Genomic DNA, 72,089 nt, shown 5'->3' with positions numbered 1-72,089 from the left:
CAAATCCATAATTGGTCAATAGATACCAAATTCTCATTAACCATTACTTTGCATTACAACAATGTTCCACATTAGCAAAAAAATACTTAAACCAGACACATATACCCCTATCCTATTACAAAAGATAACCACAATCAACCTGTGGACTTACAACAAGAACAGCAACACAACAACAAAAAAAATCCAACTATAGACTAGGTAATACTTCAACATAGTTGCTTGTTCTTTGATCTTCTCCATTACTTTTTCATGCTTGCTTGCTTGTTCTTTTATATCATCCATTGCTTTTCGTAGCTTATTGATTGTCCTAAGCAGCCCTGGTATTATAACTTTGGAACGAGCACACATGGGTTCATCATACCACCCAATAAACCCACATGATGAATTCTTGAAAAAAAAAAGAAAGAAACATTAGATCATCAGGGAGTAGTCTTCAAAATAAAGTTTAACACACTTACCGAGTCAGGACATCCCCAAAATCGGCGCCCTGGGTTGTTATCTGTCCACGATGTCCGAACTATCGCCCACTTTCTGCAGACGCACATCACCATTGTCGATGGAGAAGATGAAATCACAGGGGGGTGATCGATGGAGAAGATGAAATCAGAGAGGGAGTGATAGTTAGGGCTTGTTGCTGGAGACGAGAATAGAGACGTTGTAGTCTCTTTATGGACTAAATAATAATAAAATAATAAAGGGGCTAGATGAATGGACTAAAATACCCTTAAGTGAGAGGGGCATGGGTAAATTAACGGGAGCTTGGTAACGGCTGTTAAGCCATTGGACTAAACTCGCAACAAATAGAAACTATTGGACCATCTTTGCAAGCCAAACCCATTTTGGACCAAACATGCTAGTTTGGACATACCACAGGGACCAAATTTGCAATTTTGTCTTTTTTCAATTAGATATCAGTTCGAGTCTTTAAAGTTTAACATTTATAAAAAATTCCGAATCATAACAATTTAATGTATCATATATTTTTGTGTCATAAAATTTTGGACCTTACCATTTTCGATCATATATTTTTTGATCATTAAAATTTTTAATCATATTTTGCATCATATAATTTTAGATCATATTATTTTTTAATCATATGATTTTGGATAATAATAAATTGAATTAAAAAAATGACCAGGAAAAAATTCCGATCATTATATTTTTTGAATTATAAAATATATAATAATTAATGATCATAAAATATTTGAATCAATGTTTTTAGATAAAAATAAATTAAGGATCATAAACAAGTTGAATTATAAAGTTTTTGAATCACAATTTTTTATAAGTAAATCTCATTTTGGATCATATATGTTCAATATACATACTTTTTAGAAATGATAGTATTTTAAAATAAAGATTGGTATCTAAAACACCTTGTTTTGTAAAATTTCTTTTTGAAAATCTTCATGCAACCTTAGAAGTTCATGGGCTTGGGCTATGATAATGTAGAGGTGTCACAATAGACCACGAAGGAAACCCTAGAAGATCTTAGATTTTCATATTTAAGAACGATCATAAGCATAAACAAAGAAAGAAATAAAAGATAGGGATAAAATACATACCATTAACCACATCCGGCGCTGCACGAGCCTCATCGGTGGTCAGCTGAAATGTCGTGTTCTTCAGCACAGGAGCCTCCGCCTTGCCCTGACGGAAATCAGTAATCCTCAATGTGGATCACATATGCACCGCTACAACTCCCCCTAACAATCTCGTGCATTCAACCTTTTTATGGACGGTGTGATTGCAATGGAAGGAAATCAGAGCATTATTGGGGTAGTCCCTATTCATGTGGCCCAACTGGATACAACTATAACAACCTGAACCTACCGCTCGACATGCCCCCACAGTGTCGCTTGCAGCAACGGTCCCAACCTTGTTAGCCTCTAATACGAGGATTAAAATTCTCGGGCTTCTTCGCATGGCCCACAACTATATGTACCTGCTTCGACTTCTGGTTGGTCCGAAACTCCAACTCAATCTCCCGCTCACGGGCCTTCTCGATTATATTTTTAGGGTCTTGCACCCTAAAAAGCTCATGAACTCCCAGATATCCTCCGTCAACATGTCATGGTATCTTCTTTTCCTCATTTCCTCATCCGCAACATACCGAGGGACCAACAAAGTCCTCTCCTAGAATATGGCAGTAATCTCTGGCACAGTCTCAGTATTCTGGCTAAGGTCCTAGAACTCCCTCACCAGCCACTGCACCTCAATAGCTGCTGCAAACTCCCTCTAAAATCTCTGAACAAAATCTTCCCAGGTCATGATTGCCACTGCCGCTAACCCTACTTCTCGGCTAACCATCTCCCACCAGTCTCATGCTCAGTCCCTCAGCAGGCAGGATGCAAATCCAACCTTTTCCCGCTTAGGGAAAAACTCATTCGCTGGGCATTCTCCATTTCAACGATCTAGTGTCGACTAGAAATGGGGTCCTAAGCCCCAAAAAACTCAGGATCTCCATAGGCCTCCTTAGAGTTTGCATGTCAGCACTTGTCTCAGGTACATGTCCTGTGCAACTAGTAGTACGGGCCCAATACCACCTTTCACACCTACATGTACCTTCTTCAAGGTCGGTCTGAATTCCTCTAAGTCACCACAGTAAAACAATATACCAATCTAATGTTATACAACATACATGTCCTAGACTTTCCTACGAATTCTCAACTCTCACCACTCGCAATACCAAGATACTCAATCAACACCGTTGGTTGCCTTATGCATGCAAGTTATACACAAAATAGGATCACATAGACTGTCAAATGATGATTCTACCCTAAGTAGACAACCAAAAAAGGAACAGGAAATGAGTCCAAATTGATCATTATAGGGTTATACACTCCTAATCGTATACAACTTTGAAAGAATACACTTAGCAATTAACTGAGCTGATATCAATTCCAAGTAATACATAACATCAAGTTCCACCAGGCTATAAGGCATCACACAAATCAGGAAATTCTATCATAGTATCATATGATACCTGAAGATATCCTTAGCCCTAATCTAGCATGCAATTTTCATATCAAACATACTACTTATAATACATATATATGCGTAATTTGAGAACCAATTTTTGGAGCACGGATGATTGCACACATCGCATCCCTTCTTCTTACAAAAAATATTTTTAGAATTTTAACTTCATTTTTTTTAGAAAAAATAGCATTTCTTCAGTTTGAGTTCTCACACACCCGAATGTGTATCCAAATACCTCAAAACAAGGCTCTGATACCAACTTGTAATGTCCTGAAAATGGTAATAAAATTTTTCATTTAAAAGTCCATCAAATCATCCATTAACTTTTCAAAACCAACATCAAGTCAAAACATTCATAAAATCATAGTACAGTTATTTCATTTGCGGAAATCATGAGGGGAGGATGTGGTGCCATCACGTTGGGTCCTTCCCTTTCGAATCGAAAGTACCTAAAACCATAAACACAAACTGTAAGCACAAAGCTTAGTGAGTTTGTCACACCCTAAAACCGGAACGGCGGAAACGTTCTGGGGTGGATGACGTCATGTCAAGTATCACAATATATGCAGTATAGTAATCAAAGTACAACAACCATTGCATTAATAGTAATAGTTTTACACAGTTTACATTGCATAGAAGCATCAAAGTAATACAAAAAATACTATAGTTGCAGCTCGGTACTAAACTGTCTTCAACAAAAGCTCCTGGGATGTACCTGTCTATTGCTGACCTGAGAATACAAGTTATTTTGAAAGCGAGTATCAACATTTTTATAAATGTTGGTGAGTTCATAAGTATTTAGTGTCATTTGTGTAAGCAAGCATTTTATTCAAAATAACTTTATAGAAGTACTAGTTTAGAATCAACGGTGTATTAAAGTCTTTTTCAGAAAATCCTATATTTTCTAAATAAAAGCAGTCTTCTACCAAGACCCGACAGAGTTAGGTCTTAAAGAGTAATTTTCCCTGAAATACTATCATTACCAAAATACAGTATTTGATTTTAAAGGAAGTAGGAGAATATCACTAGTAAAAACATTAGGGAAAATAACATATGCCTCAGCAGGAAATACTGCTGACTAAGGCAAAAGAAATCATAGACTCTAGGAGAGTATCGAATGAATGATACGCCTGGCTCAGTCTAACATAAAGAAACACAGACCCCAGAAGGTATCAAATGTATGATACGGCTAGCAAGGTCTAAAACAAAGAAACACATACCCCAGATAGTATCAAATGAAAGATACATCTAGCAAGGTCTAAAACAGAGAAACACAGACCCCAGACAGTATAAAATGAAAGATACAACTAGCAAGGTCTAAAACAAAGAGTAATTCTAAGAGTGTGTTTCCAGCATACAGTGTTAATTATCGTTACCTTAAGGCCATGAATTATAAGGTAAACATGGAGATACTCGTAACCATACTAATCGCCACTAGAGTACTTGGCGCCCTGCAAGCGTCGGTGTAAATATGACATTTGTCACCCCTTAGCTTGGTAGGCCGTAGACTGTAGCTAGCAGTCAGGTTGCGGGGGGTGTCAATCCCGTATAGATCTATACATACAATGCCCGCTCTCCCTACAGGAGACTCTGGTTACCAACTCGATGACGGGAGATCCGTGTCTTGAAGATGCATCTCGTAATCTGAATTCTATTAGAGGCGCTGGACTAACGGTAGAGACTCACAACTGAACTGATCGATGTAAACCTTCATGTCTATACATGTATACTTGATATATAATTAATGTTTAAACGACCTTCGGACGAATATTCGATCCCACCAGACCACATCCAAACGAGGAAAAGGAAATAGGGCGAACTAGCCTTCCTAAGTCCTTTAAACATCATTTATATAACTATACAGGTACATGCATGCATTTAACGACGCAGAAGCATTTAACTAAGTAGAAGCGTTTAACGAAGTAGTAGCATTAACGAAGTAGGAGCGTTTCACGAAGTAGAAGCGTTAACAAAGTAGAAGCGTTAATAAAGTAGAAGCATTTCACAAAGTAGAAGCGTTAATAAAGTAGAAGCGTTTCACGAAGTAGAAGCGTTTCACAAAGTAGAAGCGTTTAACGAAGTAGTAGCATTTAACTAAGTAGGAGCATTTAACGAAGTAGAGGAATAACTAAGTAGTAGTATCTAAAGAAGTATAAAAACATGGAAGAAAACTTCGATGAAAACTTTGGAAAAACCTTTACACTTAAGAAAATCATGACTTTGTATTCTTTTGTAAAATAATTTTGAAAACCTTTAGAAACCCTTGAAAATCTTTCATAAACAAGTCTGGATTATAACTTTGATAAAACAATATAAGTAAAGAACACCTTTGTTTAAAATACTGCTGTAATTGAATTTGAAGTAAAACATACAGCGCGAGAGACAATTTGAGAAAAGATTTGAACAAGTAAAGATGTTTTGGAAAAAAAACATTTACAATATCATACTTGGTAAAACAGTTGACAGTGTAATAAATCCTTGTGCATGCGGGTTATCAATCACATGTGATTGATACGATAACTGGCATGTTTTAATTTGTATTCCCCCCATAAAATCATGTAAGAACATTTAAAAGGTTACTTCAGGGGTATGAACTCACCTGTTGTAAGCGGATCGAACGAAAGTGTCGGTTGGGTGCTCGGTGTCAAGTAAAGACTTGAACACACTTAGTGACCTATTAACATATGATGACATATGTTTACATACAATTAGTAAATATAATACTAATTAAACAAGTATACGCATCCTAAAATGCGGAAAACACTTTGGTCAAGCGCTAGGAGTGTCCTAGGTAACATCTAAGGGTGTGTAAGGCCTAGATAGGGAGTTTACTCTTCAAGAGTAAACTCTTTATTGAGTTTACGGCCCTAAGAACTTATCCCCATTAGTTTACGGCCGTAAACTCATGGATGGTGTGTTCTTTGATGCATTAAGGTCTTATAACACTTGTGGAATTAGGCTAGGTTCAATTCTAGGGCTTATGAAGGGTTTAAGGCCTCAAAATGGACCATTTGAGGAGTTTACGGTCCATTGAAACTCCTTGAGGAGTTTACGGCTGTAAACACATGAGTTTAAGGTCGTAAACTCATGTTTGGCCATTTATTTTGTTGTTTGGTAGTTCTAACTCATGCATGTAAGGTTCTAGTCACTTTTATGAGCATAGGAAGGTGTTTAGGGCACTTAAACACCTTGGAAAGGTGTTTACGGTCTAAGAAGATGTTCTTGGGGAGTTTACTACCTTAAACACATGATTTTATGGCAGTAAACTCATGTTAGTACATAAATCATGTATTTTGGTGGTTGTAGGTTAAGCATACGAAGTTCTAGGTCCAACCCCAAGCCATACAAAGTGTTAAGGGCACTTTAACACCCTTTGGGGGTGTTTATGGTCTACGAATGGGAGTTTACGGTCCAAGAACCTTCTTGGGCCGTAAAATCAAGTGTGACATATTTTTGTATGCTTTGGTGCATATGATGAAGGAAAATAAGGTTCTATGCACTCAAGGAAGTTCATGGAAGCTCTTGGAGGTGTTTGAGGGGTAGTTTAACACTTAAACAAGTGTTTATGGTCCATGGTGATGGGTTTACGGTCTAAGGATGTTCCTAGACCGTAAACTCATGTTTACTCCCCATTTGTCCCGATTTTGGTGTTCTAAGTCCTTTCGTGTAAGCCTCTAAGTTATTGCTAAGCATTAGAAGTGGTTTGGAAGGGTTTTTGAGCATTAAAACCCCATTATGAGTGTTTACTGTCCATGAAGTTGTTCTTGGACCATAAACTCATGTTCTTGAGGGTTTTGGGTGATTAAGCCACGAATTTGAAAGATAGATGAGATGAACAACAAGCTAGGGAGGTTAACTTACCGATTTGAAGCTTGAAGGGGCGATTTTTGACCAAAACCCATTTTGTAGAGAGAGAAAGTAGAGAGAGAGAGTCTAAGGTGGCAAAAAAAAGTGGGAATGAAATCCACTCCTCCCTTATATAGGGTGGAGTTTATGGCCTGACTGGGGTTCACCTGACACTAACCGCGAACGGGGTTTTTCACAACTATTATTAATCACGGCAAATTTTAAAATTATACCGCCTTAATTTTGGTTCACTTGACGAATATTATTTAAAATATTCCAACGGGTTTAAATCCGGTCAAAAATATTTTCGGGATAAATTTGGCTAATTTTTGACGTTAAAACTAACGGAAATTTTTGGGTTGTCACAGAGTTCCCCAAAATACCACATACCTAAAACATACAAGTGCCATGAGCTACCCCTATGGTTTTTCCTTGTAACATCGAGGGCCAAATCCCGGTCTTACATACAAATATTATGGGCTACCCCCATGATCTTTCCTTACAATGTCGAGGGCCAAATTTAGGTCATACACACAAGTATCAGGGGCTAAATCTTGGTTTTTCATACAATTACAAGGGGCCAGATCCTGATATTTCATGCATGTATCACATAGAAAACTAGCATTCCATATAAAAAGTAATGGGCCAACATTAGTACTTAAAGATCTAGTATGTCTAAGAGTCATTATAGAATGATATTGCTAATAATATATGATTCTATAGGGTCACACCATATAACAAGTTACCGTCGATTGATTATTTATTAGAATAATTCAATTATTAATAAATACATCAACACGTGTATTTAATTGGAAAATTATTATTTCATGGAAATAATATTTTACTAGTTCGGAATTTATTATTTGTGAAAATAATATTTATTGGAGAAATAACAACTTATGAAATATATCGCAAAGTATGATTATTTATAAGTTATATTTATATCTTAATAAACTAGTTGGAGTTTATTTATATAAACTGTAGTTTTATATAAAAGAGATATTTTTATAAGACTAGTTACATGTTATATATATCGGAATCACTTTTTTTATAGAGGATAAGACTTTTAAAAAAGGTGGTGTGTGGGTGTATATATATATATATATATATATATATATATATATATATATATATATATATATATATATATATATATATATATATGTCTAGTCATGGGAATATAATATTAGACACACCATACTCTCTCTTTTTGACCATCATGGGCCGAAAATAGCTAGGGCATAGCTAGGTGATGGTGTTTTGGTTATTATATTCAAGCATGCTTGTCCTTTGAGACCATGCTTTGATTAGATAGAAAGTATGGCCCTTTCTTGCTTTTTGTCTATATAAATAAGCATGGGAATGAAGATTTAGTGTGAGAGTTCTTACACTTCAAGCAAAACTTCTTCTTCTTCTTCTTCTTCTTCTTCTTTTTCTTCTTCTTCTTCTTCTTCTTCTTCTCTTGGCCATAAAACCGAGATCATCAAGTGCTCTATAGGGCTGCCAAAATTTCGAGTTTTGGCTCTCTTCTTCTCCTCCATTCTCTTGCATTTTGATGTAGAAGAAAGTCCCTTTGTTGCTTCTCCTTTGAAGATATATTTGGTATATATTTCAAAGGCTTATGTACAACAAATTACAAGTGAATACTAGCATGTTTCGATGGTTATACTCTTGCTTGGTGGATACTTGTAGAGAACTCTCGCTTTAGAGTTTCATGCCACACTTCATCGACTTCCAACCTCCCATGATGATCAAAGTCTTCAAAGGTTGTTATGTTTTCTATTCTATGGTTGTTTTAATCTTTCGAACTCTTGCAAAATGATCCTTGGTGGGTAAAATAGTTTTAGTTTTATTCAACAATTTTAAAGCTTCCGTTGTTAATTTTACCGGTTGTGAAACCGGATTTTTAAATAAAAAAACCCAACAAGTGCCTTCAACCCATGAATATAGTGAGAAAACTCACCTCACACACATATAAGAAAACTGAATAGCACACCACTCCAAGATCAACGCTACAAATCACCTTAATAAATTAAAGGATACAATCTCAGCATATAGGTCAAAATACTTAAAATACCCTTAGGTCGAACCCTAGTAAAATCCAAGTCAATGTCAACTGAGTCAACCGAGTTGACTCGCTAAGTACGTGGGAAGTACTCCTTACATACATGGGGAGTACTATGCGGTTGACCAAGGATCAGGGAGGTGACCATGTACGTGCAGCGTACCCCTTGGTATGCCAAGCATACGCTGCTGCTCACCACCTTACCCGGTAAGTGCTTAATCTTTAAGTATTTACGTCCAAAATTCAGATCTAGGCTCAAAAAGATGTCCTTAACCATAAAGTTTCCAAATTTATGGTTTAGCATGACTATTAATACCTTAGCTCTAAAAACCCTAATTTACTTATTAATTAAGACACTCTAGCCCATGAATGGAGAGAAACTAGTGACCAAAAACACATTTTTATGACTTAGCACACCCTAAAACCTTTGAAAGGATAACTCAAACATCTTGGAGTATCTCCTACTTACAAGGATCAAGTTTGGGACAAAAAGGTGACAACTTTGAGCTAAAACTAGATCCATAAGAAACATACACCAAGGTTGAAGCTTTTTACCTCCACAAGATGCACAATGAAGAGAAAATGTTGGATCCAAAGTTTTGAGACAAAAGCCACTTCCTTGATGATCTTCCTTCACAACCAAGAAAGCCCACTATTCACTCCAAAAGCTCAAAATGCTAAAATTAGATTTAGGTTTGCAAGGAGGGTTGATTTTGGAATGGAGGCTGATAAGAGGAAAGGTTTTGGGGCTATTATAATGGTGCTTATATAGTGCACAAGCCCTAAATATTAGGGTTGAGTCGAAGTTGCGTACGCCCTGCATGCCAATATGTACCCCCAGTGTATGCGTACGAGGCCAAGTATGCCTAACTTACCAAGGTGTACACACAACGTACTCATGCTACACCCTCTATTACAAAATCGCCGTTGAGGACCAATCTTGCAAATAATATGAAGGAGTTTATGGAGTCTAATTCTTGAGGCGATTAAATGGCATAAATCTAATTTAGCTTCATTTTAGAGTATAAGTAGCTTACATTTTCATTCCTTTGTTATAAGTTTTTGCTTTCGGTACATTTCTATCAATTATAAAGAATTAAGCATTTCCCCTAATTGTATGTCTTCCCTACTGATATTTATATGCACGTGTTTTGAATTAGGTATGCAGATCCACGAAACATAGTCCTATCAGATTAAAACCAATTACTCTCACAAACTGGTAGCTATTAGAAGCTTATTTTTGTTGCACTGAAAGCTATTTGGATGTTTGATTGATCTCTTGTACATCTCTAGGTACTTAAACGATACCCATTAACATCAATTGTAATTTTTTTAATAAAAAGGTGAATGGAAATTACATATTAACCACACTGTGGACATAAAAGGACAAAACGGTTGGGTATTCATATTAACAGGCATGCATCAGAAAACCTAAAAATCGTGTTGAGTCCCCTGAACAACCACTTTGCGGTTGGCTTGATCAAACAACTACAAAATGACTTAATCCATTAAGTCCTAGTATCCAACCTCCAGATCTGGATCCAAATGATGTCTTAAGCGATATATTTTCCAACTTGATCCATTCAAACATCCTAAACCAACTAGATTTAAAACCATAGTTTCTTAAATGTCCAAAATCTCACTTCCTTTATGTATGGAGTAAAGAGAGCTCATGCATGCTCTTTAAACTTGACCAAAAGATTAAATCTGAAGTCTAATATGATTCTAAGACCATGGACTTGTCCAAAATCCCTAGATCTACCATAAAGAGACCATAAATTCATGAAATGGACAAAAACACCAAATACAAATGGATCTAAAGATGAAAACCAATAAAGCTTGAATCTTTGGAACTTACCAAGGTCCAAAAAAGGAATATGGGATGATTAATTCAATTGTAAAGCCTAAAAACCAAGTCATTCAAGAATACAACACTCTAAATTCATAAAAATACAAGAACATGGATGAGAGGAGAGAGGGGGAGCTCAATTTATGAAAAAGGAGGCTAGGGTTTGCTCCCAAGGAGCTTTTTGACATGATGGAGGTTGAAAATGAATTAACACATGAAGATTGGGCCTTCAAATAAGGGGGAAACCTAATCTTTTGGGAATCGGTTACATAGCTCATCTTGCATGTGATAACCTTCTTACCACGCCATGGAGATGCATTTCTTAGATTCCATTCTAACTTCAAGTTATCATAAATTCTTCGTTCTAAACTCATTTTCATTGTTCTTTATATGCACACAAATGTATTAACAAGCCTGATAATTCTATATAATCACTTTTGACTTGATGAATACATAACGTAATTCATTAATACATACAAAAGTCAAAACTATCACTTTTACCCACTTTACCCCTTTTAGCTCCAATACATAATCAGAGGCAAAAATTGTTTAACCAACATTATCAACATCTAATAAATGTCTAAATTTTATCCCTTGAAGTCCGAGACTTTTGCTTAATCAAATTATGGTTTGCAATATCGAAAATAGACACATATATGCTCTTCCTTTTATGTCGGTGATGGTGAGGGTGAAGATGGTTATGATGGTGTATAGATGTCGATGGCGGCGTGCATGTGAAGTGTGTTGGTTGGAGTGGAGGTCCGATGCTAACCAGAGGAAAGGAGGACAGATATATCAGAAGCGGTGGTTTGTGGTGATGGTTGCTTCGTCGATGGTGGCCCTTTCTCTCTAGCTCAACAACTCTACAGAAATGGAAGATGAAATGGTGGTGTAGGTGATATTAGGGTAGAGATTAAGAGAAATGGAAGATGAAATGGTGGTGTAGGTGATATTAGGGTAGAGATTAAGAGAAATGGAAGATGAAATGGTGGTGTAGGTGATATTAGGGTAGAGATTAAGAGATTGTGGTAGTGGACCCCCTTTTCTTTTTTAAAATTTTTATCAATAATAAAAAATATAGAAAAAAAATCACGAAAAGATATAGATAAGAAAAAAAAAATAGTATTTTTAGGTCTATTAACGTATCCCAGGACGAAGTGTGTATATTTTTATGATATAAAGAACGGTCCAAGTTAATTGAAAGTAGGCACCAAACATGTAATTTACGCATAAAATAAGCATATCGTATTATATTAAAATATTTCAAAACTGAGTTTCATAGAGTTTCAATAGAGTTTTGATTGTATGCACGTTCAAGGGTTGTCCATAGGTCTCGATAGGTTTAATGCCAATAATCTCAGCCATGGCTTCCTCTATTAAATAGGATTGAATAAGATGCATAATTGTTTCTTTTTTAAACCATAATGACTATCCATGATTGGGAGATTCCTTGTCTTCAAGAGCATGGGAGGGGGAAGATGAACCATCAATGTGATGTAGAAGTTTTTGATGAGAGAGAAAGGGATAAATTTGATTTCTCCATACAAGATAGTTGGAGGATGAAAGTCTAATAGTTAACAACTTAGCATAGAAAGACGAGTTGTCATTGAGTAGCCATTGAGATCGACAAACAGAGAAGGCGAGGAGAATAAAGGGAGGCAAGGGTAGTGTTTTTGTGAAAATGGATGGATCTTTCTAGGCTGATGCCATATGAGAGATACTAACCGCTAGTTTTTATTGATAATTTTACGAAGAATTATATATGTATAAATACAAATAAACAAGGAAATACCAAAGGAAACAAAATCAATTTAAAATAAGGTAGATTATCCCTTCTCGTTAATAATAATAAAGTGTGGGGAGCGGTAGGGAAGTAATTTTTGTTTGGTGGGAGTTAATATATATGAATATAGTTTTAAGGCATGCATCAATATCCAAAATCAAAAGATGATCACAGGGAAACTAGAGGGAAACTGAAGCCGGCCGATAGCCGTCGTTTCGAAGGTAGAGCAGATAAATAAAACATAACGTTGGTAAGTTTTAAAAAAATTTGCATAAAAACACAATAGTTTTCTTAAATATATATGTATCGTCTGTTCGTCTACGTTAGACATACTTGTCGGAGCATGTACATTTCCGTTGCAGTCAACTAAAAAAACAGATGCTTTTTGAGTTGCATCATATTAGTTGCCTCCTCCACGCCAAAGAAAATGTTTAATAAACCAGAATCTCCTCCTATATAAATCATGCACCGAAAGCCATGCACCAACTCAAAAACCTAAAACAGTTGGCTCTTCAAAGACAATCAGAAAGGCATCAAACGTGTAACCAATGGGCCTTTCGTCTCTCAAAATAATGCATCTTATCGCCTTTCTTCTTGTTGTAGGGATGTGGTCTTCAGGAGTTACGTGCCGAATGTTAAGTGATGTATCCATCTCTGAGAGACATGAGCTGTGGATGCTACGCTATGGACGTGTGTACCAGGATGACGCAGAGAAGAAAATGCGCTTCAACGTATTCAAGGACAACGTAGAATTCATCGAATCCTTCAATACTGCTGAAAACCAGCCTTACAAAGTAGCGATTAACAAATTTGCAGACCAAACGAATGAAGAGTTCAAAGCCGCTCGTAATGGATATAAGTTTTCATCAAACAAAAGATCAGCAAGAACACCACCTTTTAGGTATGAAAACGTGACTGCCGTGCCACCTAGCATGGATTGGAGAAAGAAAGGAGCTGTTACCCCAGTTAAAGATCAAGGCCAATGTGGTACGTTGATAATGAAACAACAAAAACATAAAAAAAACTGATTTCTACACTATTGGCAATACGTAAATATCGTGGTTATATATAGTTTAGTGTTTTTTATTCTATAGGAAGCTGTTGGGCATTTTCAACAATCGCTGCAACGGAAGGAATTACTCAGCTGACAACTGGAAAACTAATTTCACTGTCTGAGCAAGAGCTAGTGGACTGTGACAGGAGTGGTGTAGATCAAGGATGCGATGGTGGGGAGATGGAAGATGGCTTTGAGTTTATCGTTAAAAACAAAGGCATCAACACCGAGGTGGCTTACCCATATCAGGCAGCAGATGGAACCTGCAACACCAAGGAAGAAGCTGTCCATGCTGCCACCATTACTGGGTATGAAAAAGTGCCAGCCAACAGTGAATCCGCATTGTTACAGGCAGTCGCCAATCAACCCATATCAGTTTCCATTGACGCCAGTGGCATGGGTTTCCAGTTCTATTCAGGTGGCGTGTTTACTGGGGATTGTGGAACTGATCTTGACCATGGTGTTACAGCAGTTGGATATGGAGTGACCGATGATGGAATGAAGTACTGGTTGGTAAAAAATTCGTGGGGTGCCAGCTGGGGGGATAGTGGATACATAATGATGCAAAGAGATGTTAGTGCCAAAGAAGGTCTATGTGGAATAGCTATGGATTCATCGTATCCAACTGCTTAGATCTCCGGTTTATGCATGCCTTTTATAAGTTATAACGTATGCATGCCTTTTATAAGTTATAACGTGAACGAAACACACAAAGCACAGCTATCTGCATGTCCATATGTATATTTATGTAATTATTGTATTCCGGTCCTTGTAATCTATGTTACACAAATACTTGTTAATTAATATAAATCAAATATCCTATTTTTCTTCGTATATTCTATATATCTTAATACGGACCAATGCAGACGACACTTGTCCCGAATTGACGTCGCTAAAAGTAGCCTTACCCCGACGACTAGTCGTCGTCATACCTCTTGCGAACTTTGACCAATTTACTTTGACCCAGACCTCTATTCTGACGACAAGTCGTCGGCAAAAGTGTGGCAAGAACAACAAAAATATTGGCGGTATGCTAAAATTCTATACATACGACATGTTGTTGGTATAGGTATCAAAAAAATATATTTTCGATCCATTTATTTTTAATTCATATGTCAGAAAAACAAAATGACGTTGTTTTGTGTATGCTATACCGACAACTTGTCGTCGGCATGACATGTGGCGATCCGCATCACAGGGCTATCCCGACGACTTGTCGTCACCATAGTTTTTTAATTTTTTTTTTGTTTCAGCAAAAAGCAAAACGGCAACGTTTATTTGACCCTATACCGACGACATGTCATCGGCATAGGGGTTTACCCTAAAGAATACGGGCAACCTTCGTTCATTTGCACAACGACGCAACAAACTCTTTCTCTCCGACGAAAAGCTGATTCCAACGGCACTAGCTGGCGATTAGTCCCAAGTAAACCTTTTCTACTCCTATTTCATTGAATATTGATGTGTGCTAATGATTTTTACCCCTAATTTGGGGTTTTTTTTTGGTGTTTAGAGGCTTTCACCGGTGGTGAAGCACCCCTGTCCGTCTTCCGCCGCCTGAAGCTTCCCCACCGCGAGTTGTTCAACGACGCCCATCGTTCCAGGTTATCTCATTCACCACCCTTCGTATTTTATTGCAGGAACACAACATCGATTTCGAACAATCACTTTTGGTGTTTTTTTTTCTGATTTTTTTTTTATCTTCGGTGACCACCAACCACCACCGGAGGATCACCATCGATTTTGACAAGGGTAATCCCCATCACAGCAAGAAGAACAAACACAGGTTAGTTTTTTTTTTTTTTTTTTTTTGTAATTTTTATTGAAATTGAAATTATATATATGCATAAGTTTTCATGAAATTGAAATTGATATTGATCCTCTTTTAATTATAGAATTGTGTTGTTTGGTATATGTATGATTGTTGTTTTTTGTTTGGTATATGTATATTGTATGTTTGTTTTGGTTTATACGAAATTGAAATTGTATGAAATTCAAATTTGTTTAGGTCATATGAAATTGTGGTTAAAATATTATATGAAATTCAAATTTGTTTAGGTTCATATGAAATTGAAATTGTATGTATACAATGTTAGTTTACTTGTTTAGGTTTATATAAAATCGAAATTTTGTATGATTGTGAAATATGTATGATTGTGATCTTTGTTTAGGTTTGTATGAAATTTTATGTATAAAATATAAAATATGTATGGTTGTGTTATTTGTTTAGTTTATTAGCTTAAGTGAATAAAAGTACAATGTTGTAATTGAAAAAAAAATAATAATATATATATATATATATATATATATATATATATATATATATATATACTATAAATACAATATAATGACATTTGATAAGAGTTTTTTCTGTATGTAAAAAAAAACAAAATGTATATATATTAAAAAAAATAATAATAATAATCCGCCCGTTTTTTCCTCAAACAAAAGTTATTAATAACAACATACTTTTATTATCTTGTTTATTAAAGTATTTTATTTTCATTTCTGTTTGAAAGTTATAACATAAAACAAAATAATAAAATCACATTGTTATTAAAAGTATGGTGCTATAAAAAAGCAAAAAAAATTAAATAGTATTAAAAGTATAATGATGTAATTGAAAAAAAAATGTATATATACTATAAATACAATCTAATGACTACTGATAAGAGTTTTTTTTCTATAATTGAAAAAAAGTAAAATGTATATATATTAAAAGTACAATGTTGTAATTGAAAAAAAAAAAACAAAATAATATTCCGTCCATTTTTTTCTCAAACAAAAAGTCATATCATTTAACTATGTATACAATCTAATTTTTAAGTTCAAATCTTTGTCATTAAAAACAAACGTTACTAATAGCAACGTAAACCAAAATATAAAAATATTTAAACTAATAAAAGTATGTTTATTAAGAGTAAAGTTTATTAAGTAAAAAATATTTAAACTACAAAATTTATTAATAGAAACATACTTTTTTTATCTTGTTTATTGAAGTATTTTATTTTCATTTTTATTTGAAAGTTAGAACATAAAACAAAATAATAAAATCACGTTGTTATTAAAAGTATGATACTATAAAAAAAATATTAAAAGTACAACGATGTAATTGAAAAAAAAATAACATTTTGTCCGTTTTTTCTCAAACAAAAAGTCATACAATATAACTATGTATACAATCTAATTTTTAAGTTAAAATGTTTTTAATTAAGAACAAACGTTACTAGTAGCAACATAAAACAAAATATAAAAATATTTAAAATAATAAAAGTATGTTTATTGAAAGTAAACAAAATATAAAAATATTTAAACTAATAAAAGTACGTTTATTGTAACTATGTATACAATCTAATTTTAATAATGACACGGTAATGACGATCGATAAGAGTTGAATTCGTGAAAACTGAACGTCTCCAAAATTCGTGGAAGGTCTTAAAAACTTTACGGAGATTGCTAGGAAACATGTTGACTCTGAAGACAAAGTGTGTTGTCCGTACGTAAAGTGTGTGAATATGTATCGATAGTTTTTGAGTACGGTTTATGCCCATATACATGACCATGGGTTTCTAAAATCGTATACTATATGGATTTATCACGGTGAGAAGCATTCTGTTTCGGATTTAGGCTACAATTCGACTCCAATAAACATTCCAACAACTAATGAGATGTTTGATGTAATTGATGGTGTTATGGCGGAACAAAATACAAATGAAGAAAATCTACATGATGAAGGACGAGGCATTGACTCATAATTTGATGCTTTGTTTGAGGAGCTCAATACTGTTATACCCTGATTGTGAGATGTCTTCTTTAAACTTTTTGGAAAAGTTGTTGCATCTTAAAGTGATCAATAAGTGGACAAATAGTTCATTTTACCAACTTGTAGAGTTGCTAAGAGTTGCTTTCCCGAAGAGCAAGATTCCAACTTCACACTATGAAGCTAAGAAAAAGTTGAGAAAGATAGGGTTAGGATATGAGTCCATCCATGCTTGCAAATATGATTGTGCTTTGTTTTGGAAGGAGAATGATTCCATGCAGAATTGCCCGATTTGTAACGAGAGTAGATAGGTGGACACAACCACAAAGGGGAAGCGAGTAACACATAAAGTGTTGTTGTACTTTCCTTTGACTCCAAGACTTCGACGGATGTATATTTCCAGATTCACGGCTAAAGATATGATTTGGCATAATACTGGAAGATCACCGGATGGTATGATGTATCATCCGGTAGATGGGAAGTCTTGGCAAGAATTTGATAAGAGATATCCAGAGTTTGCCAATGAACCTAGAAATGTTCGTCTAGGTTTTGTTGCTGACAGCTTTAATCCATTCGGCAACTTTAATAACAATTATAGTATTTGGCCATTTATATTGACTACCTACAATACACCACCATGTATATGTATGAAAGAGTCTTCTGTCATGCTAACTTTGTTGATTCCTGGCCCTAGATCACCCGCAAAGGACATTTATGTTGACTTGAGGCCTTTAGTGGATGAGTTGAAAATGTTGTGGGTCGAAGAAGTCCAAATGAGAGATGCATCAACCAACACTGTATTCAATATGTGTGTGATGTTGTTATGGACTATCAATGATTTCCCAACACATAGCAGTCTGTCTGGATGGAGTGGTCAAGGTTATTTAGCATGCCCTACTTTTAACGAAGACACATCTTCCATTTATGTGACCAACAAGATGTCTTATGTTGGTCATAGACGATTCTTGAATATAAACCATAGTTGGAGGGAGAGTCTATTGTTTGATGGTCAACCTGATACAAGACCGCGTCCTAGACGATTCAGTAATGCAACTATATTAAAGCAAGTAAATTATCTCTCTGATCGAATTCTAGGGAAACGTCCTGATTATGGGTGCAAAAAAAGAAAGTGTGACGATGAAAGAAAAAAGAGAGAGTTAAATTGGACGAAACATAGTATCTTCTTTGAGCTTGATTATTGGTCTTCCCTCGACCTAAGACACAATTTCGATGTTATGCATGTTTCAAAGAATGTGAATGAGAGTGTGTTGAATACTACACTGATGAAAGATAAAAGAAAAAAGAAAAAAGAAGCAAGAATTGACTTGAAAAATTTGGGCATTAGACCAGATCAATGGCCAAAATAGAAAGTCAAGAAGATGAAGAAACACAACAAGGATGAAAACAAGAAGAAAGAAATACTCCCACATGCTTCTTACTCTTTCAAACCAATTGATCGACAGCGTTTTTGTCAATTCATTAAAGGAGTGAGACTACCTGATGGTTTTGGATCGAACTTTAAGAAGAAGGTTAATGATACTTAATCAAATTTGGTTAGGCTGAAGTCTCACGATCATCACATCCTCATGCAACGATTGCTACCTATAGGAGTTCGAGCATGTCTCCCACCAAATGTTTCTAGAAAAATCATTCACCTGTGTACATTCTTTAAAAAAATTTATGCACGGTCATTGGATGTTAACAACATGAGAAATGCTATAACAGAAGTGGTGAAGATCTTATGCAATCTTGAGTTTATATATCCTCCAGTATTTTTCGACATAATGATTCATCTTATTCTTCATTTACCTGATGAAGACATTCTTGGAGGGCCTGTACACATGAGATGGATGTATCCTTTTGAAAGATATATGAAAAAACTTAAAAATTATGTCAGAAACAAAGCCAAACCAGAAGGTTCAATAGCAAAGGGTTATGTTGCATACGAAGCATTAACATTCTGCTCTATGTATCTTGAGAGTATGCAAACTAAATTTAACCGTGTTGATAGAAATGATGATCCCGACCTTACAAAAAGGCAAATTTTTGTGTTCTCATCACAATGTCGAACAATGTCGGCTAAGAAAATCGTTGAGCTTTGTAAAGAGGCCAACAAATCATTGCATTGGTTTGTACTAAACAATTGCGATGAGGATTAGATGAGAAGCTACAAATCGTAAGTTTCTGATCTATTAACTACCTTTTCGATAGTGTTTTAACTATTCTAATTATTTTGTCCCATATTCAGTGAATTCAAATTAGAATTGCCTGAAAGTGATATCAAAAAGGAATTTCCTTCATGGTTCAAAGAAAAGGTAAGTATATTATATATTTATAACGTAAAACTAATTGATTACTTAAACATATAATCTTATATTTCCTTACAGATTTATTATATCCAAAAAGATATGCCTTCGGATTGTACTGACGAATTAAAGGAGTTGACATATGTTCCGTTGCGTGCATATTCTTACACCGCGTGCATAGTAAATGATGTCTGATTTGTCGTGAATAGTCATGATCTCCAACGCACTACTCAAAATAGTGGTGTTGTTACATTCGGAGAAGACGGTACACCATTTTATGGTCAATTAGATGAGATCATAGAGTTGCATTATTTATATAATAAATCAATTGTAACCTTTCGTGGTAAATGGTTCAATGCGTCATTACGTAATGGACGTTTAAAGACTATAAATAATATGATTCTTATCAATACCAGTCATGAATGGTAAGTCGGTAAAACGTGATATGATGATCAACAATACATCTTAGCCACACGAGCTAAACAAGTATTTTATCTCCAAGATCCCTGGTGGTTTTCGAGACCAATAAAATTAAAAACCCTAAATATTACACACTAAAACAGTGTATAGTGGTAAAGGGATCGTATCCACGGAGATTGGTTCAATTTAAATCTCTATGTAAATCTCTTTGTAAAATACTTGCAAGACAAAATTAAAAGTAAAATGGGGGGGGGGGGGGGGAGGTTTAATTCTTTTTGATTGTTTGACTAAATTAAAACTAGCTAGAATGAAAATATGACAAGTAAACAAGTAAAGATTAGATTAAATTCAATGAAGTAGAATTGGTTGATTTTGGGGTACACCTCATGGATGATATAATTGAATTATCATTAGACTTAATGGAATAACACTTGTGAATTGGTTTAACTTGGTTATAGCAATTCATAAGCACAAATTGCCCCAACTCTTCTTAGAAATTAAAATGGTTAGAGGAGCTCTTAACACATTTCCTTAATTGAAGTCACAAAATCAATGAAGCATAAAATCTTGTGAAAATCAATTAGCTTTAAGTTGTAAGAGTTACCAAGTCCAAAAGATAATCAAATGCTTACATTATCATGATGGAGGAAACATTTCCATGGTCTAAATGAAATGAAAACAAACATATAAACCATTTGTTGCTTACTAATTTGAAGATCCATTACTTAACCAAGAAATTAGTCAACAAAAACAAGCATTCATTCATCCAAGCTCATGATCAAAGATAAACAAACACAGCAAGATGTTTAACTAGAAAACATTTCCATAAACTTCAAACACAACGTAATAATAAGTCTTCAAAGCAAATAATCATCCATGGGTCAAACCCTAATAAACCAAATGAAAGTTTAGCCAAGCATGGCCAAAGTAAAAGAAAAACAATATAGTTTAGTGGTACCAAACATTGTCTTAGATGTAAGATGGAAGGAAATTACACTACTCTTCCAAAAATTCTTCAAATCTTCCAAGGCTTTTTGAGAGAGAATATGGTGTATGTTATTCAAGTGATACCTCCCAAGAATGGCTCCAATCTCTAGCAAAAGGGAGATGATTTCCGGATTCAAAAAAGTGCCAAAAGCCACCCACCAAACTTCCACAAATAGAGTCAACACGTCAAACCCGAAATCGGCTCAGAACAATTCATGCGGACCGCGTATGAGTCCACGCGGACCGCGTGGGTCACGCTGAATGTGAGACTTGGGCCATTAATCATGTATTCTAGCCCAATCTTCAATTCTTCAACTTCAGCCCACAATCATAACTCTTTAGAGTCCATTTGTGCCATTCCAAAGCCTTCTAATGATTGATCTAATACTCCTTAAATTTTCTTGTAGCTCGATTCCGCGTCGCCTCATCATCATCCTTGCTCACAAATTAAATCCAAATTGATTTCTTCTTTATGCAAGCACCAAGCCCAATCGCACCACTTCAAGTCCACAAGCAAATCACATGCCTCCATAAGTCTTGCATCCTTCTAAGCCTCCAATAACAAATAGTCTTCGGTAAATCCTGCAATTAAGCTCAAAAGACTAGAAAGCACCTGGTAAAGGAGAAAAATGACAAAAAGAGAAAATATGCATGAAGATTGATTAAAATGAGATGGTTTTAACTAAAAATAAACTATGAAAAGAAGTAATAAAAATGAAACTATCAATCCCACTCAAAACAATAACTGGAGAGTTGTGGAAGAGGTTTATCAGCGAAAACTTTGGAATCATCCAAGTATCGGTGTTGTGAATGAGATAGATGTCGTGAACAACACTCAATCAACTGATTTTACCTTGGTTGTCGACTTAGGCATCTTACCTATGCAGATGACTTTAGGTGAAGTTGGTGAAACAAGTGTGGTTGCTAGGAGGAATGTTGCTCCTACTATAGACGATGAAGATTTCATTAACGATGACAATGACGATGATGATATGTACTCTTCAGATGAAGAAATAAATAATGAAAACTGTGACATTGATGATGATGTTGTACATGTATATTTTTCTAGTGATGAATCTGGTTGACAATATGTTATTGTTATTATATATCGTGATTGCTTATAATATTTGTTAAATTTTGAAATGTTGCTTATTTGTAGCTTTATTATATATTCTAAATGTTTATAATATTTGTTAAACAAATAGCAGAAGTCGCGAGGGGACACGGAGGAAACGGTGGGGATAAACCTCCACATGGGGTTGCATGCGGTGTACCATCAGGTTGCCAATCTTGTAAGTTATATGAAATTTTGAAGTATTAGATATATTAAAGTTTTAAATTTCAAAATTTCCAATTGTATATGTAAATATAGCACAAGCGAAGAATGTGAATGTGAATGTGTGTGGCAAAGGGAGAAACTTAAATTTGTATGATGAGTATGAAAAAAACAAGTGTAGGCCTTTGGATTTGACAATTGATATCTCCGGGCGGACATATCGATTTATAGGGGACAACGGGCAAATGTTTGTCAGACTGATCTCAAATCTGGTGGGATGACAGGTACCGTTGCATTATCATACTTGGTGTCGTGTTACTACCAAGTACAAAGATGATTTATATCCCGAGCTAGAGGTAAGTATACAATATATTTTATATGTATTGAATTTTACATTTATTAAATATTTTTTTACTAATTAAATATGTTTTTCCTTTTGCAGACTTATTTTGATATTAATAGGTATCGGGGCACAAACTTGTGGGAACCCCTTCGGGGGAGTATCCAAGCAAATATGCAAAGAGCTTATCGAGAGCGCAAGTATCAGATAAAAAAACATTTTGATAGAGTTGGTGGATACCAAAATGTGGAAAGGGCAAGAAGATATCCACCGCCTGATTGAACCGCCGAAGTTTGGAACGATGTGATTGATTTGTTGTTTTTGACCGAGGAATACAAACGCACACCGGTCAAAAATGAAGTTACTAGGTCGAAACGTCCGCACACAAGTGCTCACGGATGTAGACCCTATGCTCAACGACGTCATTTAGAGGTAATAAAATATATTAGTATTATTTAGAATAGTTATTAACATTTGTAAAAATATATTTATTGTTTTTTCACTTATTATAGGAAAAAATGGGAATCAAGCCGCAGCATATTGAGGGTTGGAGACAAATGCACTACAAAGAAGGTTCGGGTTGGTGTACAACTCGAGCACAAGATGATTGGGTAAGTGATAAACGAAATGAATGTGTTGTTTAAATATATTATTATTAATTACAGTTTCTTGTTTAAGAAATATTGTTATTATTTTAATATTTAAGTTTAGTTGTTTGTTTTAGTTAACGTATGTTAATTGTTTTCTTTATTTTAGGAGAAAATTCAAGAGAAATATGAGAAAATGCAAAACGAGATTGGGGAAGGTGGAGAAGTAAACGAGGAAGAATGTTTAGAACGTGCCCTTGGGACGAGACACGGACATGCTCGTGGGGTGTGTAGGCAACCAACAAATGCAAGAATATTTGCAACAATATAATGCATCATTGGCGACATGTATTCCGAACTTCCAACCACCACCATAATTCCTAACTTTCTATTTAACTATAACACACAAGCAACTACCTCTCAACAATTTGCCGAAATGATGGATGAAGAAGGAGGAGAAGAAGAAGAAGAAGAAGGAGGAGAAGAAGAAGAAGGAGAAGACGATTATGACAATGATGGTTTATGTTTTTTTTAGTATTATGAACAATGTTAGTTAACTACTTATTGTAATATTAAACTTGAATTTGATGTTTTGAATTTGAACAATGGTACCTAGTTAATGTATTTCAATTGATATTTGCTGTAATATTTTTTGGATTTGTTAAAAATGCAGGAATTGTAATGTACAACACCTATAAAGCTAAAAAAACAACAAGTAGCTATCCCGACGACAAGTCGTCGCTATAGGTCCATAACCGACAACCGTTAAAAACCCTCTAGCGATGACATGTCATCGTAATAGCTAAAACCTTTCGCGGCGACTTCCCGTCGCTATAGGTGTCCCAACGACATGTCATCGCCACAGGTTTTTAATAAAACTTTATTTTTTTCCGAAAATATGGTTGACAAAAGCTGTACTGACGACATGTCGTCGCAATAGGTGAAGCTATGTCGATGACATCTATGCCGACGACGTAATGGACCTATGCCGACATGCTTGTCCCGACGACCCTTTGCCGACGACTTGTCATCGCCATACCCTATACCAACGACTTGTCGTCTATACCAACGACTTGTCGTCTGGATAAGGTCTGGATTTGTTGGAAAGCCTCAAATCTTATACTCTAAACTCTCGTATATAATGAACTTGGAGAAGAGAACAAAACAATTTCTAATATGAAGTATAAATTGTATACTTTAAAGTTGCAGAAAAAAAAAACTCGCACTAGTCATATCAAAGAAAGCCTATATAGGCTTACATGCATACATCACGTGAGAAGAAACTAAATGCAGAAAAATACTAGTCTAATCCAATGGTACATGGTATGACTTCTTCTTCTAAACCCCAACGTGTAAAACCCCAACGTACATATCATTAAAACAGTCAAACCCCTTTACCCATTTTTCCTTATTCAGACTTTAAATAACGTAAACCAGTGATAAACTATTAACTAAAAACCTTAAAACTTATTAAACTAGCAGTCATGCATGTAAACCTGTGAATTAAACCTGATTAATCTCAACAATCACCCCGTTGCTCATTCACAACAGTGTCGGTTCATCATCCTCGCACCGGGTCAAGTGAAGCTCATCCTTTTTCTCCCACAATGGACAGTCTGATATGTAATGTCCAATCTCATTACACTTGTAACACTTCTGGTGACTCTTGTCCCGTTGTACTCGACCATCTTCTCGAATTTTCCCGAACCCCCGACCTCCACCTCGGCCACGCCCATAGTCTTCCCCATTCGAGTTTCCACAACCACAATGTTTACACCTACGCTCTTTTTCTTTTGCTTTTTCATCCGAATTATCAAATAAAAGCTGATTTTGATCGGGTTGGATCTCCTCAACTTTGATCCTTTCTTCATAAGCTTTAAGTCGGCCCACAACATCATCATAACCGATGGTCTTCAAATCTACAACTTGTTCTATAAAAACCACCATATTAATAAAACGTTTTGGTGTCCCATTAAGAAATTTCTTAACCAATTTTGTTTTTTCCATAACTGATCTAAAAGTTTCTTTTTTTTTTAAAAAAGATGCATACAAACACAATAGTTTTCGTAAATATATACTTGTCATAGCATGTACATTTATCGTTGCAGTCAACTAAAAAAGGATGCTTTTTCAGTTACATCATATTAGTTGCCTCCTCCACGCCAAAAAAAAATGTTTAATAAACCAGAATCTCGTCCTATATAAATCATACACCGAAAGCCATGCACCAACTCAAAAACCTAAAACAGTTGGCTCTTCAAAGACAATCAGAAAGGCATCAAACGTGTAACCAATGGGCCTTTCGTCTCTCAAAATAATGCATCTTATCGCCTTTCTTCTTGTTGTAGGGATGTGGTCTTCAGGAGTTACGTGCCGAATGTTAAGTGATGTATCCATCTCTGAGAGACATGAGCTGTGGATGCTACGCTATGGACGTGTGTACCAGGATGACGCAGAGAAGAAAATGCGCTTCAACGTATTCAAGGACAACGTAGAATTCATCGAATCCTTCAATACTGCTGAAAACCAGCCTTACAAAGTAGCGATTAACAAATTTGCAGACCAAACGAATGAAGAGTTCAAAGCCGCTCGTAATGGATATAAGTTTTCATCAAACAAAAGATCAGCAAGAACACCACCTTTTAGGTATGAAAACGTGACTGCCGTGCCACCTAGCATGGATTGGAGAAAGAAAGGAGCTGTTACCCCAGTTAAAGATCAAGGCCAATGTGGTACGTTGATAATGAAACAACAAAAACATAAAAAAAACTGATTTCTACACTATTGGCAATACGTAAATATCGTGGTTATATATAGTTTAGTGTTTTTTATTCTATAGGAAGCTGTTGGGCATTTTCAACAATCGCTGCAACGGAAGGAATTACTCAGCTGACAACTGGAAAACTAATTTCACTGTCTGAGCAAGAGCTAGTGGACTGTGACAGGAGTGGTGTAGATCAAGGATGCGATGGTGGGGAGATGGAAGATGGCTTTGAGTTTATCGTTAAAAACAAAGGCATCAACACCGAGGTGGCTTACCCATATCAGGCAGCAGATGGAACCTGCAACACCAAGGAAGAAGCTGTCCATGCTGCCACCATTACTGGGTATGAAAAAGTGCCAGCCAACAGTGAATCCGCATTGTTACAGGCAGTCGCCAATCAACCCATATCAGTTTCCATTGACGCCAGTGGCATGGGTTTCCAGTTCTATTCAGGTGGCGTGTTTACTGGGGATTGTGGAACTGATCTTGACCATGGTGTTACAGCAGTTGGATATGGAGTGACCGATGATGGAATGAAGTACTGGTTGGTAAAAAATTCGTGGGGTGCCAGCTGGGGGGATAGTGGATACATAATGATGCAAAGAGATGTTAGTGCCAAAGAAGGTCTATGTGGAATAGCTATGGATTCATCGTATCCAACTGCTTAGATCTCCGGTTTATGCATGCCTTTTATAAGTTATAACGTATGCATGCCTTTTATAAGTTATAACGTGAACGAAACACACAAAGCACAGCTATCTGCATGTCCATATGTATATTTATGTAATTATTGTATTCCGGTCCTTGTAATCTATGTTACACAAATACTTGTTAATTAATATAAATCAAATATCCTATTTTTCTTCGTATATTCTATATATCTTAATACGGACCAATGCAGACGACACTTGTCCCGAATTGACGTCGCTAAAAGTAGCCTTACCCCGACGACTAGTCGTCGTCATACCTCTTGCGAACTTTGACCAATTTACTTTGACCCAGACCTCTATTCTGACGACAAGTCGTCGGCAAAAGTGTGGCAAGAACAACAAAAATATTGGCGGTATGCTAAAATTCTATACATACGACATGTTGTTGGTATAGGTATCAAAAAAATATATTTTCGATCCATTTATTTTTAATTCATATGTCAGAAAAACAAAATGACGTTGTTTTGTGTATGCTATACCGACAACTTGTCGTCGGCATGACATGTGGCGATCCGCATCACAGGGCTATCCCGACGACTTGTCGTCACCATAGTTTTTTAATTTTTTTTTTGTTTCAGCAAAAAGCAAAACGGCAACGTTTATTTGACCCTATACCGACGACATGTCATCGGCATAGGGGTTTACCCTAAAGAATACGGGCAACCTTCGTTCATTTGCACAACGACGCAACAAACTCTTTCTCTCCGACGAAAAGCTGATTCCAACGGCACTAGCTGGCGATTAGTCCCAAGTAAACCTTTTCTACTCCTATTTCATTGAATATTGATGTGTGCTAATGATTTTTACCCCTAATTTGGGGTTTTTTTTTGGTGTTTAGAGGCTTTCACCGGTGGTGAAGCACCCCTGTCCGTCTTCCGCCGCCTGAAGCTTCCCCACCGCGAGTTGTTCAACGACGCCCATCGTTCCAGGTTATCTCATTCACCACCCTTCGTATTTTATTGCAGGAACACAACATCGATTTCGAACAATCACTTTTGGTGTTTTTTTTTCTGATTTTTTTTTTATCTTCGGTGACCACCAACCACCACCGGAGGATCACCATCGATTTTGACAAGGGTAATCCCCATCACAGCAAGAAGAACAAACACAGGTTAGTTTTTTTTTTTTTTTTTTTTTGTAATTTTTATTGAAATTGAAATTATATATATGCATAAGTTTTCATGAAATTGAAATTGATATTGATCCTCTTTTAATTATAGAATTGTGTTGTTTGGTATATGTATGATTGTTGTTTTTTGTTTGGTATATGTATATTGTATGTTTGTTTTGGTTTATACGAAATTGAAATTGTATGAAATTCAAATTTGTTTAGGTCATATGAAATTGTGGTTAAAATATTATATGAAATTCAAATTTGTTTAGGTTCATATGAAATTGAAATTGTATGTATACAATGTTAGTTTACTTGTTTAGGTTTATATAAAATCGAAATTTTGTATGATTGTGAAATATGTATGATTGTGATCTTTGTTTAGGTTTGTATGAAATTTTATGTATAAAATATAAAATATGTATGGTTGTGTTATTTGTTTAGTTTATTAGCTTAAGTGAATAAAAGTACAATGTTGTAATTGAAAAAAAAATAATAATATATATATATATATATATATATATATATATATATATATATATATACTATAAATACAATATAATGACATTTGATAAGAGTTTTTTCTGTATGTAAAAAAAAACAAAATGTATATATATTAAAAAAAATAATAATAATAATCCGCCCGTTTTTTCCTCAAACAAAAGTTATTAATAACAACATACTTTTATTATCTTGTTTATTAAAGTATTTTATTTTCATTTCTGTTTGAAAGTTATAACATAAAACAAAATAATAAAATCACATTGTTATTAAAAGTATGGTGCTATAAAAAAGCAAAAAAAATTAAATAGTATTAAAAGTATAATGATGTAATTGAAAAAAAAATGTATATATACTATAAATACAATCTAATGACTACTGATAAGAGTTTTTTTTCTATAATTGAAAAAAAGTAAAATGTATATATATTAAAAGTACAATGTTGTAATTGAAAAAAAAAAACAAAATAATATTCCGTCCATTTTTTTCTCAAACAAAAAGTCATATCATTTAACTATGTATACAATCTAATTTTTAAGTTCAAATCTTTGTCATTAAAAACAAACGTTACTAATAGCAACGTAAACCAAAATATAAAAATATTTAAACTAATAAAAGTATGTTTATTAAGAGTAAAGTTTATTAAGTAAAAAATATTTAAACTACAAAATTTATTAATAGAAACATACTTTTTTTATCTTGTTTATTGAAGTATTTTATTTTCATTTTTATTTGAAAGTTAGAACATAAAACAAAATAATAAAATCACGTTGTTATTAAAAGTATGATACTATAAAAAAAATATTAAAAGTACAACGATGTAATTGAAAAAAAAATAACATTTTGTCCGTTTTTTCTCAAACAAAAAGTCATACAATATAACTATGTATACAATCTAATTTTTAAGTTAAAATGTTTTTAATTAAGAACAAACGTTACTAGTAGCAACATAAAACAAAATATAAAAATATTTAAAATAATAAAAGTATGTTTATTGAAAGTAAACAAAATATAAAAATATTTAAACTAATAAAAGTACGTTTATTGTAACTATGTATACAATCTAATTTTAATAATGACACGGTAATGACGATCGATAAGAGTTGAATTCGTGAAAACTGAACGTCTCCAAAATTCGTGGAAGGTCTTAAAAACTTTACGGAGATTGCTAGGAAACATGTTGACTCTGAAGACAAAGTGTGTTGTCCGTACGTAAAGTGTGTGAATATGTATCGATAGTTTTTGAGTACGGTTTATGCCCATATACATGACCATGGGTTTCTAAAATCGTATACTATATGGATTTATCACGGTGAGAAGCATTCTGTTTCGGATTTAGGCTACAATTCGACTCCAATAAACATTCCAACAACTAATGAGATGTTTGATGTAATTGATGGTGTTATGGCGGAACAAAATACAAATGAAGAAAATCTACATGATGAAGGACGAGGCATTGACTCATAATTTGATGCTTTGTTTGAGGAGCTCAATACTGTTATACCCTGATTGTGAGATGTCTTCTTTAAACTTTTTGGAAAAGTTGTTGCATCTTAAAGTGATCAATAAGTGGACAAATAGTTCATTTTACCAACTTGTAGAGTTGCTAAGAGTTGCTTTCCCGAAGAGCAAGATTCCAACTTCACACTATGAAGCTAAGAAAAAGTTGAGAAAGATAGGGTTAGGATATGAGTCCATCCATGCTTGCAAATATGATTGTGCTTTGTTTTGGAAGGAGAATGATTCCATGCAGAATTGCCCGATTTGTAACGAGAGTAGATAGGTGGACACAACCACAAAGGGGAAGCGAGTAACACATAAAGTGTTGTTGTACTTTCCTTTGACTCCAAGACTTCGACGGATGTATATTTCCAGATTCACGGCTAAAGATATGATTTGGCATAATACTGGAAGATCACCGGATGGTATGATGTATCATCCGGTAGATGGGAAGTCTTGGCAAGAATTTGATAAGAGATATCCAGAGTTTGCCAATGAACCTAGAAATGTTCGTCTAGGTTTTGTTGCTGACAGCTTTAATCCATTCGGCAACTTTAATAACAATTATAGTATTTGGCCATTTATATTGACTACCTACAATACACCACCATGTATATGTATGAAAGAGTCTTCTGTCATGCTAACTTTGTTGATTCCTGGCCCTAGATCACCCGCAAAGGACATTTATGTTGACTTGAGGCCTTTAGTGGATGAGTTGAAAATGTTGTGGGTCGAAGAAGTCCAAATGAGAGATGCATCAACCAACACTGTATTCAATATGTGTGTGATGTTGTTATGGACTATCAATGATTTCCCAACACATAGCAGTCTGTCTGGATGGAGTGGTCAAGGTTATTTAGCATGCCCTACTTTTAACGAAGACACATCTTCCATTTATGTGACCAACAAGATGTCTTATGTTGGTCATAGACGATTCTTGAATATAAACCATAGTTGGAGGGAGAGTCTATTGTTTGATGGTCAACCTGATACAAGACCGCGTCCTAGACGATTCAGTAATGCAACTATATTAAAGCAAGTAAATTATCTCTCTGATCGAATTCTAGGGAAACGTCCTGATTATGGGTGCAAAAAAAGAAAGTGTGACGATGAAAGAAAAAAGAGAGAGTTAAATTGGACGAAACATAGTATCTTCTTTGAGCTTGATTATTGGTCTTCCCTCGACCTAAGACACAATTTCGATGTTATGCATGTTTCAAAGAATGTGAATGAGAGTGTGTTGAATACTACACTGATGAAAGATAAAAGAAAAAAGAAAAAAGAAGCAAGAATTGACTTGAAAAATTTGGGCATTAGACCAGATCAATGGCCAAAATAGAAAGTCAAGAAGATGAAGAAACACAACAAGGATGAAAACAAGAAGAAAGAAATACTCCCACATGCTTCTTACTCTTTCAAACCAATTGATCGACAGCGTTTTTGTCAATTCATTAAAGGAGTGAGACTACCTGATGGTTTTGGATCGAACTTTAAGAAGAAGGTTAATGATACTTAATCAAATTTGGTTAGGCTGAAGTCTCACGATCATCACATCCTCATGCAACGATTGCTACCTATAGGAGTTCGAGCATGTCTCCCACCAAATGTTTCTAGAAAAATCATTCACCTGTGTACATTCTTTAAAAAAATTTATGCACGGTCATTGGATGTTAACAACATGAGAAATGCTATAACAGAAGTGGTGAAGATCTTATGCAATCTTGAGTTTATATATCCTCCAGTATTTTTCGACATAATGATTCATCTTATTCTTCATTTACCTGATGAAGACATTCTTGGAGGGCCTGTACACATGAGATGGATGTATCCTTTTGAAAGATATATGAAAAAACTTAAAAATTATGTCAGAAACAAAGCCAAACCAGAAGGTTCAATAGCAAAGGGTTATGTTGCATACGAAGCATTAACATTCTGCTCTATGTATCTTGAGAGTATGCAAACTAAATTTAACCGTGTTGATAGAAATGATGATCCCGACCTTACAAAAAGGCAAATTTTTGTGTTCTCATCACAATGTCGAACAATGTCGGCTAAGAAAATCGTTGAGCTTTGTAAAGAGGCCAACAAATCATTGCATTGGTTTGTACTAAACAATTGCGATGAGGATTAGATGAGAAGCTACAAATCGTAAGTTTCTGATCTATTAACTACCTTTTCGATAGTGTTTTAACTATTCTAATTATTTTGTCCCATATTCAGTGAATTCAAATTAGAATTGCCTGAAAGTGATATCAAAAAGGAATTTCCTTCATGGTTCAAAGAAAAGGTAAGTATATTATATATTTATAACGTAAAACTAATTGATTACTTAAACATATAATCTTATATTTCCTTACAGATTTATTATATCCAAAAAGATATGCCTTCGGATTGTACTGACGAATTAAAGGAGTTGACATATGTTCCGTTGCGTGCATATTCTTACACCGCGTGCATAGTAAATGATGTCTGATTTGTCGTGAATAGTCATGATCTCCAACGCACTACTCAAAATAGTGGTGTTGTTACATTCGGAGAAGACGGTACACCATTTTATGGTCAATTAGATGAGATCATAGAGTTGCATTATTTATATAATAAATCAATTGTAACCTTTCGTGGTAAATGGTTCAATGCGTCATTACGTAATGGACGTTTAAAGACTATAAATAATATGATTCTTATCAATACCAGTCATGAATGGTAAGTCGGTAAAACGTGATATGATGATCAACAATACATCTTAGCCACACGAGCTAAACAAGTATTTTATCTCCAAGATCCCTGGTGGTTTTCGAGACCAATAAAATTAAAAACCCTAAATATTACACACTAAAACAGTGTATAGTGGTAAAGGGATCGTATCCACGGAGATTGGTTCAATTTAAATCTCTATGTAAATCTCTTTGTAAAATACTTGCAAGACAAAATTAAAAGTAAAATGGGGGGGGGGGGGGAGGTTTAATTCTTTTTGATTGTTTGACTAAATTAAAACTAGCTAGAATGAAAATATGACAAGTAAACAAGTAAAGATTAGATTAAATTCAATGAAGTAGAATTGGTTGATTTTGGGGTACACCTCATGGATGATATAATTGAATTATCATTAGACTTAATGGAATAACACTTGTGAATTGGTTTAACTTGGTTATAGCAATTCATAAGCACAAATTGCCCCAACTCTTCTTAGAAATTAAAATGGTTAGAGGAGCTCTTAACACATTTCCTTAATTGAAGTCACAAAATCAATGAAGCATAAAATCTTGTGAAAATCAATTAGCTTTAAGTTGTAAGAGTTACCAAGTCCAAAAGATAATCAAATGCTTACATTATCATGATGGAGGAAACATTTCCATGGTCTAAATGAAATGAAAACAAACATATAAACCATTTGTTGCTTACTAATTTGAAGATCCATTACTTAACCAAGAAATTAGTCAACAAAAACAAGCATTCATTCATCCAAGCTCATGATCAAAGATAAACAAACACAGCAAGATGTTTAACTAGAAAACATTTCCATAAACTTCAAACACAACGTAATAATAAGTCTTCAAAGCAAATAATCATCCATGGGTCAAACCCTAATAAACCAAATGAAAGTTTAGCCAAGCATGGCCAAAGTAAAAGAAAAACAATATAGTTTAGTGGTACCAAACATTGTCTTAGATGTAAGATGGAAGGAAATTACACTACTCTTCCAAAAATTCTTCAAATCTTCCAAGGCTTTTTGAGAGAGAATATGGTGTATGTTATTCAAGTGATACCTCCCAAGAATGGCTCCAATCTCTAGCAAAAGGGAGATGATTTCCGGATTCAAAAAAGTGCCAAAAGCCACCCACCAAACTTCCACAAATAGAGTCAACACGTCAAACCCGAAATCGGCTCAGAACAATTCATGCGGACCGCGTATGAGTCCACGCGGACCGCGTGGGTCACGCTGAATGTGAGACTTGGGCCATTAATCATGTATTCTAGCCCAATCTTCAATTCTTCAACTTCAGCCCACAATCATAACTCTTTAGAGTCCATTTGTGCCATTCCAAAGCCTTCTAATGATTGATCTAATACTCCTTAAATTTTCTTGTAGCTCGATTCCGCGTCGCCTCATCATCATCCTTGCTCACAAATTAAATCCAAATTGATTTCTTCTTTATGCAAGCACCAAGCCCAATCGCACCACTTCAAGTCCACAAGCAAATCACATGCCTCCATAAGTCTTGCATCCTTCTAAGCCTCCAATAACAAATAGTCTTCGGTAAATCCTGCAATTAAGCTCAAAAGACTAGAAAGCACCTGGTAAAGGAGAAAAATGACAAAAAGAGAAAATATGCATGAAGATTGATTAAAATGAGATGGTTTTAACTAAAAATAAACTATGAAAAGAAGTAATAAAAATGAAACTATCAATCCCACTCAAAACAATAACTGGAGAGTTGTGGAAGAGGTTTATCAGCGAAAACTTTGGAATCATCCAAGTATCAATGTTGTGAATGAGATAGATGTCGTGAACAACACTCAATCAACTGATTTTACCTTGGTTGTCGACTTAGGCATCTTACCTATGCAGATGACTTTAGGTGAAGTTGGTGAAACAAGTGTGGTTGCTAGGAGGAATGTTGCTCCTACTATAGACGATGAAGATTTCATTAACGATGACAATGACGATGATGATATGTACTCTTCAGATGAAGAAATAAATAATGAAAACTGTGACATTGATGATGATGTTGTACATGTATATTTTTCTAGTGATGAATCTGGTTGACAATATGTTATTGTTATTATATATCGTGATTGCTTATAATATTTGTTAAATTTTGAAATGTTGCTTATTTGTAGCTTTATTATATATTCTAAATGTTTATAATATTTGTTAAACAAATGGCAGAAGTCGCGAGGGGACACGGAGGAAACGGTGGGGATAAACCTCCACATGGGGTTGCATGCGGTGTACCATCAGGTTGCCAATCTTGTAAGTTATATGAAATTTTGAAGTATTAGATATATTAAAGTTTTAAATTTCAAAATTTCCAATTGTATATGTAAATATAGCACAAGCGAAGAATGTGAATGTGAATGTGTGTGGCAAAGGGAGAAACTTAAATTTGTATGATGAGTATGAAAAAAACAAGTGTAGGCCTTTGGATTTGACAATTGATATCTCCGGGCGGACATATCGATTTATAGGGGACAACGGGCAAATGTTTGTCAGACTGATCTCAAATCTGGTGGGATGACAGGTACCGTTGCATTATCATACTTGGTGTCGTGTTACTACCAAGTACAAAGATGATTTATATCCCGAGCTAGAGGTAAGTATACAATATATTTTATATGTATTGAATTTTACATTTATTAAATATTTTTTTACTAATTAAATATGTTTTTCCTTTTGCAGACTTATTTTGATATTAATAGGTATCGGGGCACAAACTTGTGGGAACCCCTTCGGGGGAGTATCCAAGCAAATATGCAAAGAGCTTATCGAGAGCGCAAGTATCAGATAAAAAAACATTTTGATAGAGTTGGTGGATACCAAAATGTGGAATGGGCAAGAAGATATCCACCGCCTGATTGAACCGCCGAAGTTTGGAACGATGTGATTGATTTGTTGTTTTTGACCGAGGAATACAAACGCACACCGGTCAAAAATGAAGTTACTAGGTCGAAACGTCCGCACACAAGTGCTCACGGATGTAGACCCTATGCTCAACGACGTCATTTAGAGGTAATAAAATATATTAGTATTATTTAGAATAGTTATTAACATTTGTAAAAATATATTTATTGTTTTTTCACTTATTATAGGAAAAAATGGGAATCAAGCCGCAGCATATTGAGGGTTGGAGACAAATGCACTACAAAGAAGGTTCGGGTTGGTGTACAACTCGAGCACAAGATGATTGGGTAAGTGATAAACGAAATGAATGTGTTGTTTAAATATATTATTATTAATTACAGTTTCTTGTTTAAGAAATATTGTTATTATTTTAATATTTAAGTTTAGTTGTTTGTTTTAGTTAACGTATGTTAATTGTTTTCTTTATTTTAGGAGAAAATTCAAGAGAAATATGAGAAAATGCAAAACGAGATTGGGGAAGGTGGAGAAGTAAACGAGGAAGAATGTTTAGAACGTGCCCTTGGGACGAGACACGGACATGCTCGTGGGGTGTGTAGGCAACCAACAAATGCAAGAATATTTGCAACAATATAATGCATCATTGGCGACATGTATTCCGAACTTCCAACCACCACCATAATTCCTAACTTTCTATTTAACTATAACACACAAGCAACTACCTCTCAACAATTTGCCGAAATGATGGATGAAGAAGGAGGAGAAGAAGAAGAAGAAGAAGGAGGAGAAGAAGAAGAAGGAGAAGACGATTATGACAATGATGGTTTATGTTTTTTTTAGTATTATGAACAATGTTAGTTAACTACTTATTGTAATATTAAACTTGAATTTGATGTTTTGAATTTGAACAATGGTACCTAGTTAATGTATTTCAATTGATATTTGCTGTAATATTTTTTGGATTTGTTAAAAATGCAGGAATTGTAATGTACAACACCTATAAAGCTAAAAAAACAACAAGTAGCTATCCCGACGACAAGTCGTCGCTATAGGTCCATAACCGACAACCGTTAAAAACCCTCTAGCGATGACATGTCATCGTAATAGCTAAAACCTTTCGCGGCGACTTCCCGTCGCTATAGGTGTCCCAACGACATGTCATCGCCACAGGTTTTTAATAAAACTTTATTTTTTTCCGAAAATATGGTTGACAAAAGCTGTACTGACGACATGTCGTCGCAATAGGTGAAGCTATGTCGATGACATCTATGCCGACGACGTAATGGACCTATGCCGACATGCTTGTCCCGACGACCCTTTGCCGACGACTTGTCATCGCCATACCCTATACCAACGACTTGTCGTCTATACCAACGACTTGTCGTCTGGATAAGGTCTGGATTTGTTGGAAAGCCTCAAATCTTATACTCTAAACTCTCGTATATAATGAACTTGGAGAAGAGAACAAAACAATTTCTAATATGAAGTATAAATTGTATACTTTAAAGTTGCAGAAAAAAAAAACTCGCACTAGTCATATCAAAGAAAGCCTATATAGGCTTACATGCATACATCACGTGAGAAGAAACTAAATGCAGAAAAATACTAGTCTAATCCAATGGTACATGGTATGACTTCTTCTTCTAAACCCCAACGTGTAAAACCCCAACGTACATATCATTAAAACAGTCAAACCCCTTTACCCATTTTTCCTTATTCAGACTTTAAATAACGTAAACCAGTGATAAACTATTAACTAAAAACCTTAAAACTTATTAAACTAGCAGTCATGCATGTAAACCTGTGAATTAAACCTGATTAATCTCAACAATCACCCCGTTGCTCATTCACAACAGTGTCGGTTCATCATCCTCGCACCGGGTCAAGTGAAGCTCATCCTTTTTCTCCCACAATGGACAGTCTGATATGTAATGTCCAATCTCATTACACTTGTAACACTTCTGGTGACTCTTGTCCCGTTGTACTCGACCATCTTCTCGAATTTTCCCGAACCCCCGACCTCCACCTCGGCCACGCCCATAGTCTTCCCCATTCGAGTTTCCACAACCACAATGTTTACACCTACGCTCTTTTTCTTTTGCTTTTTCATCCGAATTATCAAATAAAAGCTGATTTTGATCGGGTTGGATCTCCTCAACTTTGATCCTTTCTTCATAAGCTTTAAGTCGGCCCACAACATCATCATAACCGATGGTCTTCAAATCTACAACTTGTTCTATAAAAACCACCATATTAATAAAACGTTTTGGTGTCCCATTAAGAAATTTCTTAACCAATTTTGTTTTTTCCATAACTGATCTAAAAGTTTCTTTTTTTTTTAAAAAAGATGCATACAAACACAATAGTTTTCGTAAATATATACTTGTCATAGCATGTACATTTATCGTTGCAGTCAACTAAAAAAGGATGCTTTTTCAGTTACATCATATTAGTTGCCTCCTCCACGCCAAAAAAAAATGTTTAATAAACCAGAATCTCGTCCTATATAAATCATACACCGAAAGCCATGCACCAACTCAAAAACCTAAAACAGTTGGCTCTTCAAAGACAATCAGAAAGGCATCAAACGTGTAACCAATGGGCCTTTCGTCTCTCAAAATAATGCATCTTATCGCCTTTCTTCTTGTTGTAGGGATGTGGTCTTCAGGAGTTACGTGCCGAATGTTAAGTGATGTATCCATCTCTGAGAGACATGAGCTGTGGATGCTACGCTATGGACGTGTGTACCAGGATGACGCAGAGAAGAAAATGCGCTTCAACGTATTCAAGGACAACGTAGAATTCATCGAATCCTTCAATACTGCTGAAAACCAGCCTTACAAAGTAGCGATTAACAAATTTGCAGACCAAACGAATGAAGAGTTCAAAGCCGCTCGTAATGGATATAAGTTTTCATCAAACAAAAGATCAGCAAGAACACCACCTTTTAGGTATGAAAACGTGACTGCCGTGCCACCTAGCATGGATTGGAGAAAGAAAGGAGCTGTTACCCCAGTTAAAGATCAAGGCCAATGTGGTACGTTGATAATGAAACAACAAAAACATAAAAAAAACTGATTTCTACACTATTGGCAATACGTAAATATCGTGGTTATATATAGTTTAGTGTTTTTTATTCTATAGGAAGCTGTTGGGCATTTTCAACAATCGCTGCAACGGAAGGAATTACTCAGCTGACAACTGGAAAACTAATTTCACTGTCTGAGCAAGAGCTAGTGGACTGTGACAGGAGTGGTGTAGATCAAGGATGCGATGGTGGGGAGATGGAAGATGGCTTTGAGTTTATCGTTAAAAACAAAGGCATCAACACCGAGGTGGCTTACCCATATCAGGCAGCAGATGGAACCTGCAACACCAAGGAAGAAGCTGTCCATGCTGCCACCATTACTGGGTATGAAAAAGTGCCAGCCAACAGTGAATCCGCATTGTTACAGGCAGTCGCCAATCAACCCATATCAGTTTCCATTGACGCCAGTGGCATGGGTTTCCAGTTCTATTCAGGTGGCGTGTTTACTGGGGATTGTGGAACTGATCTTGACCATGGTGTTACAGCAGTTGGATATGGAGTGACCGATGATGGAATGAAGTACTGGTTGGTAAAAAATTCGTGGGGTGCCAGCTGGGGGGATAGTGGATACATAATGATGCAAAGAGATGTTAGTGCCAAAGAAGGTCTATGTGGAATAGCTATGGATTCATCGTATCCAACTGCTTAGATCTCCAGTTTATACTTGCCTTTTATAACCTGAATTAAACACACGAAGCATGGCTATCTGCATGTCCATATGTATATATATGTAATTATTGTATTCTGGTCCTTGTAATCTATGTTACACAAATTATATACTTGTTAATTAATATAAATCTACTCATAATCAAATGCAAGTTTTCTTCGTATATTCTATATCTCAATACAATGTAGAATATAGCCGGGGGCTAATCCTTAATTTAGATAAGTTTGGGTTATAAAAAAAATATTCAAATAAAAAAACAAAAAAACACGAAACACAAAACAAACAAACACATCCCGTCAAAAAATGGTCATGACATATTAACTACTAAGGGGAAATGACATAGATGCACCGCAATGTTCTTAGGGATAATCGCTTTAGTACCTAAAGTTATTTTATCTCTTTATAAGGGCATAAAGTCGGAAGCAACCTGTCTCTATAGCCACCGTGACCTATTTAGTGGATACATAATGATGCAAAGAGATTAGTGCCAAAGAAGGTATATGTGGAATAGCTATGGATTCATCTATCTCTCAACTACTCTCTCTTACTAAAACCCTAATATAATCGGTAACAATTCTAAAATACGCTGCTTCTTCCTGTTCCTGTTTCTTCATCTTTTGGTCCAAATTTTCTAGCTTTCTATTGTTTGGTTTTTCTATGGTTGTTTGTTAGATTTATTTATTATGTTATTCAAAAGAACAATAGAATCGCTACCCTTTGTGGAAGTCATCTTAAATTGTGTAGGATTAGGTTAATTTGATTCTAAATATATGAGTTTCATAGTTATTTTTGAAGTTTCGATCGAAGCCAAACCTACCAAGATAAAAATATTGTTTTTATTTGTATTTTTTGACATATGATACTTGGTTATGAGTTTATTACTTATATTTAAACATGAGGTATGTAATTGTCAATTGTATTTTAGCATTTTCCTTGTTTTTTATATCCGAACTTTAGACTAACGAGATTCAGTTTAATAGGCTAATTATGGATGATCATATGGATATACGCATGAAGGCCTCCATATATTTATGGTGAAAATGGTAAAAACATAACAGAGTAACACATTTGTATATTTCAAAATAGTTACTCTACCTAGGTTCTTTGATTATGAAATTTGTATGTTGTTGTGGGTGCCACGTACAATATTTTACATGGAGCTTCACCAATTTACCTTGGATGATCCAACTTCTTTTGTTAAAAAGGTTTTATCTTGTGAAGTATGCATCTTTTACCACTTTCATGTGACATTCTTGGATATATTGGTGCTTATGACATTTATGCTTATACATAGAGTAAACAAAAACCGCACCGTAATTAAAATTAACCGCATAAATCGCAAACGCAATTAAAACCGATGGTGAAGTTCTCAGTTTTTCAAAAACCGCAAACTTGTGGTGCGGTGCGGTTATTAGTTTTCAAAAACCGCAGAAAAAACCGCAGCGCACCGCATATACTATATAAATTTTTTTATTAATGATTAATATATTAAATATTAAAAATAAGACAAGTTTCATGAATAAAAAAAGGATAAAATTCTAGAAGACAAAAGTGTTAGTTTTTTCATATGTTTAACTTTGGAAAATTGTGAAATTTGACAATTTTAAGATATTTATTGTTAATTACTAGTGATTTAAAATTTTTAAGATATTAGTTGTTTGGAATTTAAGTTAATTGTTTTATACCTTATAGTTTTTTATTATTATACAAATAATATGTTTAAACTCTAAAATACGATTATAAACCACACAAAATAACTGCACCAAATATGTGCGGTTAATAACCGAAACACACAAAAACAAAACCGCACGCAAAAATAACCGCACCAAGAGGTTTTTAAAATGGATTAACCGCATTTGTGGTTAGTGGTGAGGTTTTGGCCAATAACCACACCGCGTTCACCCTACTTATATATAAGCATCTGACGGGTTTAACTACAAGGGCATAGTAGGTAAAGTTTTTTATCAATTAAAAACATTGACGGGTTTACCTGCAAAATTAACCAATTTATAACTATACTTAATTTTTTTTTTTCTTATGAAGATATTAGACTTGAAAATATATGTAATGTTTTATTATTGACATTGTCAATTATGGATATGGATATTCACATGGTTGGGTTGAACAATGAAGTGGGGCAGAGCTTGTGGGGTTGTTCTATAGTATATAGTACTGAAGAGAGGATTAATCAATAAAATTCAGACCTGGAAACATATAGCCTCAACCAAAAGAGAAACATGTTTTATTGCTATGGTGTTTCTCAAAAAGGTAGCATGTTTCTTTGCTTCTTTTAATCAAATTAAAATGCTAAAGTTTTTTGATTTTTTTTATGGATTTGTAGCAATGGAAATCAAACCATGGGCTTTGGGCTTGACTAAAAGCCAAGAATGATTATTTTAATGGAAATGGAAATAGCAATGCATGTTCATTGTTTGTCTGTTTTAAGAAAAACTAATGTAAGATGCTAAAATTATCAAAGGAACTAAAGTATAATCGCTTTGATTAGATGCATGATGGTAAAATGTTCAAAGTAACGGAAGTACAATGGAAATTTGGAATAGTTATGTTGTCAAGTTTGCATCTTTTACCACTTTCATGTGACATTCTTGCTTTTTTTTTCTTTTATCTTTTAAGAGTACCTTAGTTTATGGATGCCTAACAAATACATAATTTTCATGGATACACAACTTTATTATTATTTTATTATTATTATGAGTATTTGAAAACAATTGTAAGTTTTGTGGTTTTTACTTTGTTTTAAATAACTTTTGTTCAATGGTCGAAGATTAATGATATTATTGTGCTTTAGTTTAAAGGAAAACTACAATAAAGTTCTTACATATTGCTCGTCTAATCGATTTAGTTCTAATATATTTTTTTTATTCAATTAAGTCTAAAAAAAATGGTAATCGTATTCAATTTAACCTTTTACCCGGTCAACAAGTCATCCAACTTTCAAAAATTATATTTTTGGCCCAGATTTCAAAATTTATTACAAATTTTGTCCAAAATTACATTTTTTGCCCAGATAATAAATTTTATTACAAATTTGGTCTAAAATTTACTCTTTTGCCCAAATTTTAGAACTTTGTTACCAATTCATCCTAATTTTAGTTTTTTTACAACTTTTTTTCTCAAAATTTTGTTTCCAATATATTTTTCTTTATAAAATCATATGTATATAAAAAAACATATTTTCACATAAAAAATCTTATATTGTCTATGTAATTTAAAAAATAAAAAAAAAACTTTTTTGTGTATGAAATATCTATTTATAAAAATAGGTATTTATTAAGTACATAAATATATACAAATATTTTTTTATTATATATATATATATATATATATATATATATATATATATACAGACGCGTATTTTACAAAATAAAAAATATATACACACCTATTTTATTATAAATACATTTGTATACAAACACATGTTTATAAAAAATGTAAAAAAAACACCCAATTCATAATAAATGTATGTGTGTGTGTGTGTGTGTGTGTGTATATATATATATATATATATATATATATGCACACAAATAGGAGTGTGTGTGTGTGTGTGTGTGTGTATATATATATATATATATATATATATATATATATATATGCACACAAATAGGTGTATATCTATATTTTTTTTTTATAAAATGGTGTTTGTATCCCATTCTTTTATAAAAACCTTATATATATATATATATATATATATATATATATATATATATGTTTAGAAAAGAACTATATACAAACAATTATTTGGGTGTATATAAATATCTTTTTTACAAAATAAATGCATATGTTTACTATGAAATATGTGTTTGTATATATATTTTTTATAAATATGTGTTTGCATACAAATATATCTATAATAAAATAGGTGTTTGCATACATCTTTTTTTTGGAAAATAAATGTATGTATAAATATGTTTTATATAAACGGATTTATATATTTTTATGTACTTAATAAATATCTATTTTTATAAACGGTTATTACATATACAAAAAAGTTTTTTTAAATGTTTTTATATAGAAAATATAAGATTTTTTATGTGAAAATATGTTTTTTTTTGTATAAATATGATTTTATAAAGAAAAATCATATTCGAAACAAAATTTTGAGAAAAAAAAGTTGTAAAAAACTAAAGTTACGATGAATTCATAAAAAAATTCTAAAATTTGGGCCAAAAAGGTAATTTTTGGATCAAGTTTATAATAAAAATTAAAATCTAGGCCAAAATGTAAATTTTGGACCAAATTTGTAATAAATTTTGAAATCTGGGCTATAAATATAATTTTTGAAAGTTTGATGACCTATTGACCGGGTAAAATGGTTAAATTGAATATGATTACCGGTTTTTTGAACTTAACTGAATAAAAAAATATATATGAGGAATAAATCGATTATAAGATCAATATGCGTATAAATACATAATTTTCATAGATACACAACTTTATTATTATTATATTATTATGAGTATTTGAAACCAATTGTATGTTTTGTGCTTTTTACTTTGTTTTAATGAAGTTTTGTTCAATGGTCAAAGATTAATGATATTATTATGCCTTAGTTTAATGTTGTCTTTTCATTTATTTACATCATCTTTGTTCCGCGGTAAGTATGTAAATAATATTATTTATGTTTTTGTAGTTATATTTAATATACATTTACTTAGATATAAACTTTATACTGTTAGTGTTAACTTTTTATATACCCTTAAATCGACATCAAAAAATAATACTTTGGTTTACAAAGGTGAAATGTAAAAAAAAAATTAACACTTTGGTTTACAAAAGTGAAAATAACATCCGGAAATTCAGAGATATAGATAATATAATCTAGTCCTATCAAACATTATTTGCAGTACAAATGGTCATTATAAAGACGGTTGAATACTTGAATGTGAAAAAACCAACAAACTCAATCAATTTCATTTTCTATTGTTCTTTTGTTGTTTTGACATTTCTCTCATTTGATTTGATTCATGTGTGCAAACTTCTTGGAAAGTATGATATATTGCAACTTATTTATATTATTAGATCTTTACCGAAGAAACCAATCTTAAAAACTTAACTATTTGTTGCTCGTCTAAAAGAAGCTAAATGTTGAAATTAAACTATTCACCATTCTTCGAAACGAAATTAATCGTCGAAGAAAGAGAACTCAAATTAAGATATTATATTATCCAATGTTGTTTATAAAAAGTGATTTTTGCAAATATATGATTAATGATTATGTTGTTTTATTTTTGTAACTATGGTGCCTACAGGCTATAATATTTTTATATATCTATTACATTTAAAATAGAAAATAATTAATATTTTTTTTATTTTAGATAAGGATCATAAATAATACAACTTCCAATTTTGTATTATGAAAAAATAGTATATTTTTTTCTGTATAACGTTTTTTACTTTTTTTTTTTTGGAAAGGGAACTTCTCTAACGATGGTTTCCGGGCCAGCTTTCGCGCACCGACTAATCCCCCGCTGCAAACATAAAGCTTTGCCTCATGCCCTGGAGTCACTGCAGGCGAACCTCCATGGCCACAAAGGCTGAGTGGTGCCATGATTTGAACATGGGTCAACGTTTTTTACTTTTTATTGATAATGCATTATGATTTGTAATTTATTTTATCTTTTTGTGTTGATGTAGGTTGGTTATATACCATATTTATTTTAAATAGAACGATAATATATTCATGATTGATTTTCTATGATTTTTTTTTCATTTTTCTAAACTTTATATTTCGTTATATGATTTTTATTACCATAAGTCTACCCTACACAATAAAAGAATAGTTCTTTTAGGTTGCCACGTGTCACTTGTTGAAGCATTTAGTTTATGTTTGTCACGTATCATTTTGTTAGGCATTCAATTCAAATTTAAAATTTCAATTAGTCCTGATTATTTGGGATGCGCATCAATTGCCCCGTTATCATCTCGAACCTCCTATCTACCTCTTGCAATCATTTATAATCTGATGTTTCACTTGTGCCTCTTATCTTCTCAATACTCTATAGCTGAAGATTCTCTTAATATTATCTGCTTCAAACCGAATGGAGAGCACTAGGTTTGGACTTCTCTAATTTTTACTAATTTCTTTGTTTTTTTTTTGTCACTTTCAACTTAGTTTTCTTCTATCTTGATTCCTTCTATCTGCTAGTCATCGATAAGGTGAAGGGAAAGAAGCGCATGAAATTGATGGATAAGTAATCTTTAGGTGAACTCCAATTATAAGTCTTTACATTTTCGATTTCCCTCTTTTCAGTTATTCTGGTATTCAATTTTTTTTATTTTTATTTTTATTTTTTTTGCAATTTTTCATCTTCATAGCATACAATTTTAATACTACTAGCATTCGTGTTTTGAACTTATACAAAGAATCCATGGATTTAAGAAGATGGAGAAGCATTAGGCAAGCCAATCGACAATGCAATCCTTTATAGGATGAAGCAACTCTCATCCATGAACAAACTCAAGACACTTGCTCTCAAGGTTTTCTTAATAACACATTTTCCTCATATTCATGTATACATCATATTCACATATACATCTTCACGCTAATTGTGTTACATGCCAATATAGATGGAAATTGGTCAATACACTACATTGAGTTCATTACAACAACAATGCATAGACACAAACCAGAACGTGAAGAAAATATCTACAAAGCATTTCAGCAGTTTGATATAGTTGGTAGTGGGTATGCATTTGAAAAATGTATTTTTGTAGTTTTTCTCTTAATTTTGTAAAAAAAAATATTCAATTCAAACAATGGAAATTGGTAATATTCTTAAATTTGAATACTTTAGGGTTGCAAAATGTAATCTGTACATGAAAAATACAGTCTTGTTAGGATTATTGAAATCCATAACTAAAGGAAAGATTGAAGTTGGATTTTTTCTAATCTTCATTAGAAAGAAATATGGATGGAAGAAGAGAGAGAAAGAGGGGTTTTCTTTTAAAAGTAAGGTTGATTGATGGTTGTTCCAACATGATGAACCGTCTACACGTCGATAAAGTTCTATCATACTAGGATTCTTTTTTTAAATTAATTGTGAACTGATAGTATCTATTTGGTGATAGATACATGATTGTACATAATAAACAGGGTCTATTTCCAGAAATCATGTAACATCCATGATATCCATGAAAATTTAAAACTTTTTCAAGCATTCAAAAACCATTATTTAAATGATTTCAAAATAGTTTCATATCAAAGTATCCCATAAATCAAAATCATAAAATGCAGGAGGTGCACGATCAAGCCTTCACCTTCCCGTGATCATCCAAAATACCTAAAACAAAATCCAAAACTGTAAGCCCGAAGATTAGTGAATTCCCCCAAAATACCAACACCATACAAACCATAACCATATCATAAACAACAACATTCATATAGAGTCTATAGTATGAGTGGACCGCCTTCATCGGGCCTTCAGTCTGTCTGGCCCACTCTCAGAACTTTCAGCATGTCTGGTCCGCCGTACCGGGCCTTCAGCCTGTTTGGACCATTCTTCGGGCTGTCACCCTGAGTGATATGCCCTATTGGGCATGCAGTCTATCCAGGTCATCTGGTATGTTGGCCTACAACACAAATTTGGTCCGCCTCAACCCACCCCCAAGCATACAATCAACATATAGATAACAAATGCTAGCATATACAAACAGTCAGACCGATCTAACAGAATACTAATCATAACATCATCCTATAAACCAGGATACCGACTTAACATGTTGCTAAACATAGCATCATCCTATATACCAGAATACCGACCTAACAGGTCACTAAGCATATCATCATGCGATAACCAGGATAACAATCCAAAAGGGTCGTCATTGGTGCCTACGACCCTGTCAATATAGTGAGGAAAACTCACCTTACAAGTAGTGTTGAACTAGACTGAAAGTCCCCGATCGTTGTCTCACCGAAAATCCTGAACTATCCAAAATAATGAATACTAAGTCAACAATTGGGATATCAATCTTGAACAAGGGTCCCACATAGGGTAATAGTCGATTTTGCCCTTTCTCTAATTTGGCCCAAGGCCCAATACCAAATCCATGATCCAAAAGTCCAAATATACAAGGCCCACCATTTGCCCAATTTTCCCAGTTGGGCCTAACTCTATAATTGGGCCTCACCCTAAGGTCCAATTACATATTAGGCCCAAAACACATCTATTCAGACAGTCCAACAAGGCCCATTGTCAAACTGGCCCAAAAGTGGCCCAATCTCGAAGCCCAAATCACAAAAGCCCATCAGAGGGCGTACGCGGGGCGTACTCCTCTAGTAAGTTGGGCGTACTCCGCCTTGCGTTAACCACCATCAGGGTGGTTAACTTAGTACATTGGGCATACAAAACTTATGCGGGGCGTACACGAGTTTTTACCAAAACCTTAATAAGTGCTTAATGGCTTAAGCACTTGGGCCCAAATTCCAGATCCATGGGCTAAATGTGTCTTAGAACCATAAAGTCTCAAACTTTAAGACTTTGGACGTCCAGAAAGTTCTTAATTCAAAGTCTTAATCAATTAAGACCTCTCAACCACTTGCATGAGACACTTCTAGTCATTGGGACCTCATTTTTATCACTTTGGACCCTTCCTAGGGTCTGAAAGGACAACTTAACATCATGCACAAACTTGGGACTTTTGTGACAAGAAAGGTATTATAAAGCTATTATGGCAAGATCTATATCATGTAAACATAACGGCATGAGCTTTAAGAGCATAAAGTAACCTCAGATCTACAAGCTTGCCTCACTTCTCCAACTCCTTGATGCAATACCTTCTTCTTCAACTACCGAAAACACAAACTTTTAGCTCACACACTCAAGAAAGGGGTTAAGATTTGGGGAAAACGGCTCAAAGGTAGGGAGGCTAAAATGTTAGAGGGTTATGAGCTCATAAGGACACTTATATAGCACCCAAACCCTAAATATTAGGGTTTCCATCTGACATAAGTACGTCCAGCGTACAAAAGTGTACGCACAACGTACTAAGGCGCATCTAGTACGCTCAGCATACCCTTATGTACGCTTAGCATACTCCTCTTGATTCCAAAGTTGCAACTTTAACCCTTAGACTTCTCGTGGTTTCACCCTTACACCCCCAAGGACTAATAATGACAGAATAATAATAAAAGAGGGTTTGAAAATACCTACAAATTCCGGGATGTTACAAACCACTTGGTAGTTATAAAGATATGTCGATCAACTTCGAAATTTTAGATTCATTTTTTAACTTATCTTGAAATTTCTATAATATATGTAGAATTGAGTTGATAGGTTTTTTTTTTAATATAGTTCGATACTAAATAAAATGGTATCTAAGACTTACAGGTTATTGGAGAAGCTATAATTGATGAGTTTTATGATGAGATTGCAATGCTTCAAACTGTTAAGAAGTTTTTGAACCATATAGTTTTTCGACATTTTTAGGTGCAAAGTTCTCATTGGATGTTGCTTACCTTCTTGTATGTGTAAATGGGTTGAGTCTTTCCTATAAATAGGAAGTGAGTGAATCCCATTATGTAAGAAAACCCATTTAGAGAGTTAGTTTAGTGAGAGAATATTCAAAACTCACTTGTACTCTTACTATTCTAATGGAGCTTAAACGTGTATATTTACTCATTGTGTTCTTCATGTTTGTATGATTCACTAGATCTTTACAATTCCGCACTTCATCATAATTAGGGTCACTAAAATTGGTATTAGAGCGGGTGTTCTTGAAGTTCTTAAGAATTGATCCATGATGACAACATGATTCGAGTGAATCTTCATTGTTAAATATTCAATTTCTTTTGATCATGGTGTATTTGGCCTATGATTCTTGGATCGTGATGATTGAAGATGTCAAATACAAAGTCAATGAGAAACAATTTTATGGGTTATTGTTGAAAGACGAGTTGATTACATGGGAAACTTTGGTTTCTTATGGAGGCTTGGAAGATGATCATGGAAGATTGATATTTCAACCTCTTTCAAAGATTGGATGTTTGCTTGAAATTACCATGAATATGTTATCTTGGTGTGAAAATCAAAAGGAAGGAAAAGAAAGAGAATTATTCATAAAGGAATATGTTTCTCTTATTGAAGACCCAAATGATCTTCATGTTCTCAAATTTGTTGAAGTTTAAGAAATGGGAATTCAATGTGATTTTGATGAAGATATGATAGTTTTTCATTCAATTGGATTTCAAACCGATGAATGCTTGAATTCTTTTGATTCGCTTGAAGGAATGGTATCATATCGAAGGCCTTCACTACAAATAAAGTGACATTTAGTGGCACAGAAAAAGTGTCACTAAAAACCTCATTGGTAATCAGCGGCACAAAAAAAGTGTCACTAAAGGCCTTTAGTGGCACTTTTTAGTTGTGTCGTTGCAACCCTTTAGGGTTTTAGTGGCACTTTTTTTATTCCATTATAACACTTTTGGTTTTTGCAACACTTTTTTCATGTCACTAAATAATTGTTAAAATAAAGACAATATTTTTTTGATTTTAGCTGTAACTTTTTCATCACAAAGCATTTATATTTGAAAATTTGGTCAATTTTTTATAAGTTTAAATGGAATATAATAATAATAATAATAATAATAATAATAATAATAATAATAATAATAATAATAATAATAATAATAAATAGAAAACACAAAAGAACTTCTTATATTAAAATTTAACTTGTCTAACAACAATTTACAACAATGTTATCAATATTTTAAAAAATATATCTTCTAAAATGTTGAATATTATACATCTATTATGTAGCAAGAAGACACCTTTTTAACCCCCATAACCCAAGATCGTTTTCTAATTTTACAACATTTTCAAATTGTTTGCTTGCCAATTGATTGGATTAGGGTTGGATGAATTACATAGGATTGAGAATGTTTTGTGTAGAATGAGCTCTCAAAATCAGACTTCTGCAATTTCATAGAACCTGAAACAAAGAAAGATGGTATTGAACTATTGATAAGATTGAAATGCGTATAAGAAACCAATCCTTTAAACTAGATAACCATAAAGCCAAAACCTCAGTTTGTTTTAACCAATAGCCAATAAATACCATGTAGCTCCAATAACCTACATTGATAGATATCATAAAAATAAATTAAATAACACATGATAATTAATATATAATGATATGATAATTAAATATAACCATAATGAATCATGTAAAAATATTAACAATATAAAAAGAATCATGGATCACTTTGTTATCCTAGTTGAAAGTACTTATCATTGTTATGATGACTTGGTAAGGATCTTTGAAATCCTAGAGGAGAGTTAGTAGGAACGATGGAAGATGAAGCACCATTTTCTTTTACAATCGACATCCTACCTACAAATTGAATGTGCCCATGTTTCTTTGGATACAAAACAGTAGAAAGAATCATCAAGTATTACATCTAATAGATTCTTAAAAGGGGCAATTTCTATAACAAATTCTTAAAAGAATCATTTTTGTCAAGTTTTCCTACAACATGGAGCATTTTTGTAACAGTTACCTGCCAAAGGGACCAAATCTGTAATACATTCATGCTACAAGGACCATTTATGATACAGAAACCATAACATATATATGAAATGGACATTTTAAGCATTGTAAATAAGCATATGATGCCAAATTGCTTACATGTAAAAAGTAGTTTAAGCTAAAATATAATTAAGGTGATTAAACCGTTTTTTAATCTACTTTTTTCTGTTATGAACTTTGGAAAAGTTTAGCTTTTTTTGTTTCTTGATTAAATAATAAGCTATTTTTCCTATTAATCACTTAAATATTAAGTTGGTTCTTTCTATTAAGCACTTAACTTTTAAGACGTTTTATCTATTAAGCTATATAATAAACTATTAAGATATTATTTAACTATTAATTTGTGTTTTAACTACTATGACAACCAATCAATGAGCATGCCAAACTTGTCAGATCAGATTCATAAGGCATCATTCACACATTCACGATGAAATACCTTATTGTATACAAATGTATTCAAAACATTAACACATTGATGAAAGCCTGAAGAAATATATATATATATATATATATATATATATATATATATATATATATATATATATATATATATATATATATATATAATTCTTTGAAATTCACTTAAACATAAATGTTATTAACTAAATTTCAATTTGAACTTACTTTGAATTGAGAAATTCACTTAAACCTTGTGAATGCTAAAGAAGTTTTAAAAATTCCTTCTAGCAGCCACACAATGCTTGAATGAAGATAGAACCCTTAGGGGTAATTTAACTACAAGACGATTAAATGAAGAAACACCATTAGACACCATATGCCATAATATAACTTTTAGATATAATGTCAAAAAACCCATGAATGATAAGTAGCTTTTATCTACATAGTTGTACGTTGAGTACTATATGGCTTTTATGAACCCTAACTACTAACAGGTGCTTTTGATCTTAGAACAACCATAGCACAAACACACAAAAAAAAATTAATATAAGACCAAAATTGTTTTCAAAAAGAATTCATTTGGAGGCATAACATATAAAGGAGATAAGTTCTACTTACAGAGGAGTGTCTTTTAAGTCAAGACATCCTAATAATGTGTGAAGCCAAATCAATATGCACCAACATAAACCGACATTAGTAAAGCTATACATCCATATAATAGATACTAACAACAAATGAAAAGAACGACTTTAATAACCACAATATCATACTAACAAGATGTAACACCTTAATCAGTTAAAATTTCAATCCACTCATACCATGTTAATTAAAATCATTACCAAATTAATGAAATTTAACATAAAAAATAAATCCAGAACAAACAGGGCTTCTGGTCTAATTGGGGATTTTCATCGAACAGTTGGTGTTCATCCGAAAACAAAGATAATAAGTAGTAAATTAACTTTATCACATTTCCTAATCAGTGTTTTCAAAGTGACTAACAACAGATTACAAGATATAGTCTTAAAATAAAAGCTCAAAAAACATCCGACCAACAAAAATTTACGCTAAAAAAACTAAAAAATCGAGAGTGGAGCATATACAGACCATAGAGTGTGTCAAGGAAGAGCTTTAAATGGGCTAGATAAGACGAAGGGAGAAATCAATGGCAAGGATGTGGTGCATAGTGGAGCGATGTGCAGACAAGTAAAGCGGAATTCCTTTTAGGTTTCAAAAGATAAATTAATGTATGGTTTCTCTTTTAGAACATAATGGATGTATTTAGGGAACTTAAGCAGGAATGAAAATCTGAGGGAAGTAGGATATGATAATTTAAGTGAGAATGAAAATTTAAAGGAAGCGGGATATGAAAATTTAGAGAGCAAGTGGAAATGAAAATTTTTGTGCCACTAAAAACCATGATACACTTATGTCACTAAAACCTTATGCCACTAAATGTAATTTTATTTGTGGTGCTTCAATCCAAGAAGTTCAAATGCATCAAACTCTAAGATTTGATTAAAACATGCAAAGTTAAAATTGTCAAAAATGATGTTGTTCTTGAATTTAAAACTTCAAGATTCAAAAAGATGATGAAGAAGAAAAAAGAAGAAGAAGATCAAAAGCAAGAACAATTGGGTTTCTAAACCAAAATCTTCAAAAGTTGTCATGAATCCAAAATCTATGAAGCAAATTTGGGTTCCAAAGCAACAATCATCAAGTGTTGAATTGAATTTGAATTCCAAACCCAAAATTGTTGAAGATTCTCATGAAGATGATGCTAGATCATTGAAAATGGGGAAAGAACGGATTGTACAACATGCATCGTGGGTGGTACAATGTGAAGGTTGGAGATTTTCTTGTTCCAACAAAAGAACCAAGATCTCCAATGAGTGATTCATGTGTTGCAAACGGAAAAAGAATCATCAACAAGGTTTCTCACATTCTCAAATGGATTCTAAAAAATTCATGTTGAGATCGAAGATGAACGATCAAGGTTTTTCTCAAAATCCAAATTCAATCATTTTTTAACATCGTGCTTTTAATTTTTGATTGTTGATCGTTTTGACTCGTAAGATCTATTTCATTTCAACCTCGATCCAATATTTTCTTTTACCAAACACCAAAATCAAAATCAAATTATCAAAAAAAATATATATATTGTTCATCACACTTTATTTCGAGCCCAATCTACAATTGTGTTACTGTTTATAGTAACTTTGAGTGCATAATTCATTTCGATCAATATCAACAGCGCATAATTCATTTCGATCAATATCAACTATTCGGTACTGTTCATCTTTGAATGTTGAGCCCAAACGAATCTGACTTCATGTACAGTTCATCTATTTATTGAGCCCAAATCCAATCATTATTCATTTAAACCCAAATCATATGTTCCACTGTTGGATATTGGATGAATGAAATGAATAAAAGTCAAAATTTGACTTTGATGGATGAGTCGAATGGTTTGATTGAAACAGATATCGAATAGAAAGTGTTCTGAGAAATCGAACACGACGGAAAACACACTTGGAGTCGAAATCAATGTTGACGGTGATTGTTGTTGAGTCCAAGTTGAATATGTTCGTCACTTCGTTGGAGTCGTTTGAGGGTCGAACGTGTTTGATTTTGTTCGTTCGCATCCTAGTATCGTTGATTGAAGTTCGATTTTTTGAGTCACAAAATCGAATTGAGATTGTTAGTCGAAATTGTTTTTTATTTTGATTTTGATTTTGGTTTGCAAAAGCTTAAAAAATCGAACGTACTGGGTTGGAATCAAAATTAATTTCGATGATTTTTTTAGAAATTCGAACGGATTTTGGATTCATTGCTTGGACTCGTAATCAGATGAGTCAAGATTTTGATTTGGATGGATCAGGAATCGAATAAAACAAAAGGCTTTTAAATCGATTTCGAATTTGAAAATATTTGAAGTCGATTTTCTTGAGGTTAGAATTGATTTCGCATTTGGGTATGGTTGACATCAAAAGCATGTTTGACTGATGGTTTAACTTGGTGTCGAACATAGCAATGTTTTCGCATCGACTTTGTTTCTAAAATATTTCGATTCAATGATCTATTGCTTGGTTTTATTGGTGTTACCCTGCGTAGAATAGAAGTCGAAAGCAGATGGTTCATGGTCGAATAGGTTTCTTGGGTTTCGCATCGAATGCGTATACTTGGGTCAAAATTGGTTTCGATGTGTGATGGCAATTTCGACATGTGAAAGTCGCTTTTGGATTGAGTTCGCATATGAGGTCACGTTTTGGGTTTAGAGATCGAACAAGTCTTCGCTATGGGTGGATTGGCTTGAGGTCGAATCTACTTGGTTGGAGTCGAAATCGATTTCGATGTTGATGTTGTTCGAAGTGCGTCTGACGAGTTCAACATGAGAAGGTTGAGTCGTTTTGGGTTTGGAGGTCGAACAAGGCTTCATTGTGGGTCAATAGATGTGATGTCGAACATAATTTTGACTTGTGGATACTGTGTTCGATGTATGAAGGTCCTCACTACTCATTCACCCACCTGGAAATCAAAGTGGGGAAGAAAAGGAATTGCTTGATTCAAATCCCTTAAGTTTCAACTAATTGGGAGAAAACACTCACTTTCGAATTGGGGCAATAATGCTGAATTTTCATTTCGAATGCCTGTAGTTTATGCAAGTTGGCAGAAATTACCCAGTTTCGAATTTGGGGTAATATTATGTGAAATGGGAAGAATTTTTGAATCTGGTCCCTGAAGCTTATACGAATTGTCACTTTATGCCCAATTTTGCATTTGGATAAAGTTTCGCATTTGAGGCTGTTTTGGCACAACGGGTCTCGGAAAAATTACGAAATTGACAGTTTATACCCAAATTTTGAAATTCTTGCAACTCTCACCCAAAGTCAAAAAAAAATCACAACATTTGGAAAATTTTCTAGGCTTTTTGTGATTGTTTTTTTTTGCAAAAATTTTAGGTTGCGTTTTTGGCACACATTGAGGGGGAGATTCGTCAAGTTAATTCATCGAATAAAGTGATCAAATCTTTAGTTTCATGTGACCTCTCCTTCCCATTATGATAAGATTATGATGGAAGATCTCTTACGGTCTTTCGCCGACGACGCAATCATTGAATCCATCGTTGTTGAATTTGAAATCAATGAAATCCAAATGGTGATCTACTTAAATTCTTTATCGCTCTTAATCGATCGATCCAAATTTGTAATAGATTTTTGGAACAAATTATTAGTGACAGCTGTTTCTAATCAATATGCTATTGGAAGATAAAAGAAATCTAGGTATATCAAGATAGAAAATTCGCTTAAGTCTGGAAAGTTGGTTCAATTCATTATTATTTACAGGTTGGTGGTTTCCGATGAAGACTAGTGTTTTTCGATGGCGTCTAGTGTCAGCCACGCCCAATGGTTTCTAATATAGTGGTCTGACGGTGCAATGACTTACGGTTTTCTTTTCATTTATGTCTAGTTCCCGAATTATAGCAAAGAAAATAAGAGAAATGAAAAGAAAGTAAGGAGAGAAAACAAGATAAAGGAAAGGAAAAGAAATTTGTATTTTTGTGTTCCTAGGGTAATAAGGTTTCAAATTTGTCTATATTAGGCCCTTAAGGTCTTTTTTTGTATATATTACACCAACATGATTGTTATAACAGTTTAAATGTCATCCCTTTAACGTTTAAAGGGACGACATTTAAACGGTTGTAACAACCATGTTGGTGTAATATGTACAAAAAAAATAACGTAAGGACCTAATGTGAACAAATTTGAAACCTTATTACCCTCCTAGGTTATTAACCCTATTAATTTCTTTGTCCTTTAAACTTTATTTCGATAAAACAATACTTGATAAATAGATATGCTAGTGAGTAAATTACATTGTTGGATCCTCACATTTGTACAAAAACTTTAAACCACCTGCTCATGTTAGTAATTTAGTGGAATTATATAACAAAGGTAAACTAAACATTCCCTTAAATTAGAGATACATACCGAGATATAATGGAGGGATAAATAAAATAAATTACAGTAAACTAAACAATATCTAGTAATTATCTGTAGAACCTAGAATCAGAATCTTGTCAAGTGTATTTGGTGTGGACCTTTCATCAGGCTATATTCACAGTTGGTGCCATAGAGTTATTACCCACAAGAGTTTCATGCCATGCGTATTGACTCTTGGTTAATTTTCTATCGTTGATCTATTAAAAAGTTGTTGAGTTGCTTATTTACCTTTTAGACTTGCATAACTGATGTTGGTTGGATGCTATTTGATGAAAGTTGGTTTCTTTTTAATGAACATTAGTTGCTCTTCTGATGCTACTGGGTGTTCATTCATGTTAATTGGGTGCTTCTAGTGTTGTTGCATACAGGCTGTGAGATTACTTCCTCCCTTCAGATCCAACTTTTGACCATTTTGCCTCTAGTGTTAGTTTGGTGAAATTCAATTGTTTTTTTTTGTGTGTGTTTCCCTGTTATCAGCTTAAGGCTCCATATACATGATGTGTGTAGATCTCTAAGCTTATAATTTTCTTAGCAATCCTTGGATTCAAGACTTCATTACCTCCTTTTCTTCTAGTTGTCGAATTGGGAACAAAGTAGTTTGTCTTTATTTTCTGTTCTTTTGTACAAACTTCTTGTATTGTTCCAGCAAGATGTTGGTCCTGTTTTTTATTTCTAATATATTGTTGTTAAAAAAAATCGGTGGGGGCTTATGGACGATTTTGCCCTTGCTTTCATTTAGCCATTCAGATGGGCATGAATTTAAGTGAAAACACTCGGTGTAGAAATTGGTTACCTGGTAAAGTTATGTATTACATCAATCTTCGTTATTGTATGGTTGTCGGATTATAGATGATTCCATGTGTTCCCATGGCTGTATGAATTTGATCTTCTTCGTTAATTGTTTGATTCTTTCTTATAATAAGTTAGAGATCCCAATTTTAGATAGCCCTTACCCTTTTCCCAACATTATGTCTCCGATTGTTCCTGATGTGTAACCAAACCTTGTTGACTTAACAAGAGATTATGTAACATGTTGAAATGTATATATCTACTTGTTGACAGGTAGGGTTTATGATCTTTGTTTATGGTTTTGGTGTTTCAGCTACAACAATATAAATGGAGGGATTGAAGTTATCTGATGCAGAATTGGCGTTGTATTTATATCCATCAAAGTTCATACGATGACATCTTTGGTGAACTAAGTTCAGTGCTTTTTAATACATAGTCTTTCATTTGATGTAATCTATTAAATGGTGACTATGTTTTCATGTAATTCTACACATTTGGGCGAAAATAATATATACATGAAAGTAAACTGGTGTCTATACAACAATCGTTCAAAAAATAACCTAATGCCTATACAAATAATACAATATACAATATAGTGATATACGCATCACTTGAGTCATTAATTACTTGTGTTCAACATGAGAAAAAAAATTAATATAAAAAAGAAACAAGTTGTGAGCAATGGGTGAGCAACAACCGCACCGCAACTAAAATTAACCGGAAAAACCAAATAAACCACAACCGATAAACCGCAACCGCAATAAAAACCGATGGTGAGGTTTTCTGTTTTTCAAAAACCGCAAATTTGCGATTCGGTGCGGTTATTAGTTTTTAAAAACCGCAAAAAAAACCGCACCGCACCGCATATATTATATTCAATTTTTTATTAATTATTAATATATTAAATATTAAAAATAAGATAAGTTTCATCAATGAAATATTCATAAAATACTAGAAGACAAAAATATTGGTTTTTTGTTATGTTTAACTTTGAAAAACGGTGAAATTAGACAATTTTAAGATATTTATTTTTAATTACTATTGATTTGACGTTTTTTAAGATGTTAGTTGTTTAGGATTTAAGTTAATTGTCATATAGCTTATGGTTTTTTATTATTACAAGTAATATGTTTGAACTCTCAAAACTGTTTGAACTCTCAAAACTGTTTGACCTCTAAACTGTGGTTAAAATCCATGTAAACTGTGGTTAAAATCCATGCAAAATAACCGCACCAAATTCATGCGGTTAATAACCGCAACACAGGAAAAAACAAAACTGCACCGCAAAAATGACCGCCTAACCGCACCGCAAAAATAACCGCACCAAGCAGTTTTGAAAATGGATTAACCGCATTTGCGGTTAATGGTGAGGTTTTCGCTAATAACCGCACCGAACCGCACCGCGCTCACCCCTAGTGAGCATCAACTTGATTAATTGGAATATAACTGAGCACTTGGTCTTCAAGATAGGAGGTGTAAAAATTCGGTTGTTGATAAAGGCGTCCTATAACCCTCTCAATGAATGCCCCATAGCCATAGAACACAATTTCATTTGCAAAAACGGGTCATATGACTTTACAGCTAAAAGAGTCGGTTGTATCATTAGAAACTTGGCTGTTTATTTTAGTCATATATCCCGATTCCATACCTTAAATCGGGTCATATAACTCCCCCCCCCCCCCTATAAAATACGGTTTTTCCATAATATGTCCCGGTTTTTCATAAATTAACTGGGTCTTATCTGGCGTGTTCTACTTGACGTTTTGTAGTAATGATGCCTAGATACATTTAAGAGAACGTCACTAACCATATCATGCCAATACTTGAAACATTGAAACACTGAAGCTCTCTACAATATTATATCATGCTATAAAACAATTTTCTTTTATGACAGTGTATTGATGTCATGGCAACCTTTTTTGAAAATCTTGCATTTGATTGTATTACATGGAAGTAGTACTTTCTTTTATTCAATGTTTTCATATTGCTGCTCATTTTTTTAAGTGTTAATTCGAAAATATCACATATTATGGAGTTTTTTTTTGGCTCCCAAGTTAGCTACCTATTATCAATGTTTCTTATTTGTTAGGGGTTTAGAGTATCATTAAGTTTTGTAAACCTATTATTTAAAGCTATCTAAATGTCATTTTTTATCCATTTCATTACATGTTCTTCTTTTCTCTCTTCTTGAAGATTTATCAACCATGTAACTTTCTCAATAAGAATGTGGTTTCATTATGGTTTTTTTTCTTTCTGATTTTTGGCTTCCACCTTTATATCAATATTATTGTTTTGTGTTGATCTTTTTAAAACAAAAACTATATTGGTCTTTAACTATCACCAACAAAAAATTATTTCTCTCGTCCCAAATATTTTGGTATTGACATATAAAAAATATGAAGAAAACCAACCATCATAAATATTAATCAATCTTTAATTTCCAAAAAAACCAAAATATTAGACATGAGACATAAATTTGTGATATTAAGACAAACATAGTTTTCAATCAAGTTCAATGCATTGCCAAGCATAATAGACAACATTACAAATAAGAGTAAAACTGAAGCCAAAAGCTGCACTTTCCAAGAGCACATTTTGAATACGGGCTAATGTCATAAAAACCCTTAAGTTTTCAAGGTTTTGTCGGTTTTGTCCAAAGTTGAATTTTATGTCCGTTTTTACCCTAACATTTTTCAAAAAATGTTCGGTTTTACCCTTTTACCAGTGATAACAGGTTACCATTATATCAACTTCGCAAAAAACCCTTAAGTTTACAATTTTTTTACGTTTTTATCCTTAAGTTTATAATTTTTTTACTTTTACCCTATGTATTTTTTTTTCATATTATACGTATTCAAACAGAAAAATCATATGAATATGTATATTATGAAAAAAAATATACTTACGGTAAAAATGTAAAAAAAATTATAAACTTAAGGGTAAAAACGCAAAAAAAAAATGATAAATTTAAGGGGTTTTTTGTGAATTTAATATAGTGGTAACCTGGAAAACCTGTTATCACCGGTAAAAGGGTAAAACCGAACATTTTTTCGAAAATGTTTTGGTAAAAACGGAGATAAATTTTAAATTTGGGCAAAACCGACAAAAACTTGAAAACTTGATGGTTTTTATGACATTAACCATTTTAAATACAATTGTTGCAAAAACAGGAAATGGATTTATCCGATAACAAACAATTAATACATTTTTTTCGTAAAAAAATAAATAGAGATATGTAAAACATGAAAACGTCCAGCCGTCTACGTTAATAAACATGCTTGTCCGAGACAAACAACTTTGTGACGTACTGACATGGATTCTTTTTAGAGTTGCATCATATTAGTTGCCTCTTCCAAACCAAAAGAATATATTTATGAGAGAGAGAGAGAGAGAGAGAGAGAGAGAGAGAGAGAGAGAGAGAGAGAGAGAGAGAGAGAGAGAGAGAGAGGAAACCGATATAAAGAAGTACATAGAATAATTAAAGGTTTTTGTCAGTTCAAGGTTTTTCGGCCACATTTTGAGGCAAACATATGTCTCATTAAACATGCAAAACAATAGGTTACTTTGTGTGTTCGAATTTGAAAGTGACCTGACTTTTAAATTGTCATTCTTTGATTATCCGAAATCATATTTCATGATACCTAGGGCACAGATTTTGAAAATGGTTGCAATCACGATTCTAGAATTATCCAAATATATATTGAGATTCTTAGATCCAAAATCTAACTACTTATTTCATATTTGTATATGCACCAAAGGGCGGCAAACATAATCTAGTTGAATACATTGAGCGTCAAATTTACTTGTATCTATATTAACAACAAAAATAATAATAATAATAATATCAATTTGGAAGTACTAATCTGAAATTTCCGCGCAATAGTTACTAATCATATCGTGAATCTCCAAGCAACTTCTACTCTTTCGAAGTTTCACTTGCAACCTCTATTCTTTTGAAGCTTCACTTTTGTTTTCATTTGATTGATTGATAGTTTGAAAACAAATTTCCTATAAATCTATTGTTAGAACCTTGATTGAATGGATCAATTAGAAATGTCTATTTGTATTCAATGGATTAAACTCACTGATACTAAGATGATAAGTTCATATTAAATGGATTTGGAATTCAATGGCATTGAATTATTTATTGGGAAAAAACTAAAAAAAAAAATTATAAAATATGTGTTATTGAACTATTGTAATATTCAATTTTTAAGGGTACACATACCCTCTTAATCATATTCCTACATTACTCCTTTTGTAGACAAGGGAACTTGAACATCAACCTCTTAGGGGAAAGACGTATTTTCAAACATCTTGATACCATGAGGTCAAAAACTCTTAAATTTTATAGAGTTCAATGTATTGTTGATAAGCAAATGATAAAATTGTTAGAAAGATAAAATGTTGTAGAGAGTATTAACCTTATAGAATTTAATGTATTGTACGTAGATGTCTAATACAAAATAAATGAAGCATGATCTTTTAGTTTATGTTTATTAACCAAGATCAGAAAAGGTGAGCGATCATTTCAAGTCTTTTAACATATCATAAGTTATTAGTTGGATAAAGCCAAATTCCAAAAACAAAATATTCTTCTTAGGTATAATCAAGCAAGCTAGGGACGAATTGAGCAAAAACAAGAGGCCAGACAAAAAAAATAAGAAAGAAAAGAAAAGTCAAAATCCGTCCATAAGCTGGATAACAATTATAAATCCCAAAGTCAAACAATGTTACTAACAAAAGCACAAAAATTAGTATATTTAGTTGACAACTACAATCTCATGTAACCTTTACATTGAAAGATAGCTAGCTAAATGAACTAGCGTCAAAAAGTGGCGTTTAGGCCAATGAACTTAGCTGTCAAACTCGCATGATTTTGCCTAAGTACGTACGACTTGGCTGGTTTTTCCTGCCATTTTATCACCAGCTAGATTACAAAAGAAAACACTTTAAAAAGCACATTCTTACTATTATAGATTGCCTCACACATATTTACAGCTTCCTCTTCAATCACCAATTGTAAAAGTCAAAGCAACAGTAATACATGGCTTTATCACCTGAGAAAACACTTATTCTTTCTGCCCTTCTATTTTTAGTCATGTGGGTATCTCAAGTTACATCACTAACTCTGAGTGACGCAAATATATCAGAAATTCACGAGCTCTGGATGACTCGATATGGCCGTGTATACAACGATAATGCAGAGAAGGAAATGCGTCGCAATATATTCAAGGAGAATCTGGAGTTCATAGAATCATTCAACTCTTTCAGAAATCGTTCTTTCAGGCTGAGCATTAACAAATTTGCAGATCAAACAAATGACGAGTTCAAGGCCTCTCTTAATGGGCACAAGTCTTCACACAATCTGAAATCATCTCAAGTAACATCCGTTAGGCATGAAGATATTCTAACAGTGCCAGATAGCTTAGACTGGAGGAAGAATGGAGCTGTTACCGATGTCAAGGATCAAGGCACATGTGGTACGTTGACAAAAAAAAAAAAATCAACAGCTTGAAAAAGACAAACACTAAAATCTTATCTTGTTTCCATTTTACTCATTCAAGTATAATTTTCATGGCAATAGGAAGTTGTTGGGCATTTTCAGCAGTTGCTGCAATGGAAGGAATCGTTCAAATAAGAACAGGAAAACTGATTTCGTTATCTGAGCAAGAGCTTGTTGATTGTAACCGGGATGCTGATAGTGTCGGATGCTCAGGAGGAAATAAAGAAGATGCCTTCAAATATGTTGTCAAGAGCAAAGGGATCAACACCGAAGATGGTTACCCTTATCAAGGAGTAGATGAATCTTGCAACATTACTAAAGAGGCTGTTGGAGCAGCCCACATCACTGGTTATGAGATGCTACCAGCCAACAATGAAGAGGCGCTGCTGAATGCTCTAACCAAACAACCAATAGCAGTTTCCATAGATGCAGGTAGTATGGCATTTCAGCTCTACTCAGATGGTGTTTTTACAGGAGAATGTGGGAGGGATCTAAACCATGATGTGATAGTGGTCGGATATGGCACAAATGCTGATGGCATGAAGTATTGGTTGGTGAAGAACTCATGGGGTCCCTTTTGGGGTGATGGTGGATATATAATGATAGAACGGGATGTCGGAGACAAAGAAGGAATGTGTGGAATTGCTATGGAATCTTCGTATCCAACGCTTAAAAGCGGGGCTGATTCAAATTTAAAGACTTCTATCCTTTTTGTGTTTCTTCTTGTATCGTTTGTGAATTCATTTGTCCCACTTTAATTGTAAGATTGAATATTTTGGTGTATATTATCATTGATAAAGTTATTGTCATGATTGTGATATAAATGAAGTAATGAAATTCTTGTCATGATTGTGTATATTATCATTAATGAAGTTATTGCCATGACAAAACTCTCAAGAGGGTTACGAATCCAACTGATCCAAGCAAAATCAAATTCCTTACATCTAGCATTACACCAGATTGTGGTATAGAAATTAGATGGAATATACTGTTGTAAGTGTGAAAGCAGATAACATCGGTGATGTATAATTAAGTGATGTTGGCATGAATTATATTAAGGACTAGCTAAAAATAGACAACCAAAAGAGCTACAAGAAATTACATTAAAAAAAAGAATAAAAAAAACTAAAACTGGAATACAACACCAATATTCAGTCAATTAAAGGCTTGAAAATTTTGGCATATGCTTAATCCAACGAAAAGAATAAAGTTTGAATTTCATCATGAAGTTGAATTTTGTTGAAGCTGTTTGTGGCTTCAACTTCTCTTTCGTCACCAACTTGATAAACATATATGCAGTACACAATCTTTATGTTGCATCCCCAACTCTAATAGGAAGTTCTTAAATCATATAACCTCTTTTCTTGCTTTTGCAGTGGCCATATATTCTGCCGCAATGGTTGAAAAAGCAACACTGTTTTATAACTTGAACATCCAACTGATTGTTGTACCCCTAACTGTGAACACATAACCTGTTGTGCTCTTTCATGAATCCATACACCCCATATCGACATCAACAAAACCTTCCAATACCACCTTTGTGTTAACCAACTGCCGGATCAAGAAAACCTTATTCTATGTTGAGGATTTTGCATACATATTGGATATTTCTTTTATTAGGCCATAGGTAGTCTTCTTATTGATAATATTGTAAGCTACGTTATTTGTTAGTAATAATCTAACCATGCCAAGAGCATGATGATCCAGTAGATTTCAATCATCGCGTTTCATCTTTTTTGGCTCCTTTTCGGCCTAGCTAGGTTTCGTGTAACTTCATATGGTAGAGATAATCTTTAATATGTATTCTCCAAAACCCAAAATCATGATATTCAAATTTGTTGATCCTAACCTTCTCATCTTCATCCATGGCTCTTATACCAGCTGTTAGGTTATAAGCACTTCGATAAATGATGAATGATTACGTACATACATACATGGATTAATGATGCAATAAGAAATAACAACACAATATTTAACGTGGTTCACTCGATCTAACAAATCGAGCTACATCCAAGAGCAAACAAGAGATAGATAGAGAGAGGGATTTTGTTGATAGTTGTCGAATTAAACTTTTCTCTTAGGATTACAAAAATTCTTAAGGGGTCTATATGTAGAACAAAGTTGACCTAAAGTCTATGGTAGACCTGACAATGGGGCGGGTTTGGAGCGAATCGACCTTGATCCAAACCCTTTTAACAAATTCCAAAACCCGATCCAAACCCGCTCCATAACCCGTAGAGTTTTGAATATTCAAACCCATACCCTTATCTACCGAATCAGCAGATATCCAAACCTGTCCTGTAACCCATATGTTTTTTTGAATAATCAAACACATTTTACTTAAATTATAAAATCACATTTGTTAAATAAAAAAAATGTTGATTTAGAAAACACATTATATACTCAAAGACTTTTGATTGGCATTAAAATCATTATTGTAGTTACTTCCAATTGGTTTTTGACCCTCGATTGCATTGATAGAGAATAACAATTACAAACTTTCTTCCAATTGATAAGTGAATATAAATGAAATCGGTCTTTACATGATGAAATATAAATGAAATGACATCATGAATCTTGGGAGAAGACTGGAAGTCTAGAAGTTGAGTCCCCGAGTCCTATGTATAAATAGTTTAGCCTTTGGCCTTTTCTCTTTGGACTTTCTATTGGAATTTAAAGTAAAATTTAGGCAGTATAAAATATAAATGTATAATTCTAAAATTTATATGGGGCGGGTTATAGATGGAGCGGATCGGTGATGATCCATACCCGACCCTTTTAATAAAAGGGTTAGCGGGTACGGGTCGTTAACAGGTAAACGGATCAAAAACTATGCTCCAAACTCGTATAATTGTTAAGGGTTTGGATCGTATCAGGGTCAAAACCCACTCCATTGTCAGGCCTAGTCTATGGATAAGGCCAAGCCCACAAAATGACGCTAATGAATTTTTCCAATGACACATTTTAATGCTAAATCTGAAAGAGCTAAACCCCATGTTTGGTCTGTATAGTTGCAATGAGGTCAAAGAGAAGATCAAGCTCCACAACTCAACAACAAAAGGCTAGAAACTATCAATGGAGAGTAATTGTCTAAGGTTGTGACCAAACAATCGGTAGCAGTTTCCATATATGCAAGGAGTATGGCATTCCAGGCTCAGTCTCTACTCAAATTGTGTTTTTACAATAGATAGTTGGGGAATCTAAATCATGATTTTATATGGTTGAGTATGGAACAAATGTTGATGACATGATGTATTGGTTAGTAGAGAACCTCATGGGATCCTTTTTTGGGTGATGGTGGATAAATAATGATATAGCAGGATGTTGAAGTCGAAGAAGGAATTGTTGTGTTATGGATTTTTATTTTCCTTTTGGCATCATTACCGCTATGGTGACTACGCATTGGGTCCCACTCCTATAAGAGTGAGCGAGGGTCAAAGAGGCACTGCGTATATCAGTTTCGGCACCAAAATCAACAGTTGTGGAGTAGAGTTGTTGAAGCACTTTAAGCATGCAGAGTAAGGTTGTGACGTCCAACATACCGCACCTGAGGTACTTGATGAAGAAGCATTCTGGTGTCCAACATACTACAATTGTGGTTTATGGTGTACCATAATTGTGGTACTTGATAAGATGGTTGCAATTCTCAAGTTAAGCCAGATGAGTTGTCAAAGTATTTTTAGGCACAGCTCACAAGCAACTTTTAGGTCAACTCATCTCTATAAATAGATCTCCTTTGTACGAATATAATCTTATGTAGAAACGAGTGTCTAATATTATTAATAAAATCTCTCTCTAGTTTATCCATGGGCGTAGCTCGGTTTCTATGATCGATTGAACCATATTAAATCATTGTGTTCTTTGCATTCTTGACGTCTGTAATTGTGGTGTTAAAATCGATAAATTTGAAGGCCACGATTTTAATTTTTGGAAGATGTTATTTGAATATTATCTTTATTGGAAGAAGTTACACGAACCATTAAATGAAAGAAAAATTGAAGCAATGAAACTAGATTGAACTTGTTAGATTGACAAGGTTTTGGCGTGTTTAGGTTGTCGTTGGCAAGAAAAAAATGTTGTGGCGTGTTTAGGTTCTATTCTTAATAAGTCATCGTCCTATGAGAATTCTACCCATTTGTAACATGTTTTTTCTTACACGATATACTTGGAAAAATCTACCAAACTATAATAATGAAAAGTGTTTTCTATTTGGATGACATTGTTATAAATTATAATTAGGTAAATATTTCCTAGTACTAACAGAGAGAAATGAAAGTAGGATGTTGCAATAAACAAATAAACAAAAAAATATGTTACTAATTCTTGCACTTAACCCGATATCATAAACCATCATCAGTCTCAGTCCCAGTCCCAGTCCCAATCCAACTGGAACCAGAATCTTTGATTATATTCCTCATCTTCATTACTTCCCTAATGTCACTAACACTATCCCATCTCCCTACATCCGCTAGAGTATTCGATAATGCAACATAAGCTCCTGGTCTACTATCACTACTTAACTTAAAAAGCTCATTGGCTGCAATACTTGCCATCTCCACATCACCATGTAGTCTACAAGAACTAAGCAATGCGGCCCACACATCAGAATTCGGCTTCTTGGGCATTCCCATTACAAACTGAAATGCCTGATTTACCCTTCCTGCTCTCCCCAATAAATCAACCATACAAGCATAGTGCTCCATGTGTGGTTTCAATAAGTAATCTTTCTCCATGATTCTAAAGATTTCTTGACCTTTAGACACCAATCCAGCATGCCCACAAGCTGAAATAGCACTAAGGAAAGTGACATGATTTGGTGTAATGTGGTACACGTTTTGCATTCGATCAAAAAGCTCAAGTGCTTCATTTGGATCACTGTTTTTTCCATACCCATCGATCATTGAAGTCCAAGAAAACACATTTTTTACATTCATCCCATCGAAAACTGTTCTTGCATCTTCGATTTTTCCACATTTTGAGTACATGTCAATTAGAGCACTTCCCATTTTGATATTGGTTGAGAATTCGGTCTTCATGAGTTGACCATGTACTTGTTGACCAACTTCACTTGCCGATAATAAAGAACAAGCTCCGATAATGCTTGCAAATGTAGACATGTTAGGCTTAAAATCGAATCTTTGCATGTTTATGTAAATGTTCATGGCTTTCTTGGAAGTTTCAATTGATTTGCTATAACCTTCGATCATTGCATTAAACACCACTACATCTTTGTGAGTTGTTTTATTGAAAATTTCTTCAGCATCTTCTACATAACCTTGTCTCATATATCCAGAAATCATTGATGTAGAACAAACTATGTCCTTTTCGTTCATGAAATCAAACACTCTCCTAGCATAGTCTACTCTCCCACTTTTCACATACAGATCCACTAAAGCAGTAGAAAGAACATCGTCAACTACAACATAAGATTTCACAATCTGGGCATGGACCTCCTTTCCAATCCGACATCCAATTGGGAGTATACTATCACTGGTGGAAGCCTTCAAGATCATTGAAAATGTATACCCATCTGGTTTTTCGTTACATGAAACAAGTCTTCTAACTAAATTTAATGACTCGACCACTTCACCGTGTTTTGTATACCCCGCTATCATGTAGTTATAAGCGGTAAGAGTTGGTTGACGCAAGTCGTCGAACACTTGGCGTGCATATAGCAAACAGGAACATTTCAAATGCAGAATCAGAAGTTTTATAGATATGTTTGTATTGGATCTGTACCCGGTTTTGATAATATTGGTATGAATCTTTTGGCCATGCCAAGGGGTGTCTGAATTTATGTAAGATTGGAGGAGAAGTGAGAGGGATGCGGCAGTTGGTGGATGACCATGACTAGAACTCGAAGTCTCCGTCTGAATCAACGCGTGGTTAGGATTTGAGATGATTCTTGAAGAGGAAATTGAGGATTTCAGTAGAGATAATTTGCCCATTTTTCATTGTTCCATTATGATTTAGAATAGGATCCAGCAGACGCAAGAGAACTTCCCTGTGCGAGTAGGATGGATGTTGATCTTCATTGAGTCTGTGTTTATGGGCCCCAAATCTTGATGGACTAGTTCGGAATATTCAAGCCCAAAGTACATAACATGGTTGATATATTTCTCTACTTTTAGTATATTTAAAGAAAAAAATCAATAAGCAATTATCATATTGTTTCATCTAGTTTTAATCAAGTTAACTACCATAAATTGTCAGTTTAAGATTAAACGACAAATTAAAGGTGATGACAACAACTATTAAGAATAAGAAGCTTGAGCTTACATATGTTACTGATTGGTTTAGATAAAATAAAGACGAAATCTATGAGGACCATGTTCTTCAAAAAAATGGTTGGGTTTCAAGCATTTTGGTCACTTGGATCGATTTTTGTGTTTTGGGTTGTGAAGCTCTTCTTGTTGTTATATTTCATTTACTATCGCTTTCAAATGTCATTTAGGTGTATTTAGTCTTTACCTTGATGGATATAGCCATATAGGTGCCAACATAAAAAATGGGCCGAGAGATATGAGACAATATAACAAATGGACTAATACAAACATGGACCAATAATACAAATGATATATGCTAACATCCATCGGCAATTTGATTGAAATAGATTTCCTAACGTTCAACATGGTTCAGAAGCCGAAAAAAAATGAGGATGGTAGTCCCTTGTTGAAATTATCGGTGTATTGCGAAAAGGATGGGACGTGGAACACACAAACAAGACCCGAACTTGATCTCTAACAAAATGAATGTCAAACTTGATGTGCTTTTTGCGTTGATGTTAAATGAGATTACTCGATTGGAGGACATGTAAACAGCACTAATGTTATCGTAGTAAACAATTGTGGCTTTGTCTGGTGGATACTTGAGCTAGAAAAGAAGATTGTGGATACAACAAGTCTCGACAACAATGTTCGTAGCCCCTCAATATTCAGCTCTAGCATTGGAGCGGGATATGACACATCGGCGTTTTGACGACCAAGAAACTAGATTATCGCCTAGAAAAGTCTAGAGGTGGTCGAGTAGAGGGATAACCGCCATAGATAATGTTAGTAGTGTTAGAGTAACCAACAAGACTGGATGATTACGAGATGTATAGTTGAAGGTCGCGATCAAGTGTCCCACGAATGAAAATACATAATTGTTGAACCACAAAGGATATGTCACGTCATGTGAGAGTAAAGCAATGCAATACACTAACTAAAATACAATGTAGGATTTGACATAAGTGGCCCTTGAATCAAGCTTCTAAATGGCCTCGATATGTGTGCGACATGGGATACATTTTTCCATGTTAGCACGTTAAAGAACTATATGGCATATAATGTTGAGATAAAAAAATACCAAAAGGACCGCAAGTCACATAAATGCCAAGAAAACAGTTAAAGTGACCGAAATTTGTCATGGCGAACTCTCAAGCAAATTGGGAGATGACACATTGAAGAAGAAGTGTGGATGATGATTTCATCTACATATAGTAGTAAGTACATAATATTAGTCCCCAAGAGAAAAATGAAAGAGATGAGTCAGTATGACGATGCTAGAAAACCAAGTTGTTAGACACTATCGTTGGTACAAGGATGAGAACAATATGTATGGTTTTTACTATGACAGTGAGGTTGAATGGCTTATCGTAGTCAACACCCTGGTATTACATAAGTATAATGTCCATAAGGCGCGCCTTATATCTAGAGTGTTATATAGTATTGAATTTATGTCTAAACAACCACATAGACTTGACAACATTAACTCTGGTCGGTCATGTATCTCGGTACAAGTGTCCGGGTACCGTTAGACATGAGAGCTTGATATTCTTCATGTTCATGTATGGCTTTATGCCAGTATTGGTCTTACAAATGCCTAAAAATATGATTGAATGATGGTTGAGAGAGTGAATGTGGAAGAATTTGGATGATCAGTAGGATTAGCAACACCATTTTTTCCTCGAGTAATCATAGGGTTTATTGACGTAGATTTGGATATTGGGTTAATGGTAGAAGCGGGAGTGATGTAAAAGATATGGTCAAAAAAATCTTAAGGTGTGAAGTTGTTGGGAGTACTCTCGGTAATGGAGGTGAGTGGAAAATAAGGATGTAACACCCAGATCTCAAGGTACTTCACATTTTCAATTTTGGCATTTTAGAGTTTTCCACAGCATGGTGGAGGCACCACAACGTGGCAAATCAAGATAAGATCGTGCATTCATTTAATCCACCATGGTGTGATAGTATATGGCCACAACGTGGCAGCTGGCAAGTGATAAACCCTATTTTTGTGCGTTTTTCTCCCTATTTAAAGGAATGAGGAGGCTAGGGTTTGCTCACCCTCAGCCTCCATCGGCCTCCTTCAAACCTGAGAAACCCTAATCTACTTCCTCCTTTATTTAAGCCCTTTTTGGTGTTCTTTGAAGCCATTAAAGGAAAAAGAAGAAGAAGTGGGCTAAGATTCAGCAAGCAAGTCATCATCCTTTGTTATAGCACTCTTATGCACCCTTCTAAGTGTTCAAGACTTGATTTATCATGATAGGCTTCTAGATCTTGACTTTTGTCCTTAAATTTCATGTTCTTGTTAGTTGGGTGGTGAGATCTCATAAATTTTGCAAGTTTATGAATCTACAGGCCATTTGAAGTATTTGGTGCTTTGGATCTGGATTAGAAATGAGTTTTGGTGTCATGCATCGATTTTTAGCCATAAACCCTCATTTTGACCAAATAGGATTTCAATACATGAATTGGATATGCATGTCAGAAAAGCATGGATTTTTATGTTATTTATGATGCTAGAAACCTTTCTAGGAGTATTAGATTATTGGTCTTCAAGATTAAGTGCTTATCGAATTAGGCCAAGTTGTGTTTTGCCCCTTTCTAGATCTAGGAGTGAGATCTCCATCTCTTGGAGAGTCTAAAGGGATAAAGTTGGAAACTTTATCCACTTAGACCATAGAATGGACCAGACTTGAGATTTGGAGCCCTTAGAATTAAAGAAAACAGTTTAACCCATTAAGTTGTTAGGAGCCGGTGCCCATGGCATGGCCTTAGGTCACCATGACATGGCGACTAGGCTAAGGCTTGTTTGTTTTGTCATCTATCGGACACAACGTGGCCAAGGATTAGGGCTGGCAATTCTCGACACGACCCGCGACACGACACGAAATAAATGGGTTTGGGTTGAGTTTTTCAACCCGCCAACCCGCTAACCCGTCAACCCGCCAACCCGTTTATTAAACGGGTCATATATGGGTTTCTCAATAAATAAACGGGTTGACCCGCCAACCCGTTTATATTCTTAATAAAAAAATTATTATATTTTTAAATGTATTTATTTATCAAGTACTAATATTTAATAGGTATTATATAATATATACAATTTATTCATAGACCATTTGATTATTTTGACATTATTACTCGTGGTGGATGGTCTAAGGTCATAAGTCGTAACCTATAAGACTAAGTATGTAACATGTTTCTATGAATGTTTTTAATTTTCATTTGGATGTTTAAGACTTAAATATCTAAAATTTAGACCCACGAACCCAAATCTGACCCATGAACCCGCCAACTTGTGAACCCGTATAAATAAATGGGTTGGTGGGTCATATATGGGTTTAAGTTCCAAACCCGCCAACCTGTGACCCGCCAACCCGTGACCTGTATATTTAAATGGGTCGT

General features: G+C 34.1%; 5 protein-coding genes across 5 annotated transcripts; 4 read left to right on the top strand and 1 right to left on the bottom strand.

The window, feature by feature from the left end:
- The first annotated feature begins 13,009 nt into the window (after positions 1-13,009).
- Positions 13,010-14,363, top strand: LOC111885538 (senescence-specific cysteine protease SAG39). The gene is made up of 2 exons (XM_023881792.3): positions 13,010-13,512; positions 13,620-14,363. The coding sequence occupies exons 1-2, from the start codon at positions 13,074-13,076 to the stop codon at positions 14,210-14,212; spliced, it is 1,032 nt and encodes a 343-aa protein (XP_023737560.1). The 5' UTR covers positions 13,010-13,073; the 3' UTR covers positions 14,213-14,363.
- An 11,067-nt stretch (positions 14,364-25,430) lies between these two features.
- LOC128133845 (senescence-specific cysteine protease SAG39-like) lies at positions 25,431-26,838 on the top strand. The gene is made up of 2 exons (XM_052771370.1): positions 25,431-25,987; positions 26,095-26,838. Exons 1-2 carry the CDS (start codon positions 25,549-25,551, stop codon positions 26,685-26,687), a joined length of 1,032 nt encoding a protein of 343 aa, XP_052627330.1. The 5' UTR covers positions 25,431-25,548; the 3' UTR covers positions 26,688-26,838.
- An 11,064-nt stretch (positions 26,839-37,902) lies between these two features.
- Positions 37,903-39,465, top strand: LOC128133844 (senescence-specific cysteine protease SAG39-like). The gene is made up of 2 exons (XM_052771369.1): positions 37,903-38,459; positions 38,567-39,465. Exons 1-2 carry the CDS (start codon positions 38,021-38,023, stop codon positions 39,157-39,159), a joined length of 1,032 nt encoding a protein of 343 aa, XP_052627329.1. The 5' UTR covers positions 37,903-38,020; the 3' UTR covers positions 39,160-39,465.
- A 22,494-nt stretch (positions 39,466-61,959) lies between these two features.
- Positions 61,960-63,592, top strand: LOC111885293 (ervatamin-B). The gene is made up of 2 exons (XM_023881559.3): positions 61,960-62,395; positions 62,500-63,592. The coding sequence occupies exons 1-2, from the start codon at positions 61,960-61,962 to the stop codon at positions 63,174-63,176; spliced, it is 1,113 nt and encodes a 370-aa protein (XP_023737327.1). The 3' UTR covers positions 63,177-63,592.
- Positions 63,593-66,653: 3,061 nt separating this feature from the next.
- On the bottom strand, positions 66,654-68,465 carry LOC111884849 (pentatricopeptide repeat-containing protein At1g28690, mitochondrial). Its single transcript, XM_023881151.3, has one exon. It carries the CDS (start codon positions 68,364-68,366, stop codon positions 66,759-66,761), a length of 1,608 nt encoding a protein of 535 aa, XP_023736919.1. The 5' UTR covers positions 68,367-68,465; the 3' UTR covers positions 66,654-66,758.
- Positions 68,466-72,089: the final 3,624 nt, after the last annotated feature.

Source organism: Lactuca sativa, chromosome 4 (genome assembly GCF_002870075.4).
Source record: "Lactuca sativa cultivar Salinas chromosome 4, Lsat_Salinas_v11, whole genome shotgun sequence".
In the NCBI taxonomy this organism is placed as follows: domain Eukaryota; kingdom Viridiplantae; phylum Streptophyta; class Magnoliopsida; order Asterales; family Asteraceae; genus Lactuca; species Lactuca sativa.
The sequence above is the reverse complement of the archived record's forward strand: the minus strand, read 5'-3'. Positions and strand labels throughout refer to the sequence as shown.

Coding starts and splice junctions, on each gene's coding strand:
- LOC111885538 (XM_023881792.3), top strand. CDS start 13,074: ATGGGCCTTTCGTCTCTCAAAATAATGCATCTTATCGCCTTTCTTCTT. Junction 13,513..13,619: donor TAAAGATCAAGGCCAATGTG/GTACGTTGATAA, acceptor TTTATTCTATAG/GAAGCTGTTGGGCATTTTCA.
- LOC128133845 (XM_052771370.1), top strand. CDS start 25,549: ATGGGCCTTTCGTCTCTCAAAATAATGCATCTTATCGCCTTTCTTCTT. Junction 25,988..26,094: donor TAAAGATCAAGGCCAATGTG/GTACGTTGATAA, acceptor TTTATTCTATAG/GAAGCTGTTGGGCATTTTCA.
- LOC128133844 (XM_052771369.1), top strand. CDS start 38,021: ATGGGCCTTTCGTCTCTCAAAATAATGCATCTTATCGCCTTTCTTCTT. Junction 38,460..38,566: donor TAAAGATCAAGGCCAATGTG/GTACGTTGATAA, acceptor TTTATTCTATAG/GAAGCTGTTGGGCATTTTCA.
- LOC111885293 (XM_023881559.3), top strand. CDS start 61,960: ATGGCTTTATCACCTGAGAAAACACTTATTCTTTCTGCCCTTCTATTT. Junction 62,396..62,499: donor CAAGGATCAAGGCACATGTG/GTACGTTGACAA, acceptor TCATGGCAATAG/GAAGTTGTTGGGCATTTTCA.
- LOC111884849 (XM_023881151.3), bottom strand. CDS start 68,366: ATGGGCAAATTATCTCTACTGAAATCCTCAATTTCCTCTTCAAGAATC.